Source organism: Prosopis cineraria, unplaced genomic scaffold (genome assembly GCF_029017545.1).
Source record: "Prosopis cineraria cultivar Desert tree isolate PC_DT_omini unplaced genomic scaffold, ASM2901754v1 PC3, whole genome shotgun sequence".
In the NCBI taxonomy this organism is placed as follows: Eukaryota; Viridiplantae; Streptophyta; class Magnoliopsida; order Fabales; family Fabaceae; genus Prosopis; species Prosopis cineraria.
In genome coordinates this window covers 10014517-10086605 of record NW_026555334.1, presented here as the reverse complement: position 1 = coordinate 10086605, position 72089 = coordinate 10014517, and the positions used below count along the sequence as shown (strand labels likewise).

The following is a 72089-nucleotide window of genomic DNA, read 5'->3' as shown; positions in this document are numbered from 1 at the left end:
GGATAGTGGGATAGAAGATTAGAGATGAACAAAAATAAAGGAGAGAGAAATAAAAGATAGGGGAAAGTGGTTTTGATTAGTTTTAGAAACAATTGTCATTATTTTTTTAAAAAATATCTTTAAAAATAATTGTAGAGATAATGAAGAGATAAGTGAGAGTGAAGTAATTTTATTTACTTTTGAAATAAACAATAAAATATATATAAAAAATCAAGGACATGTAGCGTGACAAATGTGAGAGTGATATAGTTTTATTTATTTTTTAAAATAAATAGTAAAATATAAAAATATAAAATACACATGACATTACTAGATATAAGCGTGCGGTTCTACTTTTATATAAATAGATAGATATAGATTACTCATCCTTGATTGAGAGTAGTTTTGAAGAAATCTTATTAATTATATTTTAAAAGACCTAACATATCTTACATTTTTAGCATGATATTTCAAAAAAAAAATCTTACAATACTTAATGGAGGATAACTAACTAGTACATACATTGATTTTCATAAACTAAAAATATATAAACATTACAACTTGGAGTCATGAGTTTATATTTAATCTCCCCTGTACATTTATGGCTATAGTCTACAATGTAGAATCAAAATTGAAAATGTAATAACTTAGGAATTTTAAGTAAAATTAAATATATAATAATGTGTTTTAATTGTAGTTATATTAATTTTTAGGACAATCATGATAAGAAGGGAAAGTTGATGTAGTGGAAGCTATGCAAGTAACTCATACACTAGATCTCAAGTTTGAATTTTATGGCGGCCAAACCGAATCACCCTTTCTTCACATCTAAAACATATTTCCTCTTCTTCTTCAATTATTCCAGACTTGAGAGAGAGAGAGAGAGAGAGAGAGAGGTGCTCTGGTTTTGCTTCATTCTTTCATTCTTCTTCTGTGTCTCCACCTCCTTCCTTTCCACTTGCAACTGTTGCCACCATGTTTGTTGCTACTTTGTCTACCATTGATCAATCAACTCATGGCTTCTATTTTGTTTCTTCCTCAATTCTAAATCAGTAAAATCCTTCTCCTTCATTGTTGGTGTGGTTGTATAGGTGAGCTAAGATTTCTTTCTTCCTCTTGCTCATTCTATCAACATTGATATGCTCGTCCTTTCTACATTCAAGGTGACAGTCCCTTTTTCTTCACTATTCAATCCTAGCATTGCCTCCTTCTTCCTTTATTCGTGCGTTGTAGGTCATTTAAGGTGAGAAGCTAATCTCTTATCCTTCTCTTTGAAAAATCTGTGCATTTGAGTGGTTGAAGTGATAGAGTTGAAGCTGAATTTTTGGTTCAATGCTGCCATGTGAAATGTGAAAGATGATGATTTAATTTTCTTAAGTTAAGATTGATTTATTCAATGAAGAAATGGAACTTAAGAAGTTGATTTATTTATTTATTTATATATTAGAGAATTTTGGGAGATGGAATCAAAGAAGAAGAAGTTGGTTTGAGCTTGAAAAATTAATGCATGTAAGGTGTTTGACATAATGCTTATTAGAAGAAGCTTTACTTGATTTTTGTTCAATTTTTTAAAATTTCATTGATCCTTGTAAATGATATGTCCAAATTGAGTACTGTTGCTTTATGAACTTAATTTGAAGATTCCAAAGGAAATTGGAGTGTGAAATTAATATCAAACTATTTGAATTCTTAAGAAATAGATGGTTATAAATGAATTATGTGATAAAAGATTTAAATACTAAAAGCTTTCATAAGAGGGTTGGAAATGATATATAGTTGGTGCTTTGACAAAAAAATTAAGAGAAGATTTTATTTTAATAGAGCATTGAGCTATGACATTTAAAGGATTTTTTTTACATGTAAATTCTTGCTTGTAAAATTTTAAATTTATTATAGCTAAATTTTGATGGTAGTAATGTTGGGAGGAAATTATTGAATTTATTGAAAGTTTATTTAAAAATTTTAATTTAATTTATAAGATATTTATAAGATATTTGGAGGAGGAGAAATTTCATTGATGTTGAGAAGTTGAATTCTGAAAAACTTAGATAAGTGGATAGCGTTCTAACTAATTTTTTAATAAAATTATTTTACAAAAAAATTATATTTTCATGTAAATCATTTATCAACAATAATGTATTTATTGGATATTTTATTAATTAAATTACTTTATTTTGGAAAATCATTTTTATCATATTTTATAATTTTAGTTAATCAATGAATGCAAGTTGGGATTTTAATTATAAAATTTACAAATTGATACAAAAAATGATTCATGCGGGTTTGACATTGAAAATAAAAATTTATTTTTAATAGTGATTATTTTCTCACATATTTAAAATTAAATTTGAAAGGGACTTTATATAGGAAACTAGTTGCTAACGGTAGTCTGGTTAGCCATTGGCGCCATAGTTAATGACTAGTTAATTTAATTTTTGTGAGTTATATTTTCACGTTTGTTTTTCATAGGTCTAATACTAGTGTTTGATTTTTTTTTTTTTTGCTAATGCGTTTGATTAGCATTACCTTCAAGAACTGTGTGTTCACATTTATTTTCATGACTTCAGTTGCATTTGCTTACGTATCCCCATAGACTGTATGTCTGCATTTATTTTCATTGCATAAGTCGCATTCGGTTATTTATCATCGCGGATTGTGTGTCCATATTTGTTAATTGTATTGATAAGTCCCCATGAATATGAATTTGATTATTTGGTGACTTTATATATCATTGGTTTTAACTAGTAATCTAATGATAATTATTTATTTTGCTTATTTGCTTCCTCAAAACCAAGTGATAATAATATTTAATATAATAATTTAATTGTTCAAGATATTTAAAATATTAAAATTATAAAACCTTTTTATTTTGAAGTATGTCTAATTTTTATGAAGATTATTGTCTTTTTAACTAACATAATCATTTCAAACTTTGTTTTTATTCATATCTAATTATTTATTATTAGGACATTATTCACTAAAAAATCATTTTTATTTTTAGATATCTTAGTTGACGTTGATCCTCCTGCCGACTCTTAAGGACTTTTAGACGTGCTGGATGGAGAGTTAATCGAAATTTTCCTTTTTGATGTAATCACAAATACTTACATTTTTTTTTATTTTTTGTATGGTTAGGTGCTCTATATAGACTATAGTTAGGATTTCTATTTTGGGGTGCACACGTGCGCAGGGGCTGGGGGCGTTTTTCGCTGATTGAAAGAAGCTAAGCTCCAAATCAATAAGATATTTTGTGAAAAATATTATATTGTAGAATTTTTAAGAGATCCTATTTATAGGAAAGGTTTTACTAAAATTTTTACAAAAATATTAAAATTTTTGTCATAACATATATTATTTGGCATATTATAATTTTGGTATAAATTTAATTATATTTTTAAAATGGAAAGTTTCTCACTTTAAGGCCTAGGAGAAGTGTGATATGATTCACACCCTATGCCAATTACTCTCTATTTTTAGAGTGTGATAGAAAACATCCTTAATTGGGTTAGGAGAATAAAACTAATGGGAAGGAGTGAACCATTCGTCCATTCCATTAGGTTAGCCCAAGGACAAAATTCAATTTCCTATATAATCAAAAGATAATCCTGACAATATTATCAGTGATATGAAATGCACGTCCCTCCTTCGTACCTCCTCTCACCCTAAGAATGATCTAAACTATCCAGATTTAATTTGAATAATTTAAATTTAATACTTTGATTTTTATTTTATATTTATTAAAATAAGAACTTTATAAAAATTGAAAAATTTGTTAATAAATTTGGTCACCAATCATGTTTTATATATTGGTCCAAATTTAATATGAAAAAATTATAAAAATTATAAATATTTTAATATTAAATCTACACTGTTCATAATATACAGAGTAGTCAAATTATAAAAAATATAAAAAATTTTAATATTAAAAATGGAAAATATATATTACATCATATTTATCAAAAAAATTATTTTAATAAATATAAAATAAAAATAAAAAATTTAAATATTAAATCTGGACCATTTAAATTTTTTAATATTAAATGTGAACCAATTATATTAAACATTAACTATCTAGATTGGTGATTGGATTTATAAAAAAAACTTATATTTTTTATTTTTATGCATATAAAATAAAAAGCATTAAATTTAAACTATATAAATTAAATCTAGATAATACAAATCATTCCTAAAATTAGGGGAGGCGTGGAGGAGGGAGAGGGGAGAGAGGGGAAACTGAGTCCCATCAATCTATACATTATATGAAATTTCAGTAATGAGCTATATTGTTTATTATTTGTGAAAAGTGCTAGCTATTAAAGTTTTCAGGACAGATAAACTAAACTATTTAAAAGTATAAATATTAAATAGAGGAAAATACTTTGACTGTCAGTTTATTTTATTTTAATTATAAATACCTCCTTTCTATTTTTTAAACTTATAAGAACTTTTTATAAAATAAATAGCTACAAAACGCAAAGTTATAAACATCCTCTCTAATTTTAAGATTTCATTTTTACCTACTCAATCATTAGTTGACCGTTAAGTTACATAGGTTGAATCAAAATACCTCCTTTTAAATATAGATATTGTCTAAAAAATATTTAGAACACCCAAAAAATAATGAATATTTTTTTACTTCTTTAATTTATGTTTAAATTTATTTCATTTGCAAACTTATTTATTTAGTATTTTTTTAAAAAATGAAATATATAAATTGATTAAAATAATATTTCAAACACCCAATTAAAATAAATTTAATGAAATAAGGATTTTTGGGCAAAAAATAAATTAAAAATTTTATATAATAAATTACTTAATATAATTGACAAGAAAATTTTAAATTATTTATTTAAATATCCACATACTTAATTTTTTAAGGTTTTTAAAATTGGAAGATAAAATAGACAATTAAATTATAAGGATAAATTAATAATTTTAAAAACTTCAATATAATTACAAATAAAAAATAGGTATTTTAGAATCTTTAATGAAATATTACTAATGATGTTAAAATTTAGACTAAAGTGTAGGCTTTCAAAATGGAGAGAGGTCTTCAGGAGAATTACATTAAAGTCTCATAAAAAAAATTAATTATTATAAAGTTCATTGACAACTAAACTAAAGCATTTGATAAATGATTGTGTTGTCAATAGTTTTAGTTCAGTTGTTAATGGATATTGTAATAATTAATTTTCTTATGTGAAATTTGAATGTAATTCTCCCTTTTAATAAAATGGAAGGGAAATCACTGTATTTTACTCATGTAAATAATACAACTCATTTCTCAAGATAAAAATATATGAAAAAAATTGTTTACTAAAAATAATACTTAAAATGACAAGAAGAATCATTAAGGCTCTTTCATGATTGTATGTAAAGGGATTAATTGATGAGTCCACCAGATTCTTCCTTCCTAAAGCTTTGAGCTTCTAAGTATTCACCAAGCAACTAAGGTTTCCTCAATGTCTTTTTTACTATACAAAGCACAATATCCTTCTAAGCTCACAGATTGCATGGGATCAAAATCTTGTTCATCTTCTACCCAACAAAGCTTTATCTATCTAGTCTAGTCCTAGTAATTCATATTTTGGTGAAGTTATTGCTAATGTGTGAGTCTAAGAGTAAGGCACTATGAGACAAACTAGGTCCTTAATATTAAATCATTTATGACTCAATTTAAATTGGTTCAAAGCACAAAATCTATATATTTTAATATAATTTTTTTAAAAAAATCTAACTATTAAAAAATTATGGGAGAATTTCAGTTAAGACCCTTAAAGGCAATACATATGCATTAAAGGCCCAAAGGAATTTGAAATTATTATGTATGCACAAGGCTTGTCATGTAATTAAATTTTTCACTAAAATGATGCAAACGCCCTTGCCTTTTTTTAAAAAACTATTACTACTACCGGCTACTAGAGCCACCGTGTCAAATGTAATCTCCTCACTTACTATTCTCTGATTAACTCCAAATTTCAATTAATTAAAAGACTAGCTTAAAGACAAATTACCAAGTTCATAGTTAGATTGTAATGATGGGATCCCAAGTTTTTCAAAGCTAAAACCATTTTAAAAGGTTTTGCAATTGACAATTCAAAGTATAAGCATTATGTGGAAGCATAGGATTATTTAAAAGATTAATGCATTTGCTTAAAAACATAAAACAATGTAGTTCTATAATTTTAGAGGCATGCGCCATAGCTCATTGAACATGCGCCACAGCTCATTGAACATGCGCCGTGGCTTGTTACACAACGCGTCACGTGTAATGTCCTAACTGAATTACTATACAATCTTCCACGAAATCTACTAATTAGAATAAAACATCTTTAAAAGCTTTGGGATCTCTATATAAAGCTTTTCAAAATCTCTTTATAGAAAATATTTACGTTATTCAAAATAATACATAGTAGAAGTATTAGACATAAACATATCAAGTAGTAACTTAAAACATCACAATTTACACAAAAAGTGGGCTATGTGATGTGGCTCGTGCTATATATGCTATGGCATGTGGCATAGAGACCTTAGTAGCATGCTCTGTACCATTCATTGTGACATGTTGTTCCATATTGACACATACGTCGCATCATACTCCTCAGATTCTATTGTCAAATTGAAGAAATCTGATGCAAACTTCAAACATGCGTCATTTTATCTGATTTCCAATTGGGGTGATTCAAGCGCCCATATAAAACTTGTTCATAATCTAATCAATGACATTGTTTTCATTCAAATTCAATATTCCGTTCAAAAATTAGACACCTAAGTGTATTTTGATTATTTTAAATCAAAATTTGTCACCTATGCATCACCAATTAAAACTACTAGTCATTGGCCACTTCTAGGGCCATGATCACATCCAGATAGACAAACAACACCTAATTGAGAAAGTATACACACAATATAACACACACACACACACACACATTTGGCTTGTAAATTACCTATCACACCCCCTTTGAGCATATTTCATATTTTTAAATTTCAGTCATGTCTAAGGCCAAATTTCACATATACATCAAATATTCATCATATCTACAATACTCCTATCCATCCACTAGCCTACACTGTCATTTCATCATGTGCACATGCATACATAGTGAGCTCGAGAATCAAAACACCAAGCACGACAAACATTCACAGTAATATACATATGTTTCCAAATCCTAAGGCAACTTATACATTTATACAATACAACTTATATTTTGAGTCATTACACCAATTCTTACAAAGAGCTTTTTGGAGAAATCTCTATTCCTGGCCCAATTCTTTCCCCTTTGTACTATTACTTTCAAAACTTAAAAAATGTAAATAACCACAGGTGAGATTAAAATCTCAGTAACCAACATAACTCATTTAATGTTCATCAACGCAAAAAAACTATGCCAAAGTAGCAAAAACCAAAGTAAAGGATCATATACATATTTCAAAATAGTTATAAAACTTCGTTTCCAAAATAGTTCTAAAATCATAACACTAGCATGATCATCTATCTGCCTAGCCTCCAAAGCTCCTCAACATAAAACCATAGGCTCTAATAGATCAATCACTTATTGATCCGAGCACACTTTCAGTGGTAGAAACACCCAGCTAAAGGTAATCTATTCCACCTACAGACTATGGTTTCCCTCATTTCACATATTTGTGATAGAGGCATCATTGACTCCTAACCATACTCTAATGGGCACTAGGGAGTTTTTAGACTGCCCGAAGGTCCCATGGTAACAACTCTAATATAATGTTGTACCAGATTACCCATGGTACCAACCTATAAAATGTTGTACTAGATATCTCTTAGTGTCAGCTTGGCCATATGGATTTGTTAACTCACATCTTCACCCACACATACCTTGGGTGTACTCCTACCCTTATGATCATACTTTTCACACACATTTCACTACTTTTTCACACTTTATACGACATATATACACACACACAAATATAACACAATATATGTTAAATAAAGCCTGAAATCATCAAACTTTCATTTCACAATTTAATTTCATGCTAAACTCATTTAGATTGCAAACTCAAAGCTTATAAAATAACAAATACAAAATCATACATTTACTTTTACACAGTTATAATAGCTAATATACATAACAAACTATATGGTTATCTCAACCTTTCTGTTTGATAAAAAAGGTTACCTATGTTCCCATAACCTTACTCAAACTCTTTCTTGCTATTTCAACATGTGACACACACGAGAATCTACACAATTGAGGCACCAAGAGTTAATTACTCTATTAACTAAATGCCTATTACATCAATTAAGAACCTAATCACTACTACTTCCTTTACTCATGTCCATTTCCATATTTTACTCCTAATTATTATTCAATTTCGGCACTAACACACCTACTATCAAATTTTTCCCAATACTCTTTCTCTCTAAATTAGATTAATTTGAGCCTACAGCTTCAAAGCTCTATCATTTCACCTCAATCCAATCACAAAGGTCTAGTTTAGTCTCAAAGGACCTTTCTATTACTATAGAATAAGAAATCATCTTCTTAAAACTTCTGAGTTCAGTTTTCTCAATAGTTTAAACTAAGAGAAGATAATGCAGAATCGAAGATTAAGGCAGTATGAGACTTACCTGATAAGTAACGGGTCAGAAATGTCGTCTTTGTTCTTAAAAATTATTGCCCTAGTAAACCACCCTCTCTTCTCCATGTCTGATTTTCTTTCTATTGCTTTCCTTTCTATTTTCATGAGCTAGACACATACTAATTAATCAAAATTTTGTGCCATAGACTGTGGCGCATTCTATCACAAGATGCAGCTTGTGGCACAGTGAGGAAACTTCTCAGCACTCTCACATGCTTTGCTTCACCATGCCATTCTCCTACTTAAATCTGTTCATATAACATCCTAACAAGTGAAAATAACATTTCACCATCCAGGATCTTAATCTTTCATTAAATTTCTAATTCATCCCTAATTAGTGTTAATGCAGAAATAAAAAATTAGGGATGTTACACCATGGTGCATTACATGTTCTATAATAGCAAAATTTTGCTGTTAAATTAGCAGCATTCAGAGCAACTTCCAACGAGCCTTAAATCTTCATCCAACATTCAATTGATGCAAACTAAGTGTCTATAAAAAGCTTGTCCTAAACTCTAGCTAATGGCTTTAGTCTCACACTCAAATTATTACTCATTTAAAAATTAGACACTCATTTCAAAACTTATACTTTTTCATCACTTTTCACAAAATCAATTGTCCAAATCACAAACCAAAAGCCAAAAGCCATAGATACCCCTCATACCACATATAAAAGACTAAAACTAACTTGTGCAACACACCACAATATACATAATACTTATAAATCACATTTTCAATACTCAATCCTTAAATCTTAAAAGCAAAAGGAGAGGCTAAAATCTTACTTTTCACCTAATAATTTATACTTACACTAGTATTTTGGCCTTGCTCTAAATATCACAAATCACATACATATACCCTAGGGCCCGAAATTCACTTTACAATTCACAAAACACATAATGCAAGTAAGATCCAATATAGATTAGCCTTAGTTGGCAATATTAATCATCATATGCACATACAATCTCAAAGATTAAAGAGGCCTACTACTAGGATGTCAAATCCTATACCTTCGATTGTTTTCCTTTATCCAATCCTCTTGAGCTATTCCCTATAATATTGAAGATAATGGAGTGAGTACAACCACTCAATAATTAAGGTCCAACTAACTCATACTAATACATGTCAATTAATTTTAAATGAAAGTGGCATGGATAAACAATTTTGAAACATGAATATATTCAAGAGCATAGCTCAACTATTTAGTTCCCATCAATACATATATATGAGATAATGATCAATAATAAATTATAAAACGTGTTTCAAGAGTTTATATCTATATTTTCAATCACAATGATACTTATTCATGAGAGATTAATTAAATTAATGCCATTTTATAAAGAACAAGGCTTTCACATGGTTATTTTACTAAGGTCATAATAGAACAATCATGTGCTCTTTTTCATTATATGTATGATCATACCTCCTTATATCCTCCTTATTCTTCTGACATGAAACCGTGGGCTATAACACATTGAAATAGTCTAAAATTTGAGACTTCCCTAGCCTAAACATATGTGAGGGGTTACCTAGCTAAGGTTTTTCCTAACTCACTTGTGGGTCACTGTTTTCCCTATTTTCTCATACTATAGGGTGTCATTCTCCCTAGACTAACTTCCTCATTGAACTAATAGATAGCTAGCTAGGTTCGAGTCCCTCGTTGAACTAGTGGGACAATCTCTCATTAAACAAGTGGGACAATATATATAAATATACAATTCAGGCAAGCCATTAACTTGGATAGGAGCCTTACCGTGTTGATTTAATCCTCTACTTCTTTTTCTAGGCAAACTCCCGCCTTTTAAGATCATGCAATGTATAGTGTAACATCCCAATTCAAATTTTAATAGTTAATATGGGTTAATAGAAATTTTAAAAAAAATATTTAAAGGTAGGCAAATTAGTAGGAGATGATTATTAAATCTAACTCAGGATATAATTTTAAATTAAAAAAATTAATTAAAAAAATATTAAATTATTATTATTATTATTAAAAAAAGAAAAGGTATAAAAAAGAGAGAGAGAGAAGAAGAAGAAGAAGTGGCTGTGCTTTCGGCGCTCTCCATGCAATCATAACATATATAATAAAAAAATAAGAAAAGAAAGAAGGAATATTAAATAAATAAAAAAAATAAAATGAGAAAAGGAAGGCAGACGTTCACGTGTGTGCATTGAAGAAAGCAAAAGAATGAGAGTAAAGGTTGTGGGACCCACGCTTGTTTAAAAAAAAAACACTTTGCCTTATTTCATCTATTTCTCTTCCTTCTTTCTTCATCTGCGTTTGGTGCGAACAGAGAGCGAGCGAGAGAACACGAGCAACGTTGCGGTGGTAGGAGCTGATTTAGAAGGTGATGCTTCATAATGGAATACTTTAAATGAAATTTTAAGTATTCTAAGACTAGGTAAGTGTTCTAAACATTTTTTTCTTAGTTGTTTTTCCCTTTGAGTTGCAAATTTTAAGATTTTAAAAAATCTAGGGTTTGAAAGAGGGATAAATTTTTGGTGAGAAAATTTGGTTGTTGAGGTTGTTTGTAGTGTAATAAATATTCTAGAGTATTATTTTATTGATAGAATTAGAATTTGAGGTATTTGAGTTTATCCCTAGATCCCTATGGGTAGATTTTTAGTTAAATTTAAAAATATAAATTGATTATTGATATTTAGATGATTATTTGAGATGAGAAATAAATTATTATGGCTATAGAATAATGATTCTAGGCTTGAAATCAAGTTTGCAATTTTTGAGTATTTTTATGTGCGAATTTTTGGAATAAAAAGAGAAATTTTAATATTAGAAAATTATTTGAATGAAATTATTGTGAAGGAGACTATTGAATCAAGCAGATAGGTTCAAATATATGAAATTAAATTTTAGAATTCAAGAGACTAAGACTAAATTCTTAAATATATATATATAAATAAAATAAATATAAAATAAAATAAAATAAATACTTAGGTGTTAGATTATGAGTGAAAATTGTGTTAATAATATTATTGACACATTGGGATATGATCAATTGTAGATTAATTTTCTTTTGACACCATTCAAGCTTTGGAAAGTTTTGGAAGTATTGTAACTTGAGAGGTAACCTTTGACCTCTCAAAAGTTGAGGTAATCGGGAAAAATTTATTTTATATATTTATATGTTAATTAATTAATTATGTTAGTGAAATAAAAGAATATATATATATATATATATATCTAAATTTGAAATAGTTATTTATAATGCATGTGACTTTATTGAGACTTTATGACTTGTGAGTAATGAGATTGATGGTTGATGATTATGTGTACACTCTTGGTTATAAGTTGTGAATTATGCACAGTGATAAAAGTTGATGAGCATGTGGGATAATTTTGAAATATATATGAGTTTTTGAAATGTATTTTCTTATGAGCATGATCATATGGTGGGAGTTCGCCTTAGTGAAGGAGTTAGCGATTATACAAAATCCATATAGTATTTGGCTATTAACCAATAATCCTAGGGGTTATAGCCACTACTTACCTTGTAAGGTATTGTAGCATTGTTCCTATTAAGGGACTTGACCCTACTGGCCTACCTGGAGTTTTGAGTAAAGCTAGTTTTGGGTATGACACCCCATAGTGTGTGATTTAGGGAAACCGTGTTCATAAGTGAGTAAGGTAACCGTGGCCCGGTAGCCCCTCATGATATGATTAAGGCCTTGGGTGTTGGTCCACGGATTTCATGTCAGAGGAAATAAGGGGGGATATAAGGAAAAGATTGATCATGCATATTATTACTATCATGCCATTTGAGTGATTGATGGCTATGTTGAGAATATGATTATAATTGTAGAAATGAGACCATGAAGTAATTATGTGAATAATATATATATGGCTATTTGTGCAAATTTTATACTTGACTTTATTCTTGAAATTATTCACATGAGTTAAATGTTAATGTGATTAACATGTTATTAATGTGATTGTTTGAATGGTCACCTTGATAAATTTATTGGCCACTTGCATTCATGATTAATTATCATGCATTTGTATAACTTAGATATACCTTGGTTACTAAGTGGTTATACTCACCCCTCTCTTTTAACATATTACAGGAGCTAGCTCATCTGAGAAGAACAAAGGAAAGGAGCATTAGGCCAAGTGATAATAATCACTTCTGTAGGCCTCTCTCCTTTTATGTTGATATGTGTATTTAGTTTATGATATTGCCAATTAGGATAATATATTTTTAATCCACTTGCACTATGGGTTTTGTATTGGATAGAAAGACATTTTGGGCCCTTGAGAATGTGTTTTGATATTTGTATTATAGTAATGGGCCAAAATATTTGTGCAAGTAAAAATAGTTATTATCATGCTTCCGCATATGTTTAATTAAATGATATGAGTTTTTAAAATATTTTAAAGACTTGAGATCCCTTTGTATTAAATAGTTTGTAAAAAAAAATACATGTTAAGAATTCATTTAGGTTAATCTCATAATGAATAATCCATTTGGGTTAGTTATTGATTAACCATGATTAGTATGATGATTAAGTCTTAATTTAGGACGCATTTTACACGACTCAATGGTACCAGATTCAGCCTGAACTATGTTAAGGTGGTAGTGGTTGCGGGATCGAATCTGGAAAGGTTCCAAAAGACCTCTTGAATGGGGTGAGGAATAGCCACTGTACCACCAGTGGTGAATGCCGGTCTGGGCCTCGTGAGGGGAACTGGCCCAGCTTGGATAAAAGACCTCGGGAAGGCGGGGTGAGTCCAGTCTAAAAGACCTCCGGTGGGGTGGGGTGAGGACCGTGTGCTGTTATACATAGACATGTACAATTCAAAGCATGCATTTGCTCAATAATCAAGCATGCTCAATTATCTCATAGTACTCTCATTACACATAATCATTATTAATTATTGAATTTTTCATTATGCATAGTCGTTGAACTTCTTAAAAACACAAAATCATTGAACTTCTTATTGTACACATATTCATTAAACTTCATATCAATCACATTCATTGAACTTTTTAACACACAATTTCATTGAACATTTCCCCTTTTCAATTTGTTGAACTCCTTCTATCTCACATTCATAGAACTCTACTTAGCACAAAATCATTGAACTTCACTAAATCATATCACAAGAAATCCATTGATCATGTTTTAAAGGATTTTGCATATAACCTATCATTGAACTCTAGAAAAAATCATCATAATGAATTTTCAAGTAATTTATACCATACTTGCATTTAATTCAAATTCATATAATTCCAATTATCAATTGTCAAACCTTAAACTAATTAACATAAAAAAATATGAGAAAGAATTTCTTCAGTTATCTCAAACCTTTGAGAGGTTAAAAGTTTTACCCCTCAAATACTTACTCCCAAAGCTTCCAAGAAGCTTGAATGGTGCGAAAGATAGTCACTTTACAATGAATTACAAATTAATTTATCAATATCCGATTTTTGAGTAATTTTCACTACTAACTTAACACTTTTTCACTCTCAAGATTCATTCCTTACTCATATAAAAATACCCATAGGGTTTCTTAGCTTCTTCTAACTTATAGTAATATCATTGAACTATTATATATCTATTAATAGAGCCACATTACACCCTATTAATAGTAGATTTTTGTTCATTAATGATCTCTAACAACCAAAAATGTATATGGCCAAGAATGGTAGGTTTCATTAACTAAATCTATTCTCATTAACTCTATTTAAGTCAATGAGTTCGGACCTATAATCTTTATGGATCAAAAATCATCATTATCAAGTAAACCCTAACTCCCAACATCAAGAAAATAGAGGAAGGTGGGAAAATTTAGGCTTACGAAGCTTACCTTTAGTGTTTATGACCTCCAAAATACTTCAACCCTTTAAGTCCTCAAAGCCCTCTCTTTTTGTCTCTTTCATCCCTTCTCTATTTCATTCTTTTATTGCATCAGTTTTTGTGCTCTTCTTTTGCAAAAAATTGGCAATGTGCCGCGGTGGATGCACAATATACCATGGCACATAGTATAAAGAAGTCTTTCCATAGGCACATCAGCCCATATGTGCCGTGGTAGCTCATCTACAAGTCACAGTGCGTGGCACAGAGCTTTACTCTTTAGATTTTATTCCTATTTCATGTTCGGGTGACTTGACTCTCCTTTGGATCTGCATTTTGGGCTAAAATTACAACCAAATGTTTGTTAGACCTCTCTAGCCTTACACTTCATTAATAAACTTAATCTAATTAGGCTTAAATAACTAGATTAAAATTTGAGGATGTTAATCATGTTATATCAGAGCTCTATAATGTAATATATATTATATTATCTAACTTTTGTTTTCAAGCATTTAAATTGCCATTAAATATGGACATATTGTTGTTTATATACAACCAATTATTTGTAAATATTTAAATATGGCTTGTTAATACATAAAAAATTTGTCAATTTTTAAAACCAAACTTGTTTAAATTTCTTAACAACTTATTCCTTTAATATTGATAGGTTATCAATAATACTAGATATATATATATATATATATATGTTATAAATTTATTTTTTAAACATTTTCAAAGGTTTTTGTTAATCATGAGCATATTATTATTCATATAAGAACAATCAGTTATAAATATCCAAACATGACTTTTTCATACATAAAAAATTGTTAATTTTTTAAATCCAACTTGTTCATTCTATATTTATAAGTTATCAATATTATAAATAAAAAAACATATGTTATAAATTTATTTTTTAAACATTTTCATGGGCTTTAGTTTATCATGAACACATTGTTATTCATATTCAAACAATCAATTGTAAATATTGGAACATGACTTTTTATACCTAAAAACAATTATCACATATATATTTACAAGTGATTGTAAATATATAAACAAATCATGTTTGAATATTTACAAATTATTGTTTGAATATGAATAACAATATGGTCATGATAAATCAAAGCCTTTGAAAATGCTTAAAAAATAAAATTATAATTTGTATATTTTTATTCAATATAATATTGATAATATATCAATATTGAAGGAACAATTTGCTAATAAAATTGAACAAGTTGGGTTTTAAAAAATGAAAACCTTTTTATGTATGAATAAATTATGTTCAAATATTTACAAGTTATTATCTGAATATAAGCAACAATATAATGCCATGATTAACCAAAGTTCATAAAAATGCTTGAAAAAATAAATTTATAACTTGCATGTATTTTTTATTAAGCATAATATTGACAACTTATCACTATTGAAGGAATAAGTTATTAAGAAAATTGAACAAATTTGGTTTTAAAAATTGACAACCTTTATATATATACATGTTCAGATATTTGTATGTGATTGTTCATATGTGAACAATAATATCTCCATAATTAACCAAAGCATTTGAAAATGATTAAAAAAATACATTTATAACATGCATATTTTTTATTTAGCATTATTGATAACTTATTAATATTGAAGGAATAAGTTGTTAAGAAGTTTGAATAAGTTGGTTTTTAAACATAAATAACTTTTTTATGTATGAATAAATTATGTTCAACTATTTACAAGTGATTGTTCATATATAAATAATATGTCCATGATTAACAGCAACTCACTTAAATGCTTGAAAACAAAGTTATAATATTTTGTAATATATAATCAAAGGGATTTGATAATCTAGTGATAAACTACTTTTTTCAACACTAAAGGGTCAAAAGTTTAAATCTCTCCTTGGCTCCTTTGATCGGATTTGATCACTAGCACTAGTGTTGGAACTCTGGCAACCAACGGCGTGAGGGGTGCGAGCCACTAGTTGGGCTGCCTCCCTATCAATGCCAGAGCTCTGGAGGTCAGTGAAATGGCTCCGACAGTTAGCAATAGTAATAGTTTTTTTTAAAATAGCAGTGGCCATTTATGTCATTTCAACCAAAAAAACATTAATTACATGAAGGGCCTTTAGGCCTATGGAGGAATTTTAGATTCATGTGAGCCTCTAATACATATATCTTACTTTTGAGGATCGTAATTGAAATTTTTTCAAAAATTAACATGTCAAATAGTTGTCCAAACTACACCTCGTTTTAAATATGAAAACTAAATATATAATTGGATAATAAATAAAAATTATTTGAAACTAAAATAAAAAATATTATCACCATTATTTTTAATAAAAGGCTTGCTTCATGTATAAGAGTCGAAATTCAAACTCCCCACTACTTGTATACGGGATGAGAGCCCTATTACTCACATTAATCTGAGTTAGTATTATCACAATATCTTTAAAGAATAATAAAATAGTTTATGAAATTGATAGAAAAATGAAAGATATTAAATAATTAACATTTTTATTTATAAAAAGATAAATATATTAACAAATAAAAAGGAAAAGTAGCTGCAAGGTTAACATTAAAGCATAATTAACGAAATGACAAGATAAAGCAAAAGTGGTATCACATTCGAAAATGCAACACTGATGGCATACACGAGAGCAAAAAGTCGACCGATGGAAAAAAGACTAAATTAAAAGGAGTCACCACCAAAATTTTGAGAAAAATTTAGGAAAACCATTAAAGGAGATAAGGATGGTCCGCAAACACAAGATGGGTTCAGGGGTTGATTATGTGTGAGGAAAGTGTTAGACATCCCACAGCATCCGTTTGTAAGAACAGTTACTTTAAACTTATTGTGTAAAAATCATATGGCCATTTATCTTAATTCTTATTCAATTGTGTATAAAATGTAAGTAAATAAAAAATTTATTTAATTATAAGGGGACTTGATTCAAAATTAACTTTTGATTCCTACGTACCCTTTTATAAGGATCAAAGTCCACATAGTTTGAAATAGAGATTAGTGTCAATAGTTTTCTTTATTTATAATTTTCATAAAAAGAGAAAGTTAAATGAAAATAACTTACCAATTGCAAATAAAATAATTTTCTAAAATATAGGTTAGTATGTTTTAATTTGCAAAGATAATTTACCCTTACTTTCTTACTCTCATTTTATATTTTGAAAATATTTTCATTGTTAAACTTTCTCTTATTTTGAAGATTCATTTTATCAACATAGAAAAGTAATTTAAAAAAAATGAAAGTTTCTAATGTGCCTACAGAGATTTATTATCACTTATGGATATTCAAATGATCTTAATGCCTTTTAAAATTATATATTTTTCTTATAATATGAAATCTTAGATTATTTACAAAATATTTTATTTTAATATTTTTTATACATTCAAAATTTATTCAATGCGCCAATAGAGACTTTTATGACTCATGACAAAAAGTATGATAAAAATTCTAATCATTATACCAATAGAGTCTTATTACCTCATACGATAAATAAATCAAAGGCCACAAAAGTTAATATTATGATAAACCATACCTAAAACAATCAGCATGAAATTAACAATTTTTCATGATTAATAAGCAAGCACAATGATAAATTTTCAAATACTATGAAGCTAAGAATTCAATTGAACTATATTCCCTAATCACTAAAGGGTATAAGATCATATCTAATCTCATAGGTAGTTGGACAGTGATCCATGAAAACTTGGATAAAAAATATGATTCAAACCTATAACTTTTAACTGATGCTTTAAAACTTGAGAGCATACTCTCATATTACTAATATATCATCAAACACTTAAATTTGGATAGCTCTCGTAATGCAAGACCTAAGATCATGAAATCAGATTTTAACAAAAAGGCATCATAGATTACTAATCGATCTGCAGGCCTTTAAATGGCTTCAAACATGCACAAATTATTTAGCTAGAACAAGTACTCATTCAATACGTGTATATATAAAACTAAACCAGATTTCTCTACAAATTGGTCACGAAAACACAAGGTAAAATTTCAACTAATATCAACTCCAGATTTGCTATACCACCACCGAGTCACAATCAAAAAACATAAGTAAAATATTCAACCATATAACATAAGACGGAAGAAGAAAAAATCTATTATCTACTGATTGAAGGCAGATGATTAGAATCAGAGGAATTTAGATTCATAAATTTCAAACCTATTGTAGCAGTTGGGAATTTTTGAATCTCTCTCACCTTTAAAGCCTCAGACTACTTCTAAAATCAACTTTGAATCCCACCAATTCTCTTGGTTCTCTTCTCTAGAAAACCCACAGATACTTCAGTCTCCCTCTAGATATCCCCCCCTTCGGTCTAAGTTCTTAGTCCTTTCTCCCTTTTTTTCAAAAATTTCTCAGTCTCCTCTCTTTTGGTTCTCTCTTCCAAAAATTTTCCACATCTTCTTGTTCAAAATCCTTAGATCCTCAACTTTATATAAGGAGTAGATGATTACTTACTATTATACGCTTCTAGCTCAGGTCGTCGTTTCTGTTCTGCTCTTCCTAATCATGTACATCTCTCTCTTTTGCTTTTTTCCCTTTCTTCCACTGCATTTTCTACATGTGTATGCATGTGTGCTTTGCTTGCTTTCTTCATTTTTGTGATTGCTCTTTTGTTCTACCGTGTGTGTGCATCTGTTCTCTTTCTCGCTTTTGGCTCTACATTTTTGTGATTGCTCTTCTCTGCTCTCCTTCTATGTCTTTTATGTGCATGCTCTGCTGTGTGGTTGAAGCTTTTGCTCTCTATGTGTGTGACTAACTCTCCTCACCGAAAAGACTCTATTTCTGTCTGCTCTCCTTTAGTCTCTACTTCAATCGTTCACGTCTGTTGAATGCTCTGCATCTCTCTCTCTTTTCTTTTCCTTTATGCGTTTTGTGATTGAGTCTAACTAGTAAAGGGGCTAGATCATGTGTTTTGACTGGTAAAGGGGCTGAATCGATGGTTAAATGCTGGATCTGGTTTCTAGCGTTTAACCATTGGGTTTTAACTTTTTTTAAATCATAACAATTTTTTAATTTAATTTTGAAAATTAATTTAAAGGAGTCAACTCTCAAAAGTTCATTCCTAATATTTTGATTAGTTGGGATAATTTGGAAGAGATTTTTCAAACTTTAAGCAAGATATTTTTTTATTTTGCTAGATTATTATTATTATTATTATTATTATTATAATCCTAAAAAGGATTAAATTTTATTTTTGTATTTTTATATATTTTTTGATTATTTTAATGAACTTAAAAAATAAAATCCTAATTAGAAGATTATAAGATTAAACCCTATTAATTAAAGTTCTTTTTTATTTTATCTATATTATTAAAATTTCATTTTTTATTTTATTATTATTTTTATTAAAAAATGTCTGGACAAAATATAATGCTCACAGTTGCCCTTCTTTACTTGTTTCTTATGTAAGTATAGGAAAAAAAGGTGTTTTTGAATTCTTACATAAGCGACAAGTAAAGATAAAACATGCATTTTTGTCAGCCATGCAATACCTATAAAAAAACCTAATTATCCCTGACACAGCTAACTATGATTGAACGCGAGACTATTGGATAACAAATAAAATGAAATAATTTTTTTAGCAATATGACACAAATGAAAATGACCAAATAACATAGAAGGATGTTGCAAATAATTGACAAAGATCCAAACAAAATGCGTGTTGACTAGATGCCCCTCTCCATTTGCTTTCTAAGTGAGGATTTCATGAGATGATATTCTCTTCTTAAAAAAGAATGAAGAAGGAAACATGTATTTCGTTTGGAGGAGCAAGACTCTTAAGCAACTATATAATAAAACAAAAACCTAGATCCTTTAATTGACAAGCACCTGTCTTGACAAGGCTACAAGCGGCTAGGAAGTGCCTTCCCAAGTAGGGCTTTTAATGGGTGCCTGTTTTTACAGGACTTCAAAGGATAAGAAAATGCCTACCTAAGTAAGGCTTTTGATGAGTGCCTGTCTTTATAGGGCTTCAAACAATAAGGAAGTGCCTACCCAAGTAGGGCTTTTAATAGGTGCCTGTCTTTATAGGGCTTCGAGCGATAATGAAGTGCTTATCCAAATAGAGCTTTTAATGAGTGATTGTCTTTACGGGGCTTCAAGTGGTAAGAAAGTGCCTACCCAAGTAGGGCTTTTGGTGGGTGCCTGTCTTTACAAGGCTTCGAGTGGTAAGAAAATGCCTATCTAAGTAGGGCTTTTAAAGGGTTCCTATCTTTACAAGGCTTCGAACGAAAAGGAAGTTCCTACCCAAGTAAGGTTTTTAGTGGGTGCTTGTCTTTACAGGGCTTTAAATGGTAAGGAAGTGCCTACTCGAGTAGGACTTTTGGTGGGTGCCTGTCTTTATAAGGCTTCAACTTATAAGTGTGATATATTATTTCTAACAATAATTTCCATTTTATTATATTTTGTCTTTCTCTTGCTTCCTTTTTTTGTTCGTTTTTTTTAATGTCTTGTAAATAGAAAATAAAAAGGCACTAACATATGCCCTCATGCTAGGTAAAAGATATCATTACTTCATGCAATTGTTTCGTTTAACTAACTCATTCTTAAGATTTAGCGGTAACATATAGGATAGGTGAATAAAGGAATCTAGTGTAATTTGGATGAAGTGCATGCTTTTAATTTCATCCAACACCCTAAGAGTGAACCTTTTATTGTTGAAACTTGTGGGAATAAAGGAGAAAGTGTTGTATCACATGTAAAAAGAATAATACAAAGTATTATGTCTCTAATAAGGCTGATTTTATGAACAAGAAAGAATGCAATAAGGATTATGTGAATAAAGGACCAGAGATTGCGTTTCATGAAAAGCTAGTTTATTAACTGAATAAACCACTTGGAGTAACAAGAAAGGGAGAAATTTAACAGGAGGAATCTCAACAAAATAAAATGTTAGGATAAAAGGAACCTCCTTATTGGATCCTTTATAACATTTGCAATAGATTTATATGTCACTATGGATACATATGGTTTAGGCACTGATTACATGAAGCATTTGTTCACCTCATTCTAGTAAGACAAAAATTTTCCTAACCCCTTGATATAATATTTCAATTTGCCATAACTTTTGCCCAAATCTTCCCCTCCTTTACCTTAACTTTTGCCTAAGTTGCCTTTTCAGGTTTTCAACCTAGTAAGCATTTTTGCTTGATCTTCTATTTTTTTTTCAATTTTTTTCATATTTTGCCTTAACTTTTGCCTAGGTTGCCTTTTCAGGTTTTCAACCTAGCAAGCATTTTAGCTTTATGCAAAATATCTCTTCATAGCATATGAGTTTATGGGTTTTGACAATTCTTGGCCCTCTACATCTACCAAAATAAGGGCGCCTCCTGAAAAGGCTTGTTTCACAACATAAGCGCCTTCGTATGAAAGAGCCCATTTACCTCGATAATCCTCTTGATTTGGGAGGATCTTTTTCAAGACTAGGTCTCATGGCTTAAATTCTCTTGGATGCAACTTATTATTAAAAGCCTTTTTCATCCTCTTTTGGTATAATTACTCGTGACATATGGCTACTAATTGTTTTTCTTCTATCATATTTAATTGTTCAAATTGAGTTTTAATCCATTCATCTTCTTCCAAAATAGATTATATGACCACCCTTAATGAGGGTATCTCTATTTAATTAGAGTCACAACCTCCATGCCATATACTAATGAGTAAGGTGTTGCCCTAATTCACATACGTAAATTCGTACGGTACTTACAAAGAGCATATGAAAGCATCTCATGCCAATCCTTGTATGTGATTGTCATCTTTCCACTGATCTTCTTAATATTTTTATTAGTTGCTTCAACTACCCTATTCATTTGAGGTCGATAAGGTGTCGAGTTATGATGTTTAATTTTAAATTGTTCACACAACTTTTGAACTTTAATCCCATTCAAATTAGGGGTATTGTCTATGATAATCCATTTTGGTAGACCATATCTATAAATAATATTTATTCTTAAAAATTTAAGAAAGGCTTTTTGGGTGATGCTAGCAAAAGAAGCAGCCTCTATCCACTTTGTGAAATAATCAATAGCTACAAGGATGAAATGGTGCCTATTTGAGGCCTTAGGATTGATTGGACCAATAACATCAAGTCCTTATAAAGATAAAGGCTAAGGGGCTATGAGGTTATGAAGCGGTTGAGGTAAGGCATGTATTTGGTTAATATAAATTTGGCATTTATGACATTTTTTTAACATATTCAATGCAATCTCTTTCTATGGTTAGCCAAAAATAACCATGTTTTTGAATTTGTCTGGCCATAGTATGGCCATTAGCATGAATTTCACATATTCCCTCATGAACCTCTTCTAAAATTTTCTGTGTATCCCTAGAATCAACACATCAAAGTAGTATACCATTAAAAGTTCTTTTGTACAATACTTCCCCACTAAGGAAGAAATTCATTGCCATATATCGAATGGCCTTCTTGTCATTTTTCATTGTTTTCAAAGGGTATTCTTCGCTTTTTATGTAACTCTTTATATCATGGAACCATGATGATGTTTTCATTTCACTTTCAACATTCAAGTAATATACGGAGGTAACTTCGGCCTCAATTTTAATTGGTTGAACATGAATTCCACAATCCAACTTAACCATGACAGCTAATGTCGCTAAGGCATCTGCGAATTGATTCTTATCACGAGTTAAGTGATGGAATCTCACCTTGTCGAATTTATTAATCAATTGAGTGAGATTTTTTTTGATATGGGATTAATTTGGAATCTTTAGTTTGCCATTTGCCAGTTGCTTGATAAATAATAAGAGTAGAATCTCTAAAAACATTAAGTTTCTTAATGCCTAGTGTCATAGCAGCTTGTAAACTATTTAAACATACTTCATGCTCAGCCATATTGTTGGTACAGTCAAAGCCTAATTTGATAGCTAATGGCAATTGTTTGCCTTTTGGGGATATTAGCATTGCTCCTAACCTATTTCTATAGATATTGTTGCCCCATCAAAATACATCTTTTATTTCTCTTCCTCTTGTTCTTTTTCCTCTGCAACAAAAATGTCCTCGTTTAGAAATAGAAAATTTATAGGTTGATACTCCTCCATAGGATTTGCTGCCAAATAATTTGCAATAATACTTCCTTACGATTCATGTATTTCACATCATATTTTGAGAGTATTACTTGCTACTTAGAAACTCGACTTGACACATGAGGACTCTTAAAAATATATTTCATTGGATCCATCCGTGAAATCAACCATGTGATATAATACAACATGTATTGCCTTAATCGTTGAGTACCCATACTAAACCATATCATATTTTTTCTATTAGTGAATAGCGTGATTCACAATCATTAAACTTTTTGCTCAAATAATAAACTGCTTTTTCCTTTTTCCCAGTTTTATCAAGTTGCCCCAGCATTGCACCCACAAATGTAAGTCTTATGGTCAAGTAAAGGATCAAAGGTCGACCAGGTGTTAGAGGTACTAATAGTGGAGGGTTCAATAAGTAGTCCTTTATCTTGTCAAAAGCTTGTTGACAATGTTCATCCTACTGGTCAGTATTATTTTTTTCATAATAATTTAAAGAGGGCTCATAAGTAGTAGTTAATTTGGCTATGAATCTAGATATGTAATTCAAATACCCTAAGAAGCTACGAACCTCTTTCTTTGTTTATGGTGGCCTTATGTCACTAATTACTTTGACATTGTTAGGATCTATCTATGCCCTTCTTACTGACAATGAAACCTAATAATTTTCCTAATGAAGCTCTAAATATGCATTTATTAGGTTTTGACTTGATCTTGTATTTACGCAAGCGCTCAAACAATTTTTGGAGAACTACTACATGAGCTTATATTAAGGACAATGTTACCATTTAAGTGAATGGAGAAATGGAAGACACCCTATTAGTACTCATGAATGCTTTAATACGAGGCATGCATCAGCTCATAATGTCATTGAACGCTACTTTGGGATGTTGAAATTGTGTTGGGCTATTCTTAGAAGTCTATTATTCTACCCAATTTGAACTCATAATCGTATTGTGATATCTTGTTGCCTCTTACATAATTTAATTTGTCAACATGGATCGGATCCCCTCGAGGATGGGTTTGAAGAATTAGATACTAATAGCTCTAACATAGATGCTCCCCCTATTTTGACAATTGAGCTATCGGATGCATGGAGCAACTTTCATGAGAGTTTGGCTAATGAGATGTTTGTAGATTTCATAAGCCATAGGGATAATAGATGAATGTCAATTAATATAGTGGAAGTGTAATGACTTCATATTATATATGTGGAGTAACAGTACTATCATTTATTTTATAAGTACTTTGTATGGGTGTTATTTGAAATATTTAGGGTTATATATTTTCAAGTCTAAATATTGATTATATAAAATTTATGTCCCATATTGCCATTTATGTTCTATGCTTTTTTGTTCTATGCTTTTATAGGTTTTAACTATGAATTATATATAATATACTTTAATTATTTTTCATTATTTTATTGTGTTTTAATTTAGATAATGGCAGAGGAGACCTCAACAAAACAAAAGTTTCATGCATGGACACCTAAGGAGGATGATGTACTTATTGCTTCCTTGTTACAAATTCATGAAGAAAGAGGTTTACATGCTAATAATGGTTTCAAGTCTGGAGTACTAAAGCAATTGCATTCTATGTTGCATGAGAAGATCCTTGGTTATGGAATCAAGATTTATCCTAACATTCAATCTCATTTGAAGACATTAAAAGTCAATTGGCAGGTTGTAAATGACATGGTTAATGGCACTAACACATCAGGATTTATATAGGATCCAGACAAACAGTATGTTACAGCTAAAAAGGCTGTTTGGGATGAGTATATAAAGGTAACATTTTGTTATTGATATTGCATTTGGATATTTTACAAGTAATATTTCTTGGAATGCGTATATATATAAATTGGTTTGGTTCTTTTGTAGAGTAACAAAAAGCTGCTCAATTTCATGGGAAACCTTTCCATCATTTTGATGCACTTTCAACCATATTTGGTAAAGATAGAGCTACTGGAAAAGGATCATTGTCTAGTTTACAAGCTGATCCGGTTGATGACACTAGAGAAATCCTACATGTGGAGGTTGATGACAATGATGGCATTGAGGAAACTCAATAAGTTGATGTAAGTGTTGACATTGACCCTTCTATTACTGTTGCCATGTCTAGAAATAAGAAGAGAAAAAGGAACAATTGTGATCGTGATAATCTTTTTATGGATGCTCTTGAAAAGATGATGAACAACACATGTTAAGGAATCCAAGAAGCATCTTTAAATTGAGGATCTCATACTGACAAGATGGCACGGGCATTTATGCTAGATGCAAAATGTGAAGTCCTTTATGAAGAGCTTTGCAAGTTGAAAGAGCTTACTGAAGATGAACAACAAGATGCACTATTAAAAATTATTAAAGATGAAGCACTCCTTCTTGTCTTTCTAGCCCTCCCATACAAGGCTAACTTGGCTATGGTTCGAAAGCTTTTTGCATAATCTAGTTGTCTACATAAAATATATTATGCAAGAGTAACTTGGATGTGATATGATTGGCTATATTTTGTAAGTAGTAGAATTTCCTCCCATCTATTTTTGGTATATGCAGGGGTTAAATGTTGGCCATTTTTGATAACTTGTCATTTTATATGTGAAAAGTTATCACAACTTGATAACTTTAACATAACCTACCATTTTGTATGTACAACCTTGTCATTTTTGTATATTTTGTATCAATTATGTGTGTGTATTATGTATATAATGCTATAAAATAAAGAGCTAAACACCTAGCAAGCACAAAAAATTGAATTGTGATAGCATGTTGGGTGTCAAGAAAATCAATGCTGGTGGCATAAAAAGTTTTTTTTAAAAAAATATAATAGGAATATTTTAGTAAATTGATTATATAGATATGCATATTAAATAAAAAATATATCATAATTAAAAAAATAGATAGGGGTATTTTAGTAAATTGATTATATAAATGCATATATTAAATAAAAAATATATCATAATTTAAAAAATAGATAGAGGTATTTTAGTAAATTGATTATATAAATGCATATATTAAATAAAAAGTATATCATAATTAAAAAAAATTGACAAGGGTATTTCAGTAAATTGATTATATAAATGCATATATTAAATAAAAAGTACATCTTAATTTAAAAAAAAAGACAAGGGTATTTTAGTAAATTAATTATATAAGTGCATATATTAAATAAAAAATATATTATAATTCTATATACATACCAAACATACTTTTAAACCTCATTTCCATCTTTATTTCCGTTATTTTTATATCTATTTCTATTTTCATCAAAAATATTTTAAGATACCAAATAAGACATAAATATATTAGAGCTGGTTTGATTTGGGTTACCTCCAATGAGTCTAAAAAAAGTTTTAAAGTTGAATTTTATAAAATAATTATTTTTTAATGCCCGATCCAAATATGTCCAAAAAAATTAGGCTTGAAATAATTTTTTTAAAAAATATACAATATGTTACATATTAATTAATTGTTTAAATTTTAGTTATTTTTTATCAGGAGAATATGAGTATATTATTATAAATATGATCTAAAAATAAAAAATTACATTTTTATTATTTTTAATCTATAAAATATCTCATATAATATTTAAAATATATTTTAATCTTGATTTTTAAATTTTAAGAGTATAAATTTTTTTAAAAAACTAAGTCTTCTAAATTTTTTAAATATAAAAAATATATTTTATACTTTTTTAAATATAAAAAATTAATTTTAAAATAAATGTCAAATGTTATTATTTAAAAAAGTCTGGACTAGATTGATCCGAACCCTAAGTTACCGGCTCTAAAATGAACACAAACCAGATATTGCAAATCATTTCAATTTTTTCTTCATTTCAAATCATAGCTATTGACTTCCTGCGAAAACTTTGCCATTGGCAATTTGGGATTCAGATTTTGTCTCAGACAAGTTTTCTTTCGCACGTGTGGGTGTCTCCCATTCAGATTTCTCACTCGCACACGCATTTACAAGCCTGCATTCCTCGCCTCTCTCGTGCTCTTTGCTCTTCGCTTCTCCGACTGTTTTTCAGGTAACAGAAGAACACCACAGGCTTGTGCAACTATTTTTCCCCAATTATTTCTGACATTCTCTTTCTGATTTTTTTCTTCTTTTACATTCTCTTTATTAATCAATGTTTCAAGAAATGGATCTCCATTTTTTTTCCATTCGTGAAATTCGAAAAGAGGTGAATTGAATTGTTTTCAAGATTTTGATTGTTTTCTCTGCTTATGTCTTCTCTGAAATTTCTTACCTGTTGAATTCGTATTACCATATAAATGGAAGTATGTGGTATTGTTTTTATAAGCGTTTTTAGGTAGCTTGATATTGTGATTAATTAAGAATTTGACAATTTGAGAAAGTGAATTGTTCACTGTTTGTCTTTCGTGATTGTATTCTGTGGAGTTGATTCCTGATATTTAAGAGCCTTGTTTTTTATTCAACCATGAGAGAAGAGCGTTAATTACGAGAATTTCATTTGCGTAATAAATTTTAATCTTGTATCTTGGAGGACAAACTCTCTAAAACCTAATTGCTGTGAACATTGTGATATACGTTTACCAATAATGAGTTTATGATCCTATTACACGGGAAAGGCTAATTCTTTGGAAAGATTTGTGTGTTAAACTCTAGAATTGTGCTAACATTTAATAACTTCGGTCCTTTGGAAAACATTCGACTATAGCATTCAATGGAGAAAATAAAAGAGTACTTCAAAATTGAGGACAAATGAATGATAATGAGTGATTGATTATATTAGCTTATTTGCTCAAGGTTTCAGATATCCTTTCTGATTGGTCATGAACGGTTGTCTTTTTTTTAACTCTTTCTGGTTTAAATACTTGATTATAATGCAAGAGACCTGTCCTATTTGCTTGTTGTGTAAAAAATATTCATACAGTTGCATTTCAGGCTTTCTTTTTTTTTTTCCTTCTTTAAATAACTCTTACAACATGTCAAAGAGAAACCACCCATGACTTTGCATATTTGAACATAAGAAAACTGGGCAAGCACCATGTATAAGGCAACAAATTGGCTTTCTCTTTTTTATTTCTTAAATAGAAAGTGATCTGATTGTGTTGATAGCCCAGTAGTGGTGATTGCACCTGAAATTGACTCATCATGGCTTCATTCTGATATCTCTTGAGGGACAAAGACCTGCATTTTTGCATAACAATTAACAAGTAATAGGCTCATCCTTTTTCATAGTTTGAAAATGCTTATATATTGTCTTTAGTGGCTGGTTTTTATGTGCGTTGTCTAAAGTTTTAATGGGTTTTCTCTTGTTTTTTTGGATGATCCATGGTTGGAGCTGATATTTTAATTGGAAAATTCAGACCTTTATGTTTACCTACCTGTTATTGCTATAGTTGTCGGTTGTTTGGTGTCCTCCATTATCCCAATTGTAAGATGCATTCTTCTGATTAGTCCTCCTGATGTTACATCACTTTTCAACTGATATGTTGGATTAGTTGTAGATCCTTAAGCAAAATGAATCAGGATATTCATCTTGTGTGCAAACTGGAAAATGATGTAAAGGATGTGGATGGAAGTGTTAGAATAGGGATGGGCAAAAGATTTATAATTCTGATCTGATTCTTTACAATACTGAAATCCTAGTTAGAGCTGGGTTGAATTAAAGTTTAAGGTAAAATCTTAATAAATCTATGATTCTGAGTCTAAAGCATAAACCACCCAAGCTGTGGAGACCGAGAGTTTTACTGAATAACATGCCATACCCTTCTCCATTGATCAATATCAATTATCTAGTATGGAACAGATTAACATATCATCATATGACTAGCTTACAACTATGACACATAAGATACTTGCACAAATTACTGATTCATAGACACAAGACATCTGGACTTCACATACTTAGCATAAGGCATCTGAACTTCCTGCATCATTACTGTCCCAACAGTTCATAAAATATTGACAACACAGACTAGAAGTTAAATAACTTCCTAATTATCTTTCCAGTCAATAACGGGCCTCACATTCTCAGTGATTCCATCCTAGGCTGCTTTCTTTTTCTCCTACAGGTTATAATAAGTAGTGGAATCCTATCAGATGAATATATATAACATGAATGAGCAGCTAAAAATTTGACCAGTACCTTTTTATACTGATCTACCTGTGCTTTCTATGTTGTTAATTTTGAATTTTGGAGCTCTTTAGACTAGTGTTGTCTAAATCCGAAGGAAAGGATCTTCTGGGTGCAAGTCAGCTTAGAAAAAACCCTTTAACAGTCTTGTTTCATAAATATGAGAAAATATGGCTGCATATCTTTGGGATTCTCTACGAAGGTTGTTTAGAGACTTAGGTGAGGTGAAGCTTCGACTCAATGAAATTTACCTTTCTTGGTATAAAGACCTTCCAAAATCTTTGTTTCGTGACTTGCGCACATTGTGTGTCTCTTATTGATGACACACTGATGTCCTGTTTGTAACTTCTACTGTTTTGTTATTGGATAACTGGTCTCAGTTTTGTATTGCTCTTCTCTGCTCTTCAATAATTTTTTTTCCTGTGAAATAAACATACTGATATTCTTGCTAAGCTTTGGACATGGGGCAGCCTCTTTAGTTGAGTTAGGAGGCTAGGAGCATATTTTTAAGCTTTTATAGAAGTTGGCGGGAACAAACTTATAAGGAACTAGTTTCAAAATTTTGGCTTGAATGTCTCTAATTTTTAATAAATTCTTATAAATATTCACCATACTTTTTCCTAGTTACAATTCTCTTTGCATTGTTGGGAAAGGATCTCTCACTCCAGAGCAAACAGGGAAAAAAAAACTGTAGTTTTTCATTTTTGTTGTCTTCATATTGAGACAAGATGCGTTCATGTGACATAGCTGATGGCCTGATGCTTCACTTTGTTGCATATAATGAGTGGCTTTCTCATCATACTTTTTAGTTTTTGTGCAAGAAGCATTAGTTTTTGTTTTTGGGAACATGTCTAATTGTTTTCTTTGTCAAATTTCTGCAGTAGTTTCTTACTAGAGCATCAAAGATGGAGCTGAACAGCATTAGAGATGCATTTGACCGTGTATCTAAGAAGCAAAAGTTATCTACCTCCAAGTTCCAAGAAGTCATTGATCAGGTGGGGCTTGAAATTAAGCAGGCTTTGGCAAAAATTCAGTCAGCCAATGATTCAGCCCCTGTTGACCAGAAATCTATACTTACAGACCTCAAGTTTAAACTTAATGCTATTGGGGTGCTTCAACAGTTTGAAGGACCACAGAAAGAATTGAACATAAGTCTTACCAAGTACCAAAAGCTTCTGGAGAAATCCTTAAATCCTGATGTATCCAAGGCATACAGAAATGTTGACTTTGACTTTCACATTGTGAATCAGATTATTGCAAACCATTTTTACCGTCAAGGGCTATTTGATCTTGGAGATACCATCATAAATGAGGCTGGGGAAGTTAATACAAATTCACTAAGATCTCAATTCTTGGAAATGCATCAGATTCTTGAGGCTATGAGAGTTAAGAACCTTCAACCTGCTCTCACATGGGTCTCTACCAACCAAGATAAACTTGTCCAGAGTGGTTCCAATCTTGAGCTTAAGCTTCATACGCTGCAGTTTGTAGAGGTTTTGCAAAATGGAACTCGAGCCGATGCCTTAAAATATGCCCGAACTTATCTTGCTCCTTTTGCTTCCCTCCACAAGGATGAGTTCCAAAAGCTTATGGGTTGCCTCTTGTATGCAGGAAGGCTTGACAGCTCCCCTTATTCTGAGTTGATGTCCCAGATCCATTGGGAGAGGACTACCGAGGAGCTGACCCGGCAGTTCTGCATTCTCTTGGGACAGTCCTATGAGAGCCCATTGAGTGTGGCAATTGCTGCTGGAGTTGAAGGGTTGCCTACACTCTTAAAGCTGGCAAATGTAATGGCAGCAAAGAAGCAAGAATGGCAGGCTATGAAACAGTTGCCAGTGCCTGTAGAATTGGGGAAAGAATTTCAATTTCATTCTATTTTTGTCTGCCCTGTAAGTCGTGACCAAGCGAGTGAAGAGAATCCTCCCATGTTGCTTCCGTGTTTACATGTTCTTTGCAAGCAATCAATCATGAAGTTGTCAAAAAGCAGCACCCGAACGTTCAAGTGTCCCTACTGTCCTGCAGAAGCTACAGTTGCACAGTGCAGACAGCTCTACTTCTGATTTGTGTTTATGAACAGACTCAAAATTGGTGTGTGCAGTGCATTTTTAGCATTCAAATCCCCCTGGTTTGTATATAAAATTTCTTACAAGATTCCCTGTTACATTTTACAAGACCAATGGAGTAAATAAATATCCAAAAAATCTGTTCATATCCTGGTCCTTTCGTATCTATTTTCCTGCTAGATCAACTTGTAACTGTATTCTTAAAGCATTCAAGTACTGCCCCTGCAGTGAGAACTTGCATGTTTGCTTTTAAACTTCTGTTCATTATAATGATTATTTTCTGTATTATTTTGTATTTCGCGCGCAGAATTTCTGGCATGATGGATTGATTGGGATTCAAGGACATGGATTGTATATGAAGAAAGTTACATGGACAATTCTGTGTGTGCGCATTTGCAAGTTATTAAATTGCGCAGAGTAATTGCATTCATATTTAGGCATTACAAACTCTGGTGTAATGCTACAGTTGTTTATGATTAATTAGATATTGGACGAGGAAAGGGAGTCTTGTTTTTATCTTGAGTCACAAGAAAGAATGTTAATCCTGTATATTTTAACAGGCCTTTCAAACTGTTTTTGGTCACATTCTCGTGTTGTTTTTCTTCTCTGCTGAAAAAAGGGGAAGCTTTGATTGCACAATTTGCTCTCAAACTAGTGTTTCAGATATAAAAATGCCATGAATTTGGTCCCAGCGTGCTGGTTAAAAACTTTAACAAGTGGGATGCGTGTCATCCATGTGGCAACAAAAGGGTCATTGTATAGGCACTTGAAAACGATACTCATAAAAAGATTTGATCCTAGGACAAATAGCAACTTGACATGTGTTTCACAGTAATTCACACAAATAATTATGATCAACGGGAATGCACATTCAAACTCTGCGGAATTTGAAATAAAGCACATTTCTGATGTGGTGGCCTCATATCATACGTGAAGCTCATGGTCTTGTACAATTGTTTTTTTACCAGCAAATGGTCTTGTACAACTTGGGGGTCTGTAGTTGTGCTTGGATAATTCATTAGAAAAAAAAAAAAGAAGCTTTGATAACGACCCAGGAGATCACTTTGCGATCGATCCTCTGAAGGAACTTCATAGCTTGCTTTCTAGTTTTTACTTTTTAGGGACATGGTGGAGGTGACAACTCCACGGCCAGTTCTGTATTTTCTTTCGTGACTTTCTATTGTATTTCGGCTTTATGGCCCTATTCAACAATTAAAGATAAAACACATTGTTATGACTTCGAAATAATATGACTTCTTATCAAATTTTATATTACGATACCTTCACTTTTCACATCAATAAGGAAAATAAGTGCATTTAGTAAGTAAACAACATGCATGTCATTAATTTTGCTGTCAAGATTCTGAATGGTTTGTTCCATATAATATACCTTTTTCATCTCAAATTGCAAGACACTTTTGGAGGAAATTTAGTATATTAAAATATAAGATACTTTAATAAAAATAAATTTCATTAATGTTGTGTTTTTTAATATTATCCTTCTCATATATTTTTTTAATATTCTTTTACAAATGAAGAATTAAATAAATATCATTTTGTAAAGTTTATATTTTTATTTTAAAAAAATAATATTATAAATTATATTGAAAGAATGACAAAAAACTCTTAAAAGGATCAATTAATTTAAGTTAAGTCTTAAATATCAAATTTTAAGAATTTATAATTTAATTTTTTAATTTTGTAATTTCATTGTGATAAATTTGTAACTTATATTTTAAATTTTAATAAATTTTTTTTATTTTTTAACCATGTCAAAATTTAAAAAACAAGCTGTAAATTCAATACAATATAATTGTAAAATTGAAAAATTGAATTGTAAATTTCTAAAATTTAATACTTGAAATCTAACTTGAATTAATTGATTCTTTTAAAACATTTTTTTATTCTCCCAATTATATTTAATGAATTTTATTGATATGCACTATAATTTTGTTTAAGTGTCTTATAATTTATAATTTAAGATAGAGGAAATATTAAATTTGGAAAAATAAATAAATTACACTGTTCACAATTATAAAAACATTCAAAGTTTTCAAATCTTTCTACAAAAAGTTGGGTAAATAATAAATTAGTAAATACCTACTGCTTATTAAGGCTGCACAAAAGACAGGACGGCACTAGACTTCACCCTAACTTGAAGTTTGGTCTCTTTCATAAAAAGAATTGGGTTAGGCAACCCGTAGTCCAGTCTTGTCCAGTGATAACTTGAAGATTAAGAAGACTGAACTTGATCCATAAGACTGAGAAACTGATCCTGTCAGTCCAATACTCACTTAGCTTTTTTTTTTCTTTTTATTCTATGAGAGGTAATAATCCATTTCAACATAATAAACTCAATTAAGATAGTAAAAACACTTATAATAATAATAAATCCATAATTCCAGCAATAAAAAAAAATTATATCACAGTCCAAATGATTTAAATTTATAACTTTAACAAAAATAACATTCAATAAAATTTAACAACACTACATTACAACAATAATTTAGAAACAAACTCAACAAATCTTCATACAATTATCTCCTTACCATCAATTACACTTCAAACATTTGTCAAAAATAAATTAATTATAATTATAATAAAAAAATTAATAGGATCAGACTGGACCAAGTGGTTTGAATGTCTAGTCTCTTGTCCAGTTCAACTCGAAAAAATAGTCTGGTCTTTTCAGTCTTTTTGGTCCTGAAGGACCGGTGTCTATATGGACCAAACAAGACTGAGACCATCTTGGGTTGGACTGAACCAAACAGGATTGAAAAACTTTTACACAGCCCTACTGCTCATGCTAAAGGAAGCATTGGAGCTTCTACATCTGAGAATGCTGAGATAGTTACTTCAACTCATTTTGAACCAGCAAGCTGGCTCTGAAGTTCATCAGTTACTTATCTGCTTGAAGCATCTTCGGTGACTTCACACAGATAATTAACTAATGTACTCAACAATAGGCTTGTTGGTTCTGAATGAGTTGAGATAATTATCCCAGGACTCCCGTATGTAGATCCTTCAATGCTTCCTTAACATTCTACACAGAGCAAAAGGTACGAGTCCACTAGTTTATTTTTTTTTGAATAAGTTGACGGAGCTGCATCCATAGGTATCAACTTCTCTTCACCAAATCAACCACAGCTTCCGTCCCAGCTTGAAAGCTGCAATTTTTTCTTCACAAGATCGGCATTAAATCTTGCATCAAGCTCAGAAACTTCAACGAAGACCTCAAAATTCCCACATCTCCACAATAAACAAGCCCACAAACCTTTCAATGGCAAACGCATGACAGTGGATTTCCTGAGTTATAATCGTGCTTCTAGAAAAGATTTAGGTAGATCCAATCTATACAAGTTAAGTATAAAAACTAATCATAATTAGACATGAAATTGTTTTATACATTTTTCAATGAAATCTACCTATGACACGCCTGAGACGTTGAGTTTTTACTGTTGGACTTCTATCTTTGTCTAAAAAATTTTGATTTGTCAAGGGAAAAGCTCAACCTCTCCAAACTTCTTTAAAAACTCCATGTCTATCTTCGTATTGACTTCGTCTTTTATTTTTTATAGACTGGATCTACATAAAAACCTTTCCATTTTTTATGATCCACTGGTTCTCCCTAATGTATTAAGGATCAGTTGTGACAATATATCAACCCATGTGTCAGGGACACCAGGCAGACACCAGTGCATGCAATCCTGACCCCAGATTGTCACTGCATCCTGCCTTCCCAACCAAATCGCTGGATGAGCATCAGCTCTGAATTCACTCAAGTGAGTTAAATCAAGCACTTGGATATCAGTGCCTTGCAATGCCTCTTGAATCAGAATATTCAGTTGCCTTGCTTCCTTGTTAACTCCGTTGTTCCTGGGTTCAAACCATAAGTCAAGCTGCTCAGATATTAGTATCTATTTCTCTCAACTAATGCATGAAACGAAAAGTGTCAGTGATCAATTCAACTCAAAGTTTAGGCTGTTAAGTGAGAGCTTGTAATAATTTTACTATTATCTCTAACAAGGTTCTCAAGTCTCTTGGTTAAGATGATTTCTGAATGCAGGAAAGAAGCAGACAAGTAAGATCATATGTATTAAACAGCTTAGCCTTTAAGGGTTGCAATTTCATAAATGGAAACAGAAAAGTAAAGGGCCAAAAAAACAAAAAAAAACTCTTTTCCTGGGGGGAATAAACCCAAGGCAGATTACAGAAACACAAACCTCATGCTTCTCAAGGGGCTTGCTCAACAAGCAGCTTCCATTTTGATTCCAGTCTCCTCCATAGAAATGCCTTGGAGATTGCAAACGCCAGAACTTCAATGTCTTTGTTGGGAATTTGTTTTGTATGTATGAAACAGCGTTTTCAAGAATAACTTTTAATCCATCCAACATTTCAAGTGGAGGAACAACTGGCTGTCCATCCCTATAAAATACAAGAGGCTTCTCTTTCGGGAATTTGTCATAATTCCACCTATTCAAGACAAGAATTACTGAGTTACTCGTAGGTTATAACTTCAGAAACCTGAGGCAGTTACAACTAGCCCGATCTCTGTGTTCTTTCTGATGTCTAGGCTCCACACCTTTTTCTATATGCATATAAGCAGTAAGGCATTCCATAATTAACAGTTTAAAGTTCAGCATAGGGAACAAGAACTTACCAGTGGCCAGTGTTAAACACAAGGACATCATAGAAGCCTGCAATATTAACCCAATCATCTGCAGGAACATCAACATCTACTCGATAAATACCTTGTGATCCCTCTTGACGTCCATTTTCAGATTCCTTTGGCTGCCACCTTCTCATGTTCAGTAACAAGCACATAAGATTGCCATTTCAAAATTATAGGGAAAAAAGAGCTTAAAAAAGACAGTTAACAAGAATTAACACGAAGAACATACTATTTAAAATAGAACATTATTCATTTTAAGAAAAAAATACAAAACAAAAAACTTCACACTCCAAGATGTCACATCAGATGTCCAATGATTGACATGAACATTAGATACAAATGAAAGCTTGTCACATCAGTAATGGGAAAGTTTGTTATGGTATTTGAGTTACTATATTTAAGGGCGGAGAAAACTGCAAGTGCTTATTTTATAAAGGGTGAAAGTTGAGGGACTTGGGAGTACACAGGATGAAACGTAATAAAATGGAAAAAAGTAATTTTGAACATAAAAAATGACCTTTCAATCCCTACTTTAAAGAATTATTAAAAACGAAAAAACAATTGAACAATGAGTACAGATACATAAAAAACTGCAGTTTGTATTTGAGTGTTAACAGTAGTAGCAGTGTCACTTCCACAATGGCACCATAAAAAGAGAATACCCAGTAGGATAATGTATAGAGTATAGATTATAGATAGGTAAGAACTGGAGTGGTGGCGACACTTATGACCCAGCAGGCATATACTTCCATGAAATACTTATATGTCTACTAACAATATCCAACATTTCAGACGAAAATATTTGCACATGAAAACATTTGGCCATGACATTCATAATGTACCAGCTAACAAACTAAATTGCATTTGTGTACACCCTTCTAGATTGAATTAATGCATAACCACGGATGAGATATAAAAGGTATTCCCTCCAGTCCTATATATAAATCATCTTCTAGAAGAAATTGATGATTTTTTTTACAAGTCACTTTGCATAAAAAGGCTGATCATTAATTATTTTATTCCAATTTTATCCTTTTACAATTTTCCATGAGAAGAGTAAGAATTACATATGAGAGAAAATGTTTTTAAAGATGATGCATTTAATAAGAGTAAACTAGGAAATTTCTTCTTTTGAATACTATATTCATAATTTAAATACCTCTCCTTGATTTTGATGAGCTAATTAGAAGTGATTTATCTATAGCACTGTCATTACTCTCATTTCTTTTGGCAACATTTTGGGTTGATGCTCAATATATAAAATATTTCATATTCTAAGCCAGTGCTCCCTTGGATCGATCCCAACAAGATTTAAATTATGACAAAAACCAGTTCCACTTCCTGAGTCAAACACACTTTTTATACGCCTAATTCCTTTAATAAGTTCAACACAGATGAGTAAATGATCTTTTTCCTTGCCAATCAGGGAGCAAGATGATAATTATCTAAAAACATGAGCACAAGCAACTCAAACACACGCAAAAACCAACGAAAGCTTTTAGCAAAATAAAAACAATTTTCGAAAACTAATAAAATGCACCTGAAATCAACAAACTCGTGAACTATCCTACTACCAAATGACCTAGAGATCTCGTAAAAAAACTAATACGGAACCATTTGCTATTTTTAAGAATTCCACTTACTGCACATTCGAGAACTAAGTCTCAATAGACCTAACAATGCAGAAAGAAACTGTTATACTACTATAAAGTTGTTTATGCTAGTTGTTAATCCCGCGAGAAAGCACTGCAGAAAGAAACTCATGCAAAATTCAAAATGAAAGAACTTACGCAATAATATTCTTACTGGTATTTGGAAAGCAAAACAGCACGATGATAAGCGACCGTCAAATTGTACTTGGGAAAATAAGCTCCCCTCCAAGCCCCCTTCCTTTTCCACTTCTTAGCACCCTCATCAGCAATTCTCAGAATGCATAGAAACGAAGCCAAGAAATTCTCATTCAGAGAATCCCCAACAAACCCAATATTCTTATTCCTCATTAGCCCCATAAATTGAAAAGGGTCGATCCGCTGCAGATCACAACTTTCAGGAACCCATTTCCACGAATTGATCAGGCTCATATTTTCCCTCTTGTTCCTCAAACAATTCCATGCGTTTCGGTGAAATGGGCAAGTCTCATCGTACAATGGCTTGCGATTTGGATCTAAGACCCAGATACCTCTGAACAGATTACATGAGGAAGATGTTGGAACTGTAAGCGATCGTACGGTTGGGGAAGAGGGTCTATAGAGTGAAACAAAAGAATAAAAGAAAAAGAGGGATGCAAGTGTCAGTAAGATAAGCCACGGGAAGAGCGGTGAAAGGAGCTTCGGAGACATAGCATCTTTCTGGAGAGGAGACTCAGGAGAGTGAAAATAGTGCCCGAGTCGGGACGACGATGGGGAGAGTATTAATGCATTCTTCTGTAAACATAGCTCATAAATAATGAATGAATTATGCGAGGGTTGTGAGTCTCACATTTGAATATGAAATCATTACTTCAAGATGCACAATAGCCACGCAAAAATTTAACAACCTTACTTTTGAATATGAAGTAAATTTTTTAATTTTTAATGTCTTTTCAATATGTAAATTTTTATATTAGTCAATATACAAATAAATTATTTAAAAAATTTAAAAAAATATTATTAAAATTATTATAATATATTGAAAGTATTATTAATTTCAGTTAAAAAATCATGATCCTAAATATTATGAATTAAAATTATTAAAATTATTATTATGGGTTAGTGTTATTGTTAATCTTATTCTTTAGTGTGAACCTTGATTTTACCAATTGATATTAATAATAGTTTCAGCACATAATAACAATTTCAATAATGTCCTTTTTTAATTTTTTAGGTGAGATTAAATCAACTGTTTTAATTTTAAGTAAGGATGATGATGCATTATTAGAATTTCAACAATTTTAAATCTCTAATTATAATTAATGATCTTATGAATTTTTAATTACCATTTTTTCTTATAATAATTTAAAAGCACTTCTCTTTATTACTATTTCTGCACGATGCTTTTATAAGAAATAATAATTAAAAATATTCTTTTAAGTTTAAATATAGAAAACAACTATCCAATGTCTTGTTAATTCTCACAAGTCATACCATATTGATAATTTTAATTTTATGGAATATCTTTTTTGATAATGGATGGATTATTCTAAATGAACAACGAAAGATGATATTAATAATATATTGATGGATGGTATTTTTCCGATGATAAAAATAAAAAATTATTAAGAACTATAATAAAAACAAAAAATATATATAATAGAACAACTTCTTTAAAACTCATTTCCTAAGTTATTTTACCCCACAAAAAGTCCCTCCAATTGACCCCAGAGATTAAAAAACCATGTGGATAAAATATATTCTTTTCTTTTTGGTACAAACAAAATGTATTATTTAAGAAAATGAAGAAAACCTGTTTTTGATAAGCTTGCTTTGATTGGCATAAAGCCGTCATTTGCTATCATAATTCGGGCACGACGCAATTTGTGCAGCTGGAAATTTTTTCGATATTGAATGAATTTGGAGAAGCGAATTGACTGGACACAACGCGACGCAACGTAACTACCAGAAATAGAGCGAAGAAGAGAATAATAAATTACTGTACATCGCCAATGTCCAATGAGCTTTATTAGTGCTTCTGCATACTCTCACCCTCATTCCGTTTCTCTCACAGCATTCCGATCTACTTCTTTTCTGCGTTATCGCTCTGGTTCTTCTCCGAGCTCGTACAAATTTGAGTTTCATTTACCTCCTCCTGCGTTCTGCTTCTCTGGTACTTCGTTGGATCTCTAAGCTTGTTTATACGTTGCGTTATATTCGACTAGGATGTTTTGCTTTTAGGTTCTACAATTGGAGTCTCTTCTTCGGAAGCTCCGTTATGACTCAGAAGTTTCTTTGCTTGTTTGTGGTTACTCGTTGTGTTTTGTGTTAGATGCTGTGGAAATGGTGGTTTAGAAAGGTATTGAGTTTGGATTCTATGTGCATGGGACTTCTGTTATTTTCAGAACGGCTAATTTTCTTTTGGTAAAGGTGTTTGTGAAGGAAGTTTGTAGTTGTATGTTGCTGCCAAACGAACTAACGTACTCTTCTGAAGATCGTGATCGTGGCTTGGAGTCTGTCATAGTTTGCTTTATTGTGCTTCCAGTGTGCTTTCTTAGGTTGGTGATCATGCTGGAGACTGGTTGCGCGTGTGTATTGACAAGTGTAGGTTGTAGAGTATGTCGATAATGAGAATGAAGTAGCGGAGCTAGTGATACTATGGATAACCAAACGTAAGATATAGACCAAGGCAAAATCTAAATAATTGGGGAAAAATGTATGGATCAATGCAATTGAATTGTTAAAGGATAACTATCTTGCGGTGCTTGCAAATAGGTCATAGTTCATGTTCTGACACATTAATTTTGTTATTGCCAATATTGTGATGGAGATCTGGTGCTTTGTTACTTTATGTGGTGTCACTAGTCTGAAATCTAATGTTCATCAGGTTCATCTGGAAATATGGATTGTGGTGCTGGTTCAAGTTTGTATCCATTGAGTCGGTGCAAAACCATTCACCTGGTTGGTATCAAACTCACTTTTCTGTCAACACATTAAATCCAGCTTGGACTTGAGGCTGCTATATATTTCATTTCAAGGACATTCAAGATTGCCTTCTTTCTTGGCCTTTTGCCTACAAATTAAAATATTTTTCAACTTATAAAACCATACGTCCAGGTCAGGCATGCTCAGGGGATCCACAATGTAGAGGGAGATAAGAACTACAGAGCATACTTGAATCCTGATTTTTTTGATGCGCATCTCACTCCATTAGGCTGGGAGCAGGTAAAGCATGACTGCGCAAGTCATTTTGCTGCTTATCATGTGGAATCTGCTCTAGAAACCAAGGCTTGCATTTGTCTTGTGGCTTTCAGCGATGAAAAGGACATTTTACTCTGTGACAGTAAACAATAATTTCTCTACACTGACAGGTTGGCAATTTGCGTAAGCATGTTCATGCTTCTGGGCTCATAAAGAGAATTGATCTAGTAATTGCATCTCCTTTACTGAGGTACTAACGCCTGTGTTTTGATCTACTGATATCAGTGAATTCTTGCTTCTTTTATGGTTTTATAAGCCTTTTGGCTTTCTACTTTGCTAGAAAGAATACTTAGTTTATTTTTGTTAATATTGCTGAAGGTGAGAAACCTGGAAATTATGAGAAAGGTGAGAAATTGAACTTGAAATTTTGAAGACTTAATGTCAGTGGACTACAATCTTTTTCACTTTCTATATACTCCAATTTTCAATGAACATTTTGTTCCTGATACTTCACATCAATTGCAAACCCTTTCAGGTTTCTTTGTGAAATTGGTTGGTCTAAAAATGTTGTGCCTATTCTGCCCTTGTTTCCAGAGATTTGCTGACAATGTTTTCTGTACCATTCTTGCCCAACTAGATATTAGATTTATGATTATGTCTATACTTTGTAGTTTATACAAGCAGGATATTAGCTTTTCTTGGATGATCAGTGTCATACAGTCAATTACATGCTATAGTTAAGTGACTGACTACCTAGGAAGAAATATAGAGGGCAACTACAGATATCTCTAGTGTGGAACTTCGTTGGTAAAACTTGTGTTAAAAGTAAATGTCCGCTGACATGTTTGAACATGGTACTACTGTTTCATCCGCTTTTTTAATACTGATCTGTATGGAATCTCTTCCTCTGTCTGACCAGCAGTGGATGGTGCAAGCACCGGAAAATCATATATCTGGGATACTCCCTCCCCTCAAATACACACAATTGCCGCAAGACATACACGGACACTGCTACTTAATGGATTGCTTCTAGATATTGTTGGCTAGCCTGCAATGGGTAACATGCTGGAGATTTTGAGATTTGCTATTTGGATGTGAAACCAATGAGGGGGAGTTGGGGACTTAGACTGATATGTTGCAAAAGTATTGCATAAGAAACCATTAGAAATTGCTGACAAGAATAACAGAATTAGGTTGGAGAAACTAGAGCCACGGGGAAGTGGCTGTTATAATCGTTGGAGACACCTAATTGTTGTAACTGAAATAACCACTCTAATTATCTAAAGAGTGGATGGCTGGATCGGAATCAGTGGAGGTGAATAAGATGAAAGGCTGGTGACTTACTGAGACTGGCAACACCACTGTTACATAGACGCTACTTAGCTGAGAGTCTCCCAATTCTCTCAATCACTGGAGAGCATTTGTGCTGCTTAGTATTAAATGAAACAGGCAATCGCCATTCAACATCAATTATTAATAGTGAACCCCTTTGTCACTTTATATGGATTGGTGATGTTTCTTTTTAGTGTATGTTTAAATATTCCATTGTTGATGTTAGAACTCACAATGAAAGATCGGCACTTGATTTTCAGTGGATGCATCAGTTGTTATATGAACAAACTTAGCTTTGGGAATAAATTGAGTAGCAATGTTTGCATAATATATTTTAGGAATTATTATTCATTTTTATTATGACGACTTTATACTCAGAATAATTTCCTATCTTGTGTTTTGCCATCAATAAATATGGGGTCCTACAGGGATTTCTTGTGGAGAAGTACTTTGCTTGTTTGAATTATTTCCAGCTGAGTTGAGGCAGAGACAGTATGGATTAACATTGCTTAGGGTTTCTTTGGCATTTAAGGACACTACAAACTGCCGTTGGAGTATTTGGTGGTGAGGACTACGTGGATAAGATGGATGTACTGCCACTTATGGTGGCAAATGCAGGAAACAGTAACCGTCCAGCAATTTCGAGTCTGAATAGCCCACCAATAGTTGCTGTTGAACTTTGTCGTGAACATTTGGTGGGTAATTTTGCAATTTGAACCCCCTTTACACCTATTGGCATCACGCATCCGCCTTGAAAATAACTTACTTCACGTTATTCCATGATCTAGAGTCTACAAGTTTAGTCTCTTTTCCATTGTTTATGATGCAAGACTCCTTGTTTCACAGTTTCAAACTTTAAGGTGTATGTTTAATAAGGTACATGTGAGTCAGTTTCTAGGAAGTTCTTTAGGGAACAATAGTAGACATCTAGGTTTCTCTTGTGGTTGATTTTTTCATCTTTTGTCCTATTACCAAAAACAAAAAAAAAAGTTCAGTCTCTTTCCCATCATGTGGGCCTGTCTCAGTAAAGAAAAATATTTAGGAGAAAAGATAATCACCAAGATAATTTTTCCGTTGCCATGTATTATAAAGTTTTAGATTTAGCTGTTAGTAAATACTTAATTTCTTGATCTTAACGATGAAGTTTAAGTTCCAGTAACGCCAAAACATCTGGAGTCACTTCTCTTAGTTTTTCATTAAATAAAGTGACAACAGTTCGTCTTGTATTTTATCTCTTGTGATTGAAAGTTGAAACAAAAGTACTGGGGCAGTCTAGTGAAGTTGTTCGTTTTGTATTTTATCTCTTGATTCTTGTGATTAAAAATCATTACTTTTAAATTTAAAATAGTTAGCATAGGTTTATCAAAAAAAGTTTTAATTTGATGGGTTTTTATATCAGTCTGTCATAGTATAAGCCTATGGTCTAACTAGCGAATAATGAACACTGAAGCAAAAAATTTCATAGGCCATTGGCAGACAGAACAAGAATCAAATGCAAGAAAGTAAATCAGTTGTGTATATATTATTAAAGGAGATGTATTTGCTATTTTGCTTCATCATTTTCTCACCTCTTCTATGAAATTGCCAGGAGAGTTTTTTTTTTTTTTTTTGCTAAGTAAAAATAATTTCAACACACTTTTTATTCAAGTTTTCATAAGCTTGATACTGACATTAACATGAGAACCCTTGCATATTTTTTCATGTGTTTTATTGTGCAGGGAGTGCATCCCTGTGACAAAAGAAGAAGCATCAGCGAATATGAGTTCGTTTTTCCTGCAGTTGACTTCTCACTGGCAAGTATTGCATTTCTTGCAAATCAAAGATGGCATTTTAAAATATAACAATAGATGCTTGATAGCTTTCTTAAGCAGTTTAAAATCAGATTAGTTTTATTGCTCTCTTCGGGTTTATGCCAAATCCCTTTGAATTTTCTCCAGATAGATAGTAATGAGGATACTTTGTGGAAGGCCGATGTTAGGGAGACAAAGGAAGAACTTGCAAAAAGGGGTTTGGAATTCATGAACTGGTATGAATAGTAATCCTGATTCTTGATTATATGAGGACCATATAAAGGTTAACAAAGTGATATGCTACGTCTGGAAATCACTTTTTTTTTCTTTTTCTTTTTTTTTCGTTTTTCTATTTTTCAAGGTTCCACCTAGATATAATGTAGTCCTACTACATGTTCAAGATTAAGATCCACTTAAGTCTCTTAATATCTGTTGCTCGTCATGCCAAATTGTAATCTAATAGTAGCTGCTGAGTCTTTGTTAATCAAAATCCAAGTTGCTAAAAGCCAAACTTCTTTAACCTGTGAGCTTTTGAGTTGAAAGAGAAGTTCATTAGTATGATAGCTTCCGACTTCCGTAGGAATTTTGTTAGAGTCGACCACTTAATTATTAAGAAATTGTCTTGATCTCAGAATTGTAAGAAATAACCTGATTACTATTTAAGTTGTAATCATTGAACCAATACAGAAGCATTCGTTTAACGAGCCATTATCAAGTTTTTGAAGATTTATGTAATCCTCTGTTCTTTTATAAAAAGAAAAATAATTTCCTACATTCATTTTTTTTCTTCTCGTGACTGCTCTTTTGTTTATTAGTCAGAAAATATAAATCCGTTAAATGCTTTGTAATCGAATTATTTGAAGCTCCTGTTTTTTACGCAATTACAGGTTGTTGACTCGTAAAGAGAAGGAGATAGCTATAGTGACGCATAGTGGATTCTTGTTTCATACTCTAAATACATATTTTGGAAATGATTGCCATCCCGTTGTGAAGAAGGAAATATGCAAGCAGTAAGCTTATTGATGCCTCATTCTTGGAAAATTTACTTGTCTGGCACCCTTTTAACACGAGTTGTTTGTGAATTTCCCACTAAGAATCACCTAAATGGTATTTTTTTCTTTTTAACTTATAAGACAATTTGACAAAAATAAAGTTTTCATTAAATATATTTATTAATATTACCCTTCCTTTTTAATATTTTCTTTTTTTTTCTTTCTCTCGCTATCAAATCAAAGATATTTTTGAAAATTTATATTTTTGTTTAAAAAAAAGATTTATGAATATGCATAATTTTGTCTAAATTTCTTATAAAGGGGGGTGGAGGTAATATCTCTTTGGGCTGATTGATTAATACCCCTATTCCTGTAAGTTCCCATACGATTTGTCTAGAAAATAGAAGAGTTTGTTAAATAGATCTCGTTATACCATGGGCAAGTAGACCTGAGCACCTGACCATTTAAGTGATTATCCTAAAACAATGTCTCATTCTTATATATCTATATAATTAATTTTGATTTATTATCTTTTACCGACCTCGTGTGCTTTGAATTTCTCAGAAAAATAGATTCCTTAATTATAGTAGAAACTGTGCTTTTGCAGCTCTGTAACAAAAGTTATCATGGTTGTGCTAATTTTCGTTCCTATGAGGAAGCATGTGGGTGACTGACTACTTTCTTCATGTGCGTTTCCAGTTTCGCCAATTGTGAGCTTCGGTCCATGGTCATTGTTGATAGAAGGTGAGATTACAATTTTTGAACAATTGAAAGAAGCTCCTTACATCTTAATCAATTATGATTTTCCAAATTAAATAATTTTTTTGGCCGCCAGCATGACGGGTTCGCATGCTTCAACCAACACTAACTATCCAGGCAACGTACCTTGTGGGCAGGATCTCCCCAGTGATGTTGCTGATGAGAACAAAGAGGAATAGAGGTCTAGTTTTTCGACTTCTATTAGAATTTTAGGATCTGTTTGGATAACTCTTAAAAATACATCCAAACCACATTTGAGATGTGTTTTTATCAAATTCAACAAATGGTTAGATCCTCCAAATGAACTTTTGCATAAATTGAAAATCAAACACACACTTACTTTGTAGGCCATTGAGACGTTGAGTTTCTGAAAATAGCTCAGGTGCTCCATTATTACGCAAAGATATTTTCGTCCTGAATCGAGATATCGGGGTCTTTTTCCCCCTCCCTAAAATTATACTTCTAAAGAATGGTTACTTTTGTGCTGAAACTATTACAGGTCTGTTCGGTAGCTCAAAAAACAATCCTTGCATATGTATACCTATTTACTCAGTTTTATTTGAGATTTCATTTATAAATTTAATTTTTATGATAATTTAATTTGTGAGTTGAAAGCACGATTTAGAGCATCAAAAAATATAGTGCCAATTAAATTAATTTCAATTGTCATTATTTGCCATTTCAAAATAGACATGTCAAATTTGTCTATTACATGCCACCCACACACTCCAGCTGCACATTTCCAAACAAAACTGGTGAGGTGGCCCAACTTTTGGACTGAGAGATTGTTTGATAGAAATTTAGTTTTAAACTCTTATTTTATGTGAAAGAGTACATGATCAACATGAAAAGCTATAATCAACTTTAAAATTCGAGGGAATAAATTAAACAAACTCTCTAAATTAAGAATCAAAGTAGAAGATACTCCTATCAACCAATGTATTATACTCGTTTCAGTTTATATGTTACACTTTCAACATGTACAACGCATGTTAAGAAAATTCAATTTTTTAAAATTTTATGATTTTTTTTTTCAATTTTACTTTTGTCCGCTACTAACATCCACAATTTTCCACACATAATTACTCAATTCATATTGATAAATCTAAACATAAAAATGAAAAAAATTCTTAAAACTACAAAATATCCTATGTTTTAGATCAATAATAACTTACAGAAAATATTCCATATTATGGACTGGAGGAAGTATGTATTACTTATACCAGTGAGACATTGAATTGATAACTGTATCTGAATCAGAGTGTAATTTTTGTAACATATTTAACGGTATTCAAGAAGAATAATATGTTTTTCCCATTTCATATTTCAAGATCAACGTTTTATCTTGAAGTTATTACCAACTCTTATCTGCAGAAAATATTTCCCAGGAAGTATTCGTAAAATCATAGCATCATTCAAAGACATGGGATGTCCAGAGAATCAAACATACTGTCCACATAATAACTGACGAATGACGGATACAGCAGAGGCTTTAGCTGTGATAAACGCAGCTTCAGTTTGCTCTCAGGACATCATAGAATTGTACAGGCTTTGTCTTCGTCTCGCCGCAGAGTTTCTGGGTACATTAAACAGAGAGGCAGATTAACCCACATATTGAACGCAAATGGAAACTATGCTGAGGCCATGATAGCATAGATCAAGAGACTTAGCTTCTTTACAAATATACCTACTAAGATTTTAATAGGTATCTAAATAGGATGAGAAACCCTATCCAAAAAATTAGCTATTGAGACGGGAAAACTAATCTACTTAAATATCCCATTAAGCATTTCATACTCTATTCAATATGGGAATTGATAACCCATACTACCAAGTCTGATGATGGATTCTGAATGTCTAACACAATCTTTCCAATGACGTGATAATGAAATAAATTTTGTTGACAAGGTAAAGATTTGGTAATCAAATGGATAATCAGAATTATTTAAACTCTTCAGTTTATGCATGACAGAGTACGTACCTCAACTGCAGAAGCTAGACGCAGAATCGTAGCTTCTGCCCATGGTCGACCTATTAGTTGCAAGCCTATCGGAAGTCCTTCTTTGTCATAACCAACCTAAATATTGAACCGAACATGTTAAGTAAAGGAAGAAAACAGCATTTCAGAGTATAAGCAATAATCATGCACTATTTACACCAAAAGAACAAACAGTTAAAGAAGAAATAGTCTCTTTAAGTGATTCACTTCACTCTCACTCACAGGGACAGTAATTGCAGGGAACCCAAGAAGATTTGCTGTTACAGCAAAACGCATGAGATAACCTGAAAACCAAGCCTTAAATTAACACATGGCAAGAGGCAAGAATAATTGGATGTAACACTGAAGCCAAATATCAAATCACCTGTAACCGGAATATCTGTCTCACCACTTTTGAGAGCACTTGGTGGTATTTTAGGTGCCGTCATGCTGTCAGGAAATAAAAAGTAATTCAAATTCTGTTTCTGGACATACATGATTCCAGCATCAACAAGAAAGCCTTAATCCTAAAAATGATTAGAAGTTTGATTCGGTCAACAGGTATTTACAATTTGCAATAACAATGATTATTCAATTTCCACTGCCCTATCAAACCATCTACGTCTTCTTCAATTGTAATTGTAAATTCTATAAAGGGTTGAGATTGTTGTCACTTACAATTCAATATTATTTTTGATAGGGCTCTTACAATTAGAATCTGTCTCAAAAATCATACAAGTAATACATGATGGCAAGAGCATATATGAATGTTTAATTAATTGACCTGAATTTTATAATTAGTTCAAGGTCCATCACAATAGATCACAACTGTTTGTTAAATGTACATACCCAGTTGTTGGAGTCACTATAACATCCACTTTCTTGAAAATCTCCATATGGTAATGCATGAGCCTTCGTCTGAAATGGGAAAAAAAGATTAGAATCTACATTTATGGTTTAAATTGTATTAAAGAGTCTCCATAAGTAATATTTCTGACAGTTGCAGCATATGAATTTCCTAAATCATTGAAAAGTGATACATAATTTGAAGTAGAACCAAAGCTAAGTTAGCTTCTTTTCATAAACGTATCGCTTGCATCACCTGAGACATTGAGCTGCAACATAATCTCCTGCTGTAAATGATCGAAAAAGTGCCACACTTGTACGGGTATCATATGTCAATCTTGTCCCTTTCCTACAACAGAAGAATTAGAGTGAACATGATCTACATATCTCAATATGCATTCCTAGACGTTGACAGTTACCAGTTTTACAAACTTCAACAACAGATGAGAAGAATGAGTTATCCAAACAACAAATAAACCATACTGCCTTGTTACATTCAGAGAAAATATAAGATTACTAGCTTTAAGCTTCAAAATACTCAAAAACATACCCGTCCAGACAATCAGGGTTTAATGATGATATGCATTCAGAGCCAATGGAAACAACATGCGCAGTTCGCATCTCATGAAGCTCTGGTACCACAATCTCTACTGTCTTCATAGGTAATAAGATAAAAAGCAGTGCTCAGAATTTTTTGGACTCCCTTATGCTAAACTTAAAACTTACTCTCTTTTCAATAATCAAAAAACTAGATTTTAATACAATCAATTATAACATGATACTGTAAACTTACTTCACAACCATAATTTTTTGATAGCAGATTAAGAGCATCCTCACACTTATCAGAGATTTCTGTTGAATGCACATCATTAAACCACTGCATAGGAATTAAAATATACTATTTGTCAAGAAAATATATCATATTATACTATAAATACAATCAATTTTCAAAGTATATGGTGATTACCGGAGTGTACTTTCCTAGTTGCAATGATCTCAAAGTATTTGAATCATCATAGGATGACAGGTTTGGCAAACAAGGTGGTGACTGGGGAAAAAATGCATATAATCAGTACACAAAAAGTATTGCACAGACTGATATAAAATCCAAAATGACAAGAACAGCTTAACTATAATTTTAACTTCAAATACAAGGTGGCGCTTTTCATCGACCAGGATAATTTTCTGTTTTCACATAAAACCATCATGTCCTTTGTTGGATTGCAAACACTAGCCAAGTGTCTCCTTTCCAATAAAGACTGAAACTCCACACAAAATATATAACTAGACACCTCCTGTGTAGTGCAAGGAATTTGAAGAAGTTATACTATTAATGGTTTGTAAATAGTGTGACTTGTTATGAATTTTATTTTATACATATATATATATATATCTCAATATATAATATATTGATTATACATAATACATAGTATATTGGTATCCTTCCTAACAGTTTAACCTTTTCAATTGGATGTCTTAATAGAACAGATTCTAGTTACTCAAGCAGATTAATTTTGTTTAAGTTGTTCTAGAAAGGCTACTTGTCATCATTTATATCTGTTTGATTAGCTTTGGTGTTTTGGACTAGCATACCAAAGGGATGGAGAAGTGTATTATCTTTAGCAGGGGTGATCCTCCGTCAGAATTCAAAAATTATGTTACAAGGTACAATATGTTTGATTATTAGTAGATAACAGATGATCATGTTAAAATGATTCAAGTGAAAAAAGGAGAAAATGCTACAGAGACTTGCACTCATTGCAAGGACTACTCCAAACAGAAAATGAGTGGTGCAGCATTTTCCAAATGGTTTTGCAAGTACAAAATTAGGATTTAAGTAATTCACCAATAGGTGCTCACGATGGTAGGATGAAATAAGAGAAATAAATCTATTAAGATGGTATAGAATAATAATCTCGTTCTATACTTCTCTCAGTAGCCACGCTTAGGAGAATCTCCAAAGGGTTTGAAAGATTGATCCATGATATGCTAGCTTTTAAGTTGCTAGTCATATTTTTAAAGCTAAATATAATAAAATATTGAATAAAATATAGATAACTAGATAACTAAATAGAATCTCCTAAAATCCAAAATACTAGATAAAATCCAAATGTCTAAAATACTAAATTAAATTTAAACAACTAAATAAAATCTAGGGAAATCTAAATAAAAACTAAATAGAGGAAAATACCAAATAAAATACTGAATCAAATAATCTATCTTAATTTATCCTATTTTATCTTCTGATACTTCCTTCTTGAATAAGTCTTTATGGGCACGCTATCTGGGATCTTATCATTACCCCGCCCTTGAAAACTCAACTTGTCCTCAAGTTGAAAAGAGGGGAATTGAACACGCAAGAGGTCATAGTCCTCCTAGCTTGCTTCCTCCATAGGTCGCCTATGCCATTCCAACAGCAGTTTAAATGAATGATGACGGGTCTAACGATGATCTAAGACTTGATGAGGCCTCACATGTAACTCAAAACCAGCCAATAGTGGTAAAGAAGCTGGTGTAATTGACGCGTCCATCTGATAAGTCGAGCATAAGAGAGATACATGAAAAATAGGATGAATACGAGCATCTGCCGGAAGTTCCAACTCATAGGCCACCTTTTCAATCCTTCAAAGAATCTTGTAAGGGCCAAAGAAGCGAGGTGATAATTTTTCAAACTTCATCTTGGTAAGTGATTGTTGACAAAAGCACTGTACTCGTAGCCACACTACATCACCCACGGTATACTCAACTTCTCTTCAATGTTTGTCAGCATAAGCCTTCATCCGGTCCTGAGCCTTGTATAAATCGTCCTTCAAGAGTCTGAGCATTACATCTCTAGTTTCTAGTTGATCTTCCAATTCAAATATAGTTGTTTCTCCCTTGACATAAGGAAACAAGGGAGGAGGATCTCTTCTGTATATTAGCTTAAAAGGAGAATGTTTGGTTGATGTATGACGACCTGTGTTGTAGGAGCATTTGGCCTAGCAAAGAAACTTGTGCCATGACTTGGGTTGCTTATGTGCAAAACATTACAAATAGGCTTCAAGACAACGGTTGACCACCTCCATCTGACCATCAGTTTGGGAATGGAAGGCAATACTCATTTTTAATTTAGTCTGGCTTAATCTGAATAATTCTTGCTAGAAAGAGCTCATGAAGATAGGGTCCCTATTAGATACGATTGAGCGAGGCACCCTATGTAACTTGACAAGTTCCTCACAAAAGATTGTGGCCACTTTTTTGGCGGTATATGGACGCACAAGAGCAAGGAAATGGGCATACTTACTCAAACGATCTACTACTACCACGACGACCTCAAAACCTCTTGACTTAGGGAGACTAGTGATAAAATCAAGTGAGATATCCTCCCAAATCTGAGAGGGTACAAGTAATGGTTGCAGAAGTCCCGCTAGTGCCAAAGTTTGATACTTATTTTACTGACAAGTGGCATAATGCCTCACATATGTCTTCACATCAACCTTCATTGTAGGCCAATAAAAGTTCTTTGATAGTCGCTTGAATGTTTTAAGAAAACCTCCATGTCCCCTAACTGCAGTCGAGTGGGCTTCTGCTAGTAACTTAGGTCGCAATTGGGATGAGTAGGGAATGACTACTTTACAACAACAACAACAACAAGCCTTTATCCCATTAGGTGGGGTCGGTTACATGGATTGCAAGGCGCCATTGTGCTCTATCATTTATCAAGCTTTTAGGAATATTATTAATTAAGAGATCGCGTTCAACAACCTCCAAGAGTGTTCTCTTAGGCCTTACTTTACCTCTCTTAATCGGACTCAAAGTTATATGTTCCACTCTTCTCACTGGTGCCTCCCTTGGTCTTCTTTGTACATGCCCAAACCATCTCAACCGATTTTCTACCATTTTTTCCTCAATAGGTGCCACCCTCACTTTTTCGCGTACGTGCTCATTTTGAATTTTATCTTTACATCTATGTCCGCACATCCATCGTAACATTCTCATCTCTGCTACTCCAACTTTATGCTCTTGCTGTCCCGTTAGAGCCCAGCATTCACTACTATATAACATTGCCGGTCTGATAGCAGTGCAATAAAACTTTCCTTTAAGTTTATTAGGCACATTACGGTCACAAATAACTCCTTTAGCTTTTCTCCAATTAAACCACCCAGCTTGAATTCTATGTGAAATATCTCCACTGATTTCGCCATCATTTTGAATAATGGCTCCCAAATATCTAAACTCTTTCACTTGAGGTATAATTTGATCTCCCAATTTCACTTCCAAATTATTGTCGAATAGTTCTTTACCAAATTTACAATATAAATATTCCGTCTTACTTCTACTTAGACGAAAACCTTTCAACTCCAATATCCTCCTCCATAACTCAAGTTTACAATTAACCTCTTCTCTTGTCTTTGCTATAAGAACTATATCATCCGCGAAGAGCATACATTTCGGGATTTCCTCTTGAATATGTTCCGTCAAAAATTTAAAATCAAGTTGAACAAATAAGGACTCAGAGATGATCCCTGATGTAGTCCAATCTTTATAGGAAAATCCTTTGTTTGACCAATAGGCGTTCTTATACTAGTTTTTACCCCCTCATACATATCTTGTATGGCTTTAATATAAGCAATCCGTACTCCCTTTTTTTCCAACGCTTTTCAAAACACTTCTCTTGGTATACGGTCATAAGCTTTTTCTGATCATAAAAAAGTTTTTGATAGGGAATGACTACTTTGTGGTCATAAAAAAGTTTTTGATCAACCAATGAAATATAGGTCAAGACAATGGATCTTTCTGTAAGTCCTGCATTATTTCATTAGTGAAGGGATCTAATGCTAATTCAGAGGTGAGGTCATGAAGCTCAGTAGTGAAAGGGACTAGCAACTGAAAAAAATCTGCATGCTATAGTCATCGTGATAATGCATCAACTCCCTTATTTTTCACTCTTGCCTTATGGATGATAGTAAAATTAAATGGTAAAAGCTTGATGATTAACCTTTGTTGGGTGTTGGTGGTGATGCATTGTTGTAGCAAATATTGAAGACTAGCATGATCCGTTCTGACAAATAAATGCCTTCCGAAGAGGTAATGGCTCTATTTTTGTACTGCAAGAACTAACGCTAGAAGTTCAAGATCATAAGTGGATTTGAAGCGATTAGAGAATAAAAATCCTTTACTGAAGTAAGCAATGGGATGGTTGTTTTGTACTCCAATTCCTTTTGTGGATGCATCGTATTCAACTATAAATTCCGCCTCAAAATTTAGCAACTGTAAGATGGGTGCCGTCATCAATGCAAGTTTAAGGCAATTAAAAGCCTGCTAAGCTAGTTCAGACCATAGGAAGGCATCCTTCTTAGTCAACTCAATGAGTGGTCGACTGGAGAGAGCTTGGAGGGATTCACGTTTGTTTGAGTGAGGGAGGCCAAGGATGACGCAGCATGTATCGGGGCCCTGTACGTTCAGGCTTGAGTTCGACGATGAGAATCCAGCTAACCTCTTCTGTGGTTGATTTGAGTCGCGTGTGGTGGCTGAGGACCCATAATAAGGTTGGGTCGGGTTTTTACCCAGATTCAATTTGGGTCTGTTTAAGGCCATCTTCCCTTCGAATTCCAGAGCAAGGCTGAGCACATGATATACGCTCCTGGGTTTGAATTTGAACATCAAATCGAAGCTCCCCCTTTAGCCCATTGAGAAACATGTCGAGAAGGCAATGTTCGGGCCAGTTTTTCACTCTAGCAACACGTCTTACAAATTCCTGTTGATGTTCCTATATAGAACCATCTTGCCTGATTCTGCATAAATATTCGTCCAGGTTCTGATATTTAGGTGGTCCGTAGTTCTCCTGCAACGCCTTCACTAACTCATCCCAATATAGTAAGGTATGCTCTAAATTTAACCATGAGAATAAATCCAAGGAATCTCCTTTTAATGACATAGATGCTATATCCACCTTTAATTCTTCTGGTGCATGATAATACTGAAAATATTTTTTAGCTTTAAGAATCCATCCTCGAGGATCACCACTGATAAATTTAGGAAAATTTATTTTGGGTTGAGGCAGACATGTCCCCCTCTTTTAATAATCGAATTCTTCTTCACTTTCCTCATCCCAGTTACGGTGTCTATGTTGGCTTTTTGGAGTCCTTCTACTTCTTTGTGTCACTGATGCTTCTAGGGCTTCTATCTTTTCTTGTAATATGTCAAGTTTCTCTAATTTAGAAGACATAAGAGCCAGATCATGTGCAAGCAGGTTAGGATTTTCTGGGGAAACATTGGATGGGTTATTGGGAGGGTATAGAACAAAATCTTGTTCTATACTTCTCTCAATAGCCACGCTTAGGAGAATCTCTAAAGGGTTTGAAAGACTATTTTATTTATTCATGATATGTTAGCTTCTAAGTTGCTAGTCATATTTATAAAGCTAAATACAATAAAATATTGAATAAAATTTAGATAACTAGAAAACTAAATAAAATCTCCTAAAATCCAAAATACTAGATAAAATCCAAATATCTAAAATACTGAATTAAATCTAAACTACTAAATAAAATCTAGGGAAATCTAAATAAAAACTAAATAGAGGAAAATACGAAATAAAATACTAAATAAAATACTGAATCAAATAATCTATCTTAATTTATCCTATTTTATCTTCTGATGCTTCCTTCTTGAATAAGTCTTTATGGGCACGCTATCTGGAATCTTATCATTCACTTTGAAGAAAAGAAGATGAGAAAAGACTAGGCATGATATTGGAATCAAAACAGATCCTTTGCTTTTTGCACAGAAGTAGCACTCCATATAAGTGTAAACAATCTAAATTTACTAGTCTCTTTATTTTCAAGGAAGCAAAACATTAGTGAAAACAATTCGTTTGTCTTTAGAAGATTGTTTTTATCTTGTATTTTAATTTCCTGAAATCAAAAAATATATATACAAAACTGAATAGCTAGGAATAAAAATATGGATCTACCACATGGTAATTCTGTACAAGAAGCAGAAGATCTGCTTTGATATTGAAAAAGGTAATAAAGAAACATGTATGCGAGAAAAAAGCATGGCCTGGTTTAATATTGTAAAAAAATTACCCAAGGAAAACAGAAGCTATCACAAATACTTTTGGTAACGTTTCCCGGAAAAGTGTTCTTAGAAATTTGAAAATTGTCTCCTTACCTTTCCTAAATTATAAGTGAAAAGTCGTCTTTTTTATTCCTATTCTCCAGTCCACTTCTATGCTAAGAATATGTAGCTCCGCACAGAATTTATTTGAGCCAACTTCTATGTAATTTACAATTAGAAGTTCAACGTTAAATTTTAGTCTTCTATACTTATTTCTAAGAATATAAACCAAAGTTAAAGATTAATTACCGGTCTCATACTGATTTTGTTTGCAAGTGATGAACCCAACATTGCTGCATACCTGATCAATAATTATTTATGAAGTAAAAATTATCTACATGCAAGAACTCCAAGGTTGGAATATGATGTTAAAGAAGGAAGACATCATGGTCAGGGTTTTAGTACTTGACAAAAACAATTGGATGGACAAGTTCATGAACTCTAAATATCATTGAGGAGTTCGTAGTGGAGAGCAACAAAAAGGAATTACATTTTGGTCAGTCAACTCATTTGATCCTTATGATTGGAAAAATATATCTATTAAGCACATGCAGAAGTCATTAGTGATATAGGAAATCTAGAAAATAGATTTATACGTGCGCAGCTTTCAAAGTAAATATTTATATACACACACATGTTATGTTACTAAGAATATTTTGTAATTTGTCAATAGTATCTTTTCTTGGATGTTTTGAATGCTAAAAAAGGATTGCAACAAAATAAATTATGGAAAGGGAGTGAGATTATTCAAACATAAATAGAGGAGAGAGGAAAAATATCTCGATTTCAAGTAATGCAAAACCAGAAGCCGTCAAGTAAAATGAAGAGATGGTCAAAACAAAAGAAAGACAGGGAGACAAGTATGAATTACGCACACTAGCATGACATCCTCCACTGTTGAAGCAATGGGTCCAATAATTTCCACAGTCCCAGAATCACATAATGACCTGCAAAAAGAGACTGAAAATTCAAACATAATCAGAAAATACGGGCATGCGTAGTGAAAAATTTTGAGTATTTGGAGGGAACGCCTGGGAACTCTCATTCTCTGTATAATGAGCTGTAACTCCTATTTAACAGTGACAGACAAATGAATTTGACATTCTAGGACGTTTACGTGGATACAAAACCGAAAGGAGAAAGCAAAATAAAATTCTGCATTTGAGAGGTTAAGGGCTCTCTCAGGAAAAAATTATTCCTTCGCCTTTCACTTTACCTCCAGCTCTTAAACTTAGTTAGCAGCATTTCTTTCTCTTCTCTATTCCTCCCCCACATCCATGTACCATGTGATGTTAGTTACGCTCACGCAAGGGACATCTCATTGTGTGAGACCTCATCATTCCTCTCACCCCCTTTTTGTTCTCTCCAATCCTTCTTCTATATATAATGGACATGGATCAATCAAATACTTTATTGAAGCACCATTCAGACATGTTTCTGTCTGGAATACTACATACAAGTTTCATGGGCAAGAGATGATAATGTTTTTTGTACAAATTTATGTTAAAGTGCTCCAACCTACGAGACAATGCAATCTGCTCAATTACCCCCGTTGTAAGATGTAAGAAAGTCCCCTCTATGACCAAAAGTCATAACAGATATAAATATTCTGTAAGAAAATATTCTTATTGATAAGAAAGATTTTATCAAGTGAAAGAATAGCATGTACAAGGAGAGCAAAAGCAGAAACAAATACAAAGGAGCTCTGCTAACCCATGTTGTGCTAAGATAATTCTGAATGAAAGAGGTTAAGAAGAATAGAGAGAATTGATGGAAGAACAGAGAAGATAGGAGAGCAGAAAGGAACTGAGGAAATTTGAGAGAAGGAGAGGTTGAGAGGAATTGAGAAACACAGAGGATTCTGAATAATACACTTTACTCATCATAGAGATAGGATTACAAGTCAAATGACTTAGTATTTATAGGCTCCTTAATGAGATCCCAATGACTATCCTCCTATAACTAACTCTAATGAACTAACAGTAACTAACCTCTCAATATTAGAATTACACAATAGCCCCTCCTAAAAGACCTTTGCCCTCAAAGGTCATGTACAGCAATTTGAGGAAACTTATGCTGAAATATTAAAAAAAGAGCATTAAACTCTTAGAAGGTACTGTTCATTGTTCTTTGTCACTGTTCATGTTACTGTGCACTGCCATTAGTCACTGTTGATGCTGAATAAATGGAAATAATTAGCTCCATACTTGAGCCCAAAAGCATTTTTAATAATCCTCCTCTGTACCACAGAAGAACAAACCAATGGGTAGGGAGGAGTTGAAGACAGAGAAAAATCCAATGATTGTAATGTCTTTGAGTGACATTCCACCCACACAATTACCCCAATTCAGAAGCTGGTTCAGGTTCAGTAAAGATAAAAGGTACAGCTTCTGTGTCTGAAGTTTCGACCTACATGAGAAATTAGGTTTTGACTTTTCACCCTTTATAGGACCTAGCCACACGAATGTGTGAATAGAAAAAATAGGGAGTTCCTGTTTCTTTCTTAAAACTTGAACTCATATATTGAGTATTGGTGATAGCTGGCATCTACTAAAACTCCGCCCACTTGATAAGGAGGGATAGTTGTCTTTGACCCATGTACCCACGTGTGCAAACCCCAGTAAAAACCCATCAAAGCTTACTCTCACATGGCCTTCCTGTTGTGAAAAGTCCACCCAAGTCCTGTACCTATGAGAAGTCTAGAGTCTTTAAATGGGTATGGCTAAGACATACACATGTTGATAAGAAGACAAAAAGGAGTGGTGGTGATGGAGCAAACAGCCATGAAGCATTTGAAATTATAGAATCAGACTGCAATGGAGAAACCAAAGAAGACAGCCATAGTGACACCCGAGAAACAAGAGACAGCCACGGAGAAGCTTGTGTTGGAGGCAGAAAAATAGAAATAGGTAACAACGGGTTGATCAAAAACAGAGGCGAAGAGAAGATTGGTACAGATGGTGACAATGGCTCTACAAGTGGGCAACATTGATGTTTCAAATAGTGTCGGTTACCTAAACTCAAGTCAGGATTGACGGTTTTACCCACACCAGCAGTGAAAGAGCTTAAGAAGCCATATTTAGATATGCTCGAGCCTACTTTACTTTCCAACTCGCACAAAGAAACCTTCTTGAAATCACTGCCATCATCTTGCAATTCTTGGCATTCTTGCACTGGTAAGGAAGGCCCAACTTCAACTTCAATCATTCTAGTTGCGATCTTGTAGAGGGGTACTTCCTTCATCATTCTCCAAAACCTTTCATGACCCATAATTATCTTGAAGTGCCTGTGCCTTCTTTTATGTCTGACGCATAACCATGATTTCTTGCATTCTTGCAAGACTTCTAGCTTCTTGCATTGTTCTTGGTTTGAAGAGACGCACTGGTTCTACAAGTTTTGCCTTGAGCCTAGTTACATACGTAGAAACTAAATATTTTTCTTGCAATTTGAATCCACTAGTATGGCTATCAAAGAGTTCATTGAATTCTTTCATGCTCCCTCATTGACAAAGCCACATTTGGTGGTCATCCTCATATTCTTGGAATGAATGGTGTGCAATGGCTAAGGATGACTGGCTTTGATACCACTGTTGTGAAAGAATAATTCAGGATGCTAGAGAGAATAGAGAGAGATAGGAGAGATTGGAGAGAAGAACAGGAAGATTGAGAGAAGAGACAAAGAGGAATTGAGGAAATTAGAGAGAAGGAGAGGTTGAAAGGAATTGAGAAACATGGAAGATTCTGAATAATACACTTCACTGATCAGAGATAGGATTACGAGTCAAATGACCTAGCATTTAGAGGCTCTTTAATAAGATCCTAACAACTATCCTCCTATAACTAACTCTAATGAACTAACAATAACTAACCTCTCAATATTACAAGTACATAACAATACCACCCTCCCAAAAGACCTTTGCCCTCAAAGGTCATGCACAGCAATCTGAGGGTATTTTTAACTGAAATATTGAAAAGAGGGCAATAAACTCCTGGAAGATACTGTTCACTGTTCTCTTTACTTCACTATTCACTTCACTGTTCAGTGCTTGAATAAAGTGAAGAAACTCATTCAGACCTGACCTGACAGCATTTTAATCAATTCCCCTCTATACCACAGCAAAACAATTAAATGGGTAGGAAGTAATTAAATGGTTGAAGCCCAGCAAAGAACTTCCTTCATTAATGGACTTATGCAAATAATATCGGCCATGTTATTTGACCTTTGAGCCCATATATTGACAGTGGATGATAGCTGGCACCTACTAAAACCACAAAAGCAATAACCATTTGAAAATAGAGGAAATCTGTCTTTGACCTATGCACCCACGTGTGCAATACTTCTGCCAAGCTAACACTTATCCATCTGCCCATTCACGAGACCTTAGCCGTGCTGCTACCCATTTTGTCCTTTTCCTCCTTCTTTCTTACTTTTAGTAGTTGGTACCACCTTTGCAGGTCCCACCAATAGAAAGAGATGGGTGCCGTTGACTTTTCAGCACTTAAGGCACATCCCCACATGATCTTCTGAGCAGTGGAAGCAGAAAACTCATCCAGAAAAATAATGACACAGAGTATTTCAAGAAAAGAAGCAGACGGCAAAGATTGCTTTGAAGATACAAAAACAGACTGCAATGGAGATACTAGAGAAGACAGCAGTGAAGACGACAATCTTTCTAACCTTCTTTGGCTTTACTCAAGTACTCCACCCCTTCATCTGAATTAGGTCTTTAAATGCAAGCGACGGCAAACATGTTTGCGAACTCCAACTGCAAAAGACTCTGAACCAATGTTTTGAAACCCGGACCGGACATCAAACCGGAAAGAGCAACGGGTCGCGGTTTTCATAGTCTAACCGGTTAAACCGGCGATCAAACCGGTGACATAAAAATTAAATAAAAAATAAAATTTATATGTGCAATTATATAAATAAAACATTAATTTGTTAATGGTGCTTGGGATTTCAACTCCAAAAGCTAGATACTTGGATCATTGGAGCTAGAGGTAGAGGCATGTCAATACAAGCTTATGATCTCAAAGGAAAATGTTGGAGCTAGAGGCATACTGTCATGTCATGACTCATAAGCTTTCGATCTCAATGCTAAATATTATATCTTTAAAGCTGGAGGCAGATGCTGGAGGAAAAGTTAGAGATTGAGTTTGGACCATGAAGGAGAGATTAAAAATTAGAGAAGAGAAGAAAGGAGAGAATTAGTGATTAGAGAAGAGAAATTGTGAATCTAAGCAATTTAGTCTAAATTTTTTTTTTTATTTTTTTTGGCTTTGACCCGGGTTGACCCGGGTCCAGTTCCCGGGTCAAATGCCAGATTGGTTCAATTGGTTGAACCAGACTGTTTACTTCATCGGGTGGCGATTAGTTGCTCTGAACAGCCCCATTTGCAAAACCTTGAACCCACTTCTTTGGAATCGAACTCACACCAATGCTCCTTCTTGATGTCACCATCTTGCATCAAGGGTTGTTGCACCCTCTCACACACTTCTTGAGAGGAGACTAAAGAAGGCCCACTATCTCTTCGAGCGGCAGAGGGTTCTTGCTCATCATTAAAGAAGACTAAAGAAGACCCACTAGAGAAGACTAAAGAAGACCCACTATAACTAACTCTAATGAACTAACAGTAACTAACCTCTTAATATTACAATTACATAACAACCCAAGAACTCCCTCAAATAAATCATGACCATGAACCCAAAGAAGTCACGAAAAAAATACTCTACTACTCTATTCCATTAACAGTGCAATGGGAACCTCTTGCTAAAATTCCACAAATTTCATTCTGTCCATAAAGCCAACAAGCCTGCATTAACATCAAATCTCCAGAGATCTTACATTCCTTATCTCTACCAAAACATCTAAATCTGATCAAAAAAAGTTATGTAAGGCTGGACAAACTTCTTGTTTAATAAAATTTCCAATAAATCTATCCCACAATTGGGACAGCTTCACAGTTTACATGAAGAAGATTGTTCATTTCTGACTTCCAAAATCTCATAACATATCTGAGAATAGCTTTTTAAGGTCTAATAGTCTAGGGAATATTATTCATACTAATTTTATTGATTATCACAATTCAAACTATAGCCTTCACCTCAAAGTAAAGATTTACATCAAAAAAATCCAGAGGAACAAATCCAAGCATTCTCACCCAAATTCCTAAATGAAATTGAAGATTTCGATAGTCTTACCAAGGACTAAAATGTCTTGTTAGACCATATATAATGCATATTGGAAAATCAAATCATATGGTCCATCACATGGGGTCAGAAATTACCCTTTCATATCTGTCCGTCCATATGTTGTCTTTAACCCCACTACACCACAAAGGGAAGAAGGAATGCGGACTGAACCTGCCTTTCTCATTCATTTCCAGGCAAACATTAAAATCAGAACAGATGAAATATGGGGATAAATCATTCAATTTTACATGTTGTATTTGCACAACCTCCCCCATCAGTTCCCAGTGCAGCAGGACAAAGTCCAGAAGCTACAATTGCAGCTGGACCTGAAGAAGATCCACCAGTATACCTATCAGGTGCATGAGGATTTCTTGTAGTTCTGCACTTCAAGAAAGTTAAATTGAAAAACCAGCCATCATGATAAAATTTTTGATACAGAACATGAGGAAACTATGAGCAGACTAAACGCTCAAGAAACAGAGTAGAAGATATATTAAATTTACAAGTGTACTACAACAACAAAAACAACAAGCAGCCTCATCCCACTAGGTGGAGTCAGCTACATGGATTATATAAAAAATTTACAAGTGCACTGAAATGTGAAAATTACTAATAGCTGACATTAAAAGTTAAATAACATTAATAGCAATTAAAAGTGTGGAAAGATCTCTCTTAAAATTTTTGAATGGCTTTGACATATTTTCTCTGCCATCTTGTATTTTGCACCCTTTACAGTGTAAAGCTCTTGATTGATTTGACAGTAAGCAAAGTGAATATGTAGGGAACGAATATAAAAACAATTTGCTTAAAGCTGGCAGTTATGGAAAAAGAAATTTTCACAAGATAAACAGAAAATGCTATACTAATATTAGCTTTGCTACCATTGAATTTTTAATTAAAAAAAAATCTAACCTTCAGCTATCTAGGTGATCAGATACATCATACATGCATTTATTCTACAACTCCTGATGGAACAGAAAATAACAGGACTCAAGCATTTAGCCTCTCCACTTAATTAACTTTTGTCCCAATCGAGCTGAAGAATGATTGAGTTATGCTTAGATTCCAATTACATCCCAAACAAGGCTAGCAGAGACACTCCAATACTTCATAAATTTAATTAGACTAAATAGTCTCTAAAGCTGTCTGATTTCGTCATTGTAAAAGATCAAATTTTGATGTTGAGATGGCATCCTTAATTAAGTTAATCATAATTCACCTAAGATAAAGTCTCACCCGTAATTAGGATTATTCCCTGTCGTTCCCATGCCCAACTCATGCATATTTGCCTTCCCCACAAATATGACGCCACAGCTGCGCAGCCTTGAAACACAGACAGCATCCTTTTTAACAGTGCGTACCTCATGCATCCATGTAGTAGCACCTATCGCCACCATGAAATAATATAAATATTTTTTATATTTATTCACTAAAAGAAATATTAACTTACCCTTAGATGGATGGGGGTAGCAATCTATGTCATCCTTAATGGCCATGAAAATTCCATCCAAAATAGATAATGGATTTCCTATGCAATCAGATAAAAGTCAAGGAGGTGGGTTAGGTCTTAGGCGATTCACTATCAATTCCATCACATGTCGGCATAATCACGATTAAAGCATACTGCAGCAACACTATCTTTGTTAGAACCAAACAGTAATACCTGCTTCAAATCTGTGAGTAGATGCAGCTGCCTGCCTCCTGACTTCCTCAGCATCAAAAGATATCAATAGTGGTTCCCGGGGTTTCTTATTACTGATCTCCTCTATAACAGAAATGATATTCTCTGCTACCTATATATCCAAACCAGAATAATTTACTTACAATATAGCTATAAATGAATAAAATAAAAAAGATGTTCTCAGCAAGTGAATACCACTAACCATAGATGGTGTTACTTTTCCTGATCGATAAGCATAAGCATAATCACGTATTTTCCAGTACCGAAATGGCAAAGAGGAATTCCCCCAGCATGCAGCAGGATCATAATGCGGAAGACAATTCAACGCAGCTTCAACTCGATCATCAGGTCTCCCATCTTCATCAAGAATGACAACACCAGGTTCCTTTTCTGAAATTAAATCATAGTATTAGGGGGCAGTATAAATCATACATCTCCAGTCCAATGTAAACTATTTGAAGAAGTTAATTCGTGGCACTTTTCTCTAATATTAATAAATTACAATAATCCTAATTAGCCCAAAGATTGACAAGAATCTAATTTTGATAAAGTGAATTCAGTTCAAAAAAAATATTCGCCATTCTGTCAAGAATTATGAAGTTGTATAATCAAAGAAAAATTAATATGCCTTCCCAAAAGCGCTGTAAAATGACATCAATTACTAACATGCAGAAGAAGCTACCTTGAGGTGGATATTCAGGTTTGAACATGGGTTCTTCTGGTATCACAGTGTTCCGCAACAACTATTGATTGCAAATAAGTAAAACATTTAGTCAATTCACTTTGAAACTGTCAAGCTCACTCTACTCATAAACCATAGCTCCCCCGGTGAAATTTCACAGTTTAAACCCAGCAAATGAAATGCATGAACATGGAACACCTATTTGGAGCGAAAAACAAACAAACCAACCTCATCAATCTTATTCGACTTCCGCAGTGTAGATATTATCAAAGGCCCTATCAGTGGTGCTTCAACAATCAGAACAAAGAACCTAAACAGGAATCCAGTCAAGTGTGGAGCTGCAAAACAAGGAAAAATGCTAACAAATATGAGCAGAATATCCCATTCATCGGCCCTTCACACTATATTATCGTTGAACTAAACCAAAAAATTCATCCGAAAACGAGAATTAATGACCTTGGATACCCTCTTGTTCATATTTGACAGTGGATAAGTCAACCTGTTCCACTGGCACCATCACACGCTTTTTCCCCATCTTCAGCTACAGAATCACAAGGCTTTAACCTGTGAAGAAGTAGTTGTTTTCTGAAATACGATTTCCATCGTTGATTAAAAAAAAAAATAGAGAGACATTCCAACGATCACAGAGGATACAGTACTAAAATCACGTCACTGAGAGTAATTATTTCAAAAACAGCGCGAAATTTAAAAAATAAATAAATAAATCGACTGAAACGCAATTTACAGCTCGCCAGAGTGGCGAAAAAACTTCAGAAACATGAAAAGTCCCAGACAGAGAATTCATGAAAGACGCACAAGCAAACAAATTATATACCACAAGGAAAATCCAAATAAAAAATTGAACTAGCTTCAAGTTCGTGACATTCAGTAAAAAAAACTTTCCAAAATGAAGCACACACACTATCACAGAAGATCAAACACCATTATTACGAAGCACAAACCTGGTAAGGAATGGCTCCTAGTCTCTGAGAATTAGCGATGAAAGAGGAAGAGAGACTAGAGGAAAATGAATTGGTCAAACGAGGTAGGATAAGAAGGAAGCATTCGTTAATATCGAAGTGCATGCGAAGAAGAGGTAATAGTGATTTCATCTCCATCAATGGGCAAGCCAACTCATAACTCTGCTCGGATCAAACTAACTCATATCCTATTCGATTTCGTATTCATGGGTGGTTGGTGGAAATTTATGGCTTAGGCTGAGAACCCGACGATATTTCGTATGTGTGAAAAAACAGGTTGTTTAAGAATCTGCCCAAACGCACCAAACGGAGAAGGCAAAAGCCAACATGGCAGTTGAGATAATAATTGCCGCTTTGAAAACACAAAGTAAAATTAATTTTCTGACACGGCATACATGAGTGTAATTTAAAAAATAACTAATCTAAATTTGGCTCGATTATATAATTTTCAAATAATTTTAGAAAATTTATTTTTAAGTTTTTTCAATTTTATTTCTTATTAGTTATTATAAGACAAATAATATTTTATGTGAAAATAAATCACAACTGTTTTAAGACAATTAATAATAATTTCTAATATTTGAAATGGATTGCACAAATTTTTTAATATTGTCAAAATGTATGAGAAATTTGTTTTAAAATGTATGTTTCGCTTGAATCTAATGATTAACTTTTTATTTTAATTTAAATATACTTTTTAGAACTTATTAAAAATAAAATTACTAAAAGTAAAAATCATGTCTTAGAGTATTTTATTTTAATAATCAATATGAAGTATAATATTGAGACGGAGTGGCTCGTAAGTTACACGAAAAGCGTCTCAGTAACTTGCATGATGTGATTTGCTCTCTTTCTATGGAGAGATTAAATCCCTCAAAATATCAAGGACAAAAATTAATTTTTTTAATTAAATTTTTGTATATACAAGAGCTGATTTTTGGATTTTCAATCAATTGTTTAAGTTGTTGACCAAAAAAAATCACTTACTTAAAAGACAAGAGATAGAATATCTCTATCACTCACACCAATTTTAATTTATTTCATTTTTAATATTTTTTTTTAAAGATTCACAGACAAGATTGGATCATCATCTTCTTGATTAATAAATCTAAAATGTTGTTATAAATGTAGAATATTGGATTGTAATTTGAATGTGTGTGTATGTGTTATATTTAAAAACCTTCTATCGTTAAAGACATTATGTAATGTAAATCCTGTCATATGCATGTAAACTAAGATGCAATTTGATGGAGCCCCCCTGACCACAATAATTTTATGGGAAGAGACAAAAATAACACGAGAAGAAAGAATCAAGGCAAGTTGGATGGTTACATCAAATAATATATTTAGAGAGACTGAAAAGTTGGCTTGTCAAATTCATAATTTCTTGACACCCCTCTGCAAAGGCGTACTAGTTCGTTTTTGTCTTCTATCCAGTTTTAAAGTAATTAACTTCATATTGAAAAAAAAAATAAAGAAAAATGCTGTCCCGTTCCTAGAAGAGTTGAAGCACCAAGACATGGCAATAATATTGGGAATACTTACAAACCTCCTATGCTCTTTGGATTGGGTTTCTCTCCTTTATTTTTTTCTATTATTTTTAAATTATAAATTTGAACGGTTTAAATTAAATTTATATTTTTAAAAATTATTAAATTTAAATTTATCAAATTTAATTTGACGGTTTAAATCTATATTGATTTATTCTTTTCTCTCCTTTGCAAGGAAGAAAATTCAAGTCCATGCTCTCCACCCCTTCTCTACATCTTGATAAAATTTGAGTCGTTTAAATTTAATTTAAATAATTTAGATATAAATTTTTTATTTTTATTTTGTATTTATAAAATTAAAAAATTATTGGAAGTATTAGAAAATTTAATAAATCTTTTAGATCATCAATTTGAACAGTTTGAATTTAATGTGGATGATGTAAATCTAATATTTAATTTTTTTATAATTTTTTAAATTGACTATGCAAACTTACTAATGGTGTATATTTAATATCAATTTTTTTAATTTCTATAAATTTTTATTTTGTTAATACAATATTAAAATAAAGATAATCTTTCAACATGTATTTTTCAAAAAAAATTAAGAAAACATAAGTTAAAAATTTGAGGCACCAAAAAAACAAATGGCAATGTTACTCTAATTCGCCAATGGGAGGAGTGTCTTCATATGAAGAGAGCAGAGAAATCAACTTCAGTCTTCTCAAAAATTATATTTTGAGACATGCACGAAAAGTAATTCGTTTGTGCTTGGAGCAATTCTTCAATTACGGAGGAAGGGCTTTCGTAGATGTTATTTCTTCATTTTAATTTACCGATAGTTTCGTCATTTACCTTACCAAGTTATTTTCATTTTAGTTCCAAATGCCTACAGCGTATTATCCTATTTTTTTAAAAAAATGTTTAATTAAATTGCCACAAGGGTTCTCTATTTAAATTCTCTCACTTTTCTTTTGTGTGAGATCTCACACTCTTTATTATTATTATTATTATTATTATTATTATTATTATTATTATTATTATTATTATTATTATTATTATTATGGGTAGTTCTGATGCTTTTCCTTTGACCACAAAAAAAGTTTCGACACTTTCCCTCTATTCTCATTGAAAGTATCACCTTTTTAAACATTTCAACAAAATTTGAACTACATGCTCTTATTTATTGTTTTTTTATATTAAATATCTAGATTAACAAAATATTATAAATTATATATTAGCATAAAAAGAGACAAAGAAATGAGATATGACCAAAGCAGCATCTAACTTGAAATTTATAGTAAGTATTTGGAATTAAAAATAATGATGACAATACAAGATAAGAAATTAAAATATGAACGTTCAAATTATAACACAAAAACCTTGTAGAGTAAATACATGATGAAGTGTCCAAATTGTGGAACTAAGTCCACAATATTTGAGAAGTTTGAATTATAGTAAGTAAGTATCATAAGCATGTCTCATATTAACATAGATATATAGCATTTATATGATTAAAAAAAAAAACTTCACTGTCTTGCATTCTTTCATAGAAGAACCCAAAAAAAAAAAAAATTGAAGGAACTAAGTCCACAATATTTGAAAAGTTTGGATTTGTGCATTAGTTTTTAATTGCATTGGAGACTTAAATATTCAGAATAACATAATTCTGAATAATAAATTAGGTTCATGTCCTTGCATGTTATCTATTGAAAGTAATATACTAATCCAATGTTACATCTTGTTCTATAATTTTCTCTTTGCTTTTCCCTTTTTAGATTCTCAATAAACATGAACTATCTTTTCAATATGCATATACATCTTGAAAATAGTTATACATGTAACTTTTCATCACCTTCACTCTAGCTGTGGATAGCTGTGGATTTGTGTGTAGAGGTATAAATGATGGTTATTCACTCTACTATTGGTAAGGAGAAGTTTATGAAGGCACAAATTACACTTGTTTCACCACGTTTTGCATAAAATGCATATATAAAATAAAACAAAAATAAAATTCCTATGTGGTGATATGTGTGGTTCAACCTTCCACAATTAAATTACAACTAGTGTTTAACTCGTGCGATGCACAAGGAAGAAGTCGTCTAATTAAATTAAATTATTTTTAAAATTACCTTTTCATAAGATAAGTTATATTGTAGAACATTTTTGTTATTACATACTAATAATTTGAAATCAACATTTATGTTATTTAGGTTTTTTTAAAAAATTAAGTATGTGGTCTTTAGCTAGACTCTATTATCTGCAAACAATTGAACAAACAAATGAAAAATATAAATGATATAATCAATTAATCACAACTAATTATGATAGACAAGTATAGCCTATAAGAAAGAAACTTAAATAATTAGTGTAAGGTATAACCAAAAAAAATTATAGCCCATTTTCAATGTTTTCAAATATATATTAGAATACAACATTGATCATTTTTTAAGATGCCTTATTACTTTTATCATGAATTATTATCTATAGGCCTTTTGTATATAAATTTATTTTCAATTAACCAAACTAATTTAAAGAGGAACTTATAATTGTTACTTTCTCATTTCATTAGTAAAATATTAAATGAGTTATCAATGTCTCGTATTATTACTTGTATTTCATGAAATACATAAAGGAATTTAATCATTATGATTAAATTAATTTATATGTAATGCAATTTAATCATATTTGTAATGCACGATTGTCAAAACATAATTAATTTCACTTACATTTTCCTTTGCCATCTCTCCTTATTAAAAGTTTTCAATCTCATTTACTTTGCTTGAAAATTCAATTGATTAAAATATTTTCTCTCCATTTTATTTTATTTAATTTGAGAGTTAATATCCCCATGCTTACACAGGTAATTTAAAAAACTTTAAAAACAAAATTATAAAACGCTTTAAGTACATGTATTATAAAACTATGAAATCACTTTGACATATTTTTAAACACACGTCCCCGTTCAAAAGAAATTAATGGGGCTAAATATGTCATTACCATCAACCATTATAATTGACTAAATAAATTTTTTTTTTATTCAAGAAATTCAATAAACCAAATAAAGTAACTGATTAAGTTACCAATGGAGTTGAACTCATAAGATAACGTCTTAATGTAGTGAATTATAATGCATGAGTTAATCGTGAATTCTTGAACATAAGGAACAAAAGGAAGAACCATTCTCATAGAGAAGTTAATCATGAATAGCAATCAAATTAAATGGTAATATATTATTCAATTGCCACCCAAATGAAAGCATTGTGAAATATGATAGACTACACAATTACAAGAACTCCTTGGCATGTGCACAAGATTTCTTCCACATCTACCGTAACAATCATTAGGATTCAAGACCCTATTGTATTGTCTTCCTAATGCAGGAGACAACAAAGCCATTAGTTTTCATTCTGGAAGTAATTTGGCAAGTAATATTAAAATTTGAGTTAAATTTTTATAGTCACGTGTTTCAGGAAAGTGTAATTGAACTTTTTAAGGGTAACAAACTGCAAAATTGTCTAAAACATCACACTTCAACCAAAATCTTAATTACAATGCATGGAAGGCTTTTTTAGAACACACCAATAGTGGCTAATGGACCATTAAATTTTGGACAACTTTGCATCTACAAAATCTGAAGGTTATAAACCAATGTAGCAAATAAAATTTTGTAGCATATGGACCAATGAAGAATATGAAAATTCTGGACAACTGCTAGTTGTTCTACTTAAATCATTGATAGCTTCCTCCTCTGTCCCTTACTTTCCAAATGCAAAATTTACTCCCTAGAAGTTTTGGAAGGAAAGAATCACAAAATGGTTATCTTTGTAAATGAAATTAAGACTTACCCTTTCTCAACGCTGAAAAGGAGCAATTTAACTTGGGATACAAATGGAGCTGCTAAAATGAAAATTATAAAAATAAATAAATAACAAAGATTCAATGGATTCAAGTAATGGATACAAGAAAAGTGGTCCCCTATGTGAAGTTGCTAGCCATTTTTAGATGCCTTTTCTGGGTATGGATGAGCAGCCTTTCTTTTCGGCCAAAGGGGAGGTACATATTCACTTGTTCCATTCCTCTGAACTTTCAGGAAATACTTCTGTGCATGACTCCGTATTTACCAAAGTGCAGTAGGAGAAGTAAATATATTATACAGCTTTGCAAAAAAGAAGAACATCAGGGGTAAAAGCAAACCATGTCACAGACATGGAAAATTACCATGAGAAAAATGATGAAATAATTAATACATTTTTTGCATCCTGGAATGATTTTGTCTACATGGCAATCACTACACTCTAAAAATCACATCCATGACTCACTCATTTTGCCAACCCAGCAACTAAAAAGAGAAATTCATTGTATAATTCAAGATGAGTTTAAAACTTAACGTCTTTTTGATGTAACCTTAGGATATATTCAGACATATAAGAGGAAATTGAGGGGAGGGAAAGAAGTGGAAAAGAAATATCCAACAAGTTAGAATTATTATCCTAAGGGTCCAGCAAATCAGGATATAGTCATTATGTGTTTAGGTTGGCTATAGATTCAGTTTAGAGGCTGGAGTCATATCATTTATGGCTTGCTTAATATTTCGTTGTTGTTTTGGATATCACTCAGGACATGTTTTGATTGTTAGATAGGAGTGACGAGAATACTGGTCTCTCAAACACCAGTGAGGGAGCTATTATGTTGTTGCTTTCATTCTCTTTGTTGTAATCTTGTTTTAGTATTAGGGAATAGGATTTTGGCTAGAATCAATGGCCTTTCTTTTTGTGACACTGATTCGGCTAGTTTGATTTAATATCAAAACCTTAGAATTTCCCATATTTGGTTAGTTCTTGCATTTATTTCCCTGTTAGAAATTTATTATAGAGCAGAGTTCTAAGGTTTTGATATTATACAGCAGAGTTCTACTAGTTCTCCGCTCAATAAACATTATAACAAATTGCAACATTATTTTTCTCAGTACATGTCCTAGGATGACTCATGAGAATCTGACCGCTAGAAACCATGCAAAAAGAAATTTAGCCCCAACTTAGTCTTTCAACCCATCTTAGTCCGTTAGAAATCCTGATTAAATTATCCGTTGACTTTTTGAAGTAGAGGTTT

The 72089-nt window shown here is 32.3% G+C and overlaps 4 protein-coding genes across 13 annotated transcripts; 2 read left to right on the top strand and 2 right to left on the bottom strand.

Moving 5' to 3' along the window:
* Nucleotides 1-27325: 27325 nt before the first annotated feature.
* On the top strand, nt 27326-32251 carry LOC129304904 (protein RMD5 homolog). 3 transcript variants are annotated; one of them, XR_008591810.1, is made up of 3 exons: nt 27326-27518; nt 30476-31719; nt 31965-32251. XR_008591810.1 is itself a non-coding variant. In XM_054944743.1 (3 exons), the coding sequence occupies exon 2, from the start codon at nt 30500-30502 to the stop codon at nt 31652-31654; it is 1155 nt and encodes a 384-aa protein (XP_054800718.1). In that variant the 5' UTR covers nt 27326-27518; nt 30476-30499; the 3' UTR covers nt 31655-31682; nt 31965-32251. The 3 variants fall into 3 exon arrangements, 2 of the variants coding, with proteins under 2 accessions (XP_054800718.1, XP_054800717.1); XM_054944743.1 differs by having other exon boundaries at nt 30476-31682; XM_054944742.1 differs by lacking the exon at nt 31965-32251 and having other exon boundaries at nt 27327-27518; nt 30476-31952.
* Nucleotides 32252-34162: 1911 nt separating this feature from the next.
* LOC129307269 (protein trichome birefringence-like 12) lies at nt 34163-38775 on the bottom strand. 2 transcript variants are annotated; one of them, XM_054948189.1, is made up of 4 exons: nt 38136-38774; nt 36318-36455; nt 35881-36130; nt 34163-35556 (listed from the first exon to the last, which is right to left on the bottom strand). In XM_054948189.1, the coding sequence occupies exons 1-4, from the start codon at nt 38666-38668 to the stop codon at nt 35266-35268; spliced, it is 1212 nt and encodes a 403-aa protein (XP_054804164.1). In that variant the 5' UTR covers nt 38669-38774; the 3' UTR covers nt 34163-35265. The 2 variants fall into 2 exon arrangements, with proteins under 2 accessions (XP_054804164.1, XP_054804165.1); XM_054948190.1 differs by having other exon boundaries at nt 35371-35533; nt 38136-38775.
* Nucleotides 38776-39815: 1040 nt separating this feature from the next.
* LOC129305719 (phosphoglycerate mutase-like protein 1) lies at nt 39816-46594 on the top strand. 5 transcript variants are annotated; one of them, XM_054945738.1, is made up of 10 exons: nt 39819-40130; nt 40845-40918; nt 41075-41182; nt 41329-41408; nt 43023-43185; nt 44209-44283; nt 44428-44516; nt 45168-45290; nt 45972-46016; nt 46108-46594. In XM_054945738.1, the coding sequence occupies exons 1-10, from the start codon at nt 39977-39979 to the stop codon at nt 46208-46210; spliced, it is 1014 nt and encodes a 337-aa protein (XP_054801713.1). In that variant the 5' UTR covers nt 39819-39976; the 3' UTR covers nt 46211-46594. The 5 variants fall into 5 exon arrangements, with proteins under 5 accessions (XP_054801714.1, XP_054801715.1, XP_054801713.1 ...); XM_054945741.1 differs by lacking the exon at nt 39819-40130 and adding an exon at nt 40173-40629; XM_054945739.1 differs by lacking the exon at nt 46108-46594 and having other exon boundaries at nt 39816-40130; nt 45880-46017.
* A 608-nt stretch (nt 46595-47202) lies between these two features.
* LOC129305717 (fatty acid amide hydrolase) lies at nt 47203-65742 on the bottom strand. Of its 3 annotated transcripts, XM_054945737.1 has the most exons (21): nt 65473-65740; nt 64967-65074; nt 64739-64848; nt 64511-64571; nt 64031-64218; nt 63811-63940; nt 63598-63675; nt 63384-63531; nt 62414-62526; nt 62243-62318; nt 56832-56903; nt 56206-56257; nt 49823-49903; nt 49649-49732; nt 49406-49509; nt 49112-49204; nt 48859-48927; nt 48395-48459; nt 48253-48314; nt 48013-48108; nt 47203-47607 (listed from the first exon to the last, which is right to left on the bottom strand). In XM_054945737.1, exons 2-21 carry the CDS (start codon nt 65043-65045, stop codon nt 47545-47547), a joined length of 1824 nt encoding a protein of 607 aa, XP_054801712.1. In that variant the 5' UTR covers nt 65046-65074; nt 65473-65740; the 3' UTR covers nt 47203-47544. The 3 variants fall into 3 exon arrangements, with proteins under 3 accessions (XP_054801712.1, XP_054801711.1, XP_054801710.1); XM_054945736.1 differs by having other exon boundaries at nt 63384-63675; nt 64967-65095; nt 65473-65742; XM_054945735.1 differs by having other exon boundaries at nt 63384-63675; nt 65473-65742.
* Nucleotides 65743-72089: the final 6347 nt, after the last annotated feature.

Excerpts from the sequence above, each read along its gene's own strand:
- LOC129304904 (XM_054944743.1), top strand. The coding sequence starts at position 30,500 with ATGGAGCTGAACAGCATTAGAGATGCATTTGACCGTGTATCTAAGAAG.
- LOC129305717 (XM_054945736.1), bottom strand. The coding sequence starts at position 65,045 with ATGGGGAAAAAGCGTGTGATGGTGCCAGTGGAACAGGTTGACTTATCC. Across the intron at positions 49,510-49,648 it reads CAAAAAATTATGGTTGTGAA|ACAGTAGAGATTGTGGTACC; the intron begins GTAAGTTTACAG and ends TTACCTATGAAG. Across the intron at positions 47,608-48,012 it reads GTCTAGCTTCTGCAGTTGAG|AAACTCTGCGGCGAGACGAA; the intron begins GTACGTACTCTG and ends TAATGTACCCAG.
- LOC129305719 (XM_054945738.1), top strand. The coding sequence starts at position 39,977 with ATGAGCTTTATTAGTGCTTCTGCATACTCTCACCCTCATTCCGTTTCT. Across the intron at positions 43,186-44,208 it reads AACTTTGTCGTGAACATTTG|GGAGTGCATCCCTGTGACAA; the intron begins GTGGGTAATTTT and ends TTTATTGTGCAG. Across the intron at positions 44,284-44,427 it reads CTGCAGTTGACTTCTCACTG|ATAGATAGTAATGAGGATAC; the intron begins GCAAGTATTGCA and ends AATTTTCTCCAG.
- LOC129307269 (XM_054948189.1), bottom strand. The coding sequence starts at position 38,668 with ATGTCTCCGAAGCTCCTTTCACCGCTCTTCCCGTGGCTTATCTTACTG. Across the intron at positions 36,456-38,135 it reads GTTTTGCTTTCCAAATACCA|GTGGCAGCCAAAGGAATCTG; the intron begins GTAAGAATATTA and ends GAACATGAGAAG. Across the intron at positions 36,131-36,317 it reads GTGTTTAACACTGGCCACTG|GTGGAATTATGACAAATTCC; the intron begins GTAAGTTCTTGT and ends TGTCTTGAATAG.